At 48.4% G+C, this 72,089-nt stretch overlaps 1 protein-coding gene across 1 annotated transcript; it reads right to left on the bottom strand.

Moving 5' to 3' along the window:
- Window positions 1-25,207: 25,207 nt before the first annotated feature.
- LOC140408802 (sodium-dependent phosphate transport protein 2B-like) lies at window positions 25,208-59,148 on the bottom strand. The gene is made up of 12 exons (XM_072496519.1): window positions 58,927-59,148; window positions 58,651-58,767; window positions 58,408-58,536; window positions 58,125-58,268; window positions 57,863-57,974; window positions 54,693-54,888; window positions 41,158-41,253; window positions 39,622-39,742; window positions 36,732-36,899; window positions 35,031-35,147; window positions 34,820-34,944; window positions 25,208-27,440 (listed from the first exon to the last, which is right to left on the bottom strand). The coding sequence occupies exons 1-12, from the start codon at window positions 59,012-59,014 to the stop codon at window positions 26,871-26,873; spliced, it is 1,983 nt and encodes a 660-aa protein (XP_072352620.1). The 5' UTR covers window positions 59,015-59,148; the 3' UTR covers window positions 25,208-26,870.
- Window positions 59,149-72,089: the final 12,941 nt, after the last annotated feature.

Below are 72,089 nucleotides of genomic sequence, written 5' to 3'. Positions count from 1 at the left end.
ATAGCTACGGTTCCTCATCTAAAAAGATCCGTCACTGCATTTCCAATTCCTGGCTTAGCCCCCCCTCATCTGCTGCACCCTCATGGATTTTAACAGCTAAGATTTTAGGGGCGTTGATCTGTTCCAGTGCACCCCGCATTCTACCCATCACACATTTAAGGATGGCTAGGCCCACAAAGATGCAGCCGATAGCCACCACTAAATACATGGCCATATTTATCAACCAGCCCTTCCAACCTCCAAATCCCCAGTTACCCCAAGAGCCAGGATCCTGCATTCCGTCTAGGTGATCCCGTATGTGATCCATAAATTTAGTGATGTTAGCGGTCAAGTCCTGAACTCCCATGATACACTTGCCCTGTACTATGGCGCATACCCCACCCTCACTGGCCAGAAGATAGTCAAGAGCATACCGGTTCTGCATTGCAAACAACCGTAGCTGAGACAATTCCTTGGTTATTGCCCCGAGGGCTCCCAAGGTTTCATTTCCCAAGATGGTAAGGCCACAAATAAAATAATTTCTATTGCTGACAGCCAAGGAACCCCCCACACCTCCCAGTGTCAAGACGCTCCGAATTCCCCACCGGGCTGAGGGGCCCCGGTTGGGTGCGAGAACTTGAGGTTTTTTCCAGTTCTCGCAAAATTCAGCCGAGACTGCCCGGCGTGCTAACTGATTATGCAGCATCCACGCCGAAGGGCAGGGGACTGTGGTAGGGACTAGAGTCCCAATAGCAATTTGTCGGGGAAATGGGGGTGACAAAATATTGGTCGCTGTGCCATTAAATAAAAAGTAGTATCCTTGCTCCGTGTGCAGGCTAGCATCACAATCAGTATATCGGTTGCGTAAGGATCCCCCAGTAGCCCAGTTTATCCAGCTTCGAAACGCCCATTCGGGCCGCCTAGCAATGCGGAAAGCCCTAGTCCCAACAGTGATATGAGAGACATTCGCCCAACCACAAAGGAGCTGGAGGCCGGCGTTCAATGGAACGCAAGTGGCGTTGTAACAAACACATTGGCCAGACGCCTGGGTGATATGGCACCTCCTGTCCGTACAGGTGGGGAACAGACATGTTATATTCGTTTCCACCTCTACCAGCAAACAGCCGTATCCTTCACTGCTGAAGCAATTCTCGTACGACCGGGAATCCCTATTGGGAGTGAAGTGGCTAGGTATATACGCCCTCCACCGTTGCAGCCTATCATACTGTGAATGGGAATTATCCCGAGGAAGGGGAAGGCAAATAGCCGGTGGTGCTGAACCCGGATCGTAAGGAAGAGTGACTTGCTCGGGCAGTGGCTCGGAATGCTGACAATGAACCACCGTTTGGGGAGTGCCCCAAAGCGGTGAAACAGAAAATAACCTAGACACCGCTGCGGGGTTCGGGTAGCAGACAACCCGTCCGTGGCCATACAAGCAGTGGTAAATCTGGTAGAAGTGATTCATGCTACCCAGGTTTTCCTCAGTTTGGCCATTAACTAAATTAAGTGATCTCCCGATAACCTACGTTCTAGCTGTACTTCCCTTCTCACACGCCCCGTCCTCTCTCTCGTCCCTCTCTCTCTCTCACAATCTCTTCCTACGCTCTCCTGACGGTCTGATGTTACCTTTATCGCACCAATCTTAACACATCCAAAATCAAATTTACATGTACTCCAAAAACAAGGCAATGTCCATATAATGTTCCCTTCCCATCGCCGGGACCGGTGCAATTGCTTCATGACTCCTGCATTCTCCTTAACTTTGACGACCTTCCATGAGTCGATACCATGTCCTCGTATATGGGGGCAGCGAAGAACATCACCTTTGCATAGGTGATGTATCCTTGTAGATTGGTTGGGGTTACAAATGTAGTTAATATTCCCATTTTCCATGTCCGTCGCCAATAACACTCCAAGTGAAGTGAGGCCAAATATCACACAGACGGTGCGTAGCCACCCCATCATGCTCCACACCTGTAAAATAGCACTGGAGAAGGGAGGCAGGTTAGTATCCGACCTTTTACAATAGTGGAGATGGACTCAATTTACAGTGATGAAGGTGGACCCAAGCACTTCGCCCCTCCACTTTAACTGCTGTGGGGGTGGTAAGGAGAACTTGGAAGGGCCCGTCCCATCGCGGCTCCGACCCCTTCCTAGTCCAATTTTTGACCATGACATAACTGCCGGGCTGGACTGAAAGTGAGCTAGGTACTGGCGGCGATGGCTGGTGAGCCGCGCGGACCTGGCCATGGAGCTCCTTGAGCACCTGCGTGAGGGCTAGAACATAGGGGGTCATCTCTTCAGTCATATGGTGAAACTGAACCAGTCTGGGAACCTGCAGGCTCCAGGGAGTTCTAAGAGGCCTGCCATAAAGAATCTCGGCAGGAGAGAGCCGGGCCGGTCCCGCAGGTGTAACCCGCAGTTGGAAGAGGGCAACGGGGAGCAACTTAAGCCATGTCAGTCCCGTGTCTGCTCTTAATTTAGCCAATTTAGTTTTGAGGGTCTGATTGTGTCTCTCAACCAACCCGGCTGCCTGCGGTCTGTAAGCACAGTGTAACTGCTGGCGTATGCCCAACTGGGAGCAAAACTCCTTGTTAATTTGTCCAATAAAATGAGGCCCATTATCAGAACTTAACTGAGCTGGTATACCGTACCGGGGAATGATTTCCCACATCAAAACTTTAACCACAGTAGCAGCTTTATTATCGATAGTCGGATACGCCTCGACCCATCTGCTGAACACATCCACAATGACCAAAACATATTTATAACATTGACACCTTTCCAACTCAATGTAATCCATTTGGAGCGTCTCAAAGGGACCACTGGGCAACGGGGTTTGCCCCATCCCACAAGGGATACCTTTTCCGGTGTTATATTGCTGACAAATCAAACACCGATTACTGATACTCTGGGCCAACCCCTGCATTTTAGGGTGCCACCAAGTGTCCAGCAACAAATCACTAGTCCCCTGAGCCCCACAATGAGTTGCAAAGTGTACACATTCGATGACCCATAAAGCCAGTACATCAGACATACAAGTCTGATGTGCTGGCGTGGTCCATAAAGAGGAAACAGAATCATATGTACAACCTAACCGTTTCCACATTTGTTTATCACTCTCAGGAGCGTCCTCCTGTAACCTTATGACGTCTTGGATGGTTGGCATTGACTTGTCAGAAGCAGACATATTTATAGTAGATCGTTTAGTCTGACTTAACATTTTAGGCACCATCACTTGCTGAATTTGCGCGGCTGTCCGCGCTGCACAATCTGCTTGTTCATTACCAACGTCAACTGGGGTCTTACCATTTGTGTGGGCAGCGCATTTAATAACGGAAATCTGCGCGGGCATAAGGAGGGCCTGCAGTAAGTCATTAACTAAACCCCGGTGGGATATTTGACCACACATAATCATGTCAGGTTGTTCTGACGAAATGTCACTCAAATCGTCCCTTATTGTGGTAGTTTCCTGAATCAAGGCTAAACAGTCGTGGCCAGGTGCGTCTTCATGGACAGGGGGACCACTAAGAAAACAGGCTGGATTGATAGTGGTACAGTGTTTAAATGTCAGACGTGGATTGTTCAAAAGGTATACCTCATACCTATTCTGACGAGCTGAGGTAAGATGCTGAGTCTGCAGTTGCCTCAGTAGTGCGATGACCGAGTGGGAGCTATACACCGTAATATCCTGTTGGAGGGTGAGAGCATGTAACGGCTATGCGATGGCATTGATTGAACGTAAATCCTGTACTAATCGGTACTGGTCTGGTTTGGCTGGTTTAGGCACAGCAAGTATGGGGGTGTTACATTCTGATTGGCAAGGGACCAAAATACCCTGTTGCAAGTCGGAGGTCCAGCGGCTCTTGAGGGAGGAGATCATCGATGCCAGTAATAGCCCCTAGAGAGCCCAAGTGGTGGTCGTCAGGACCGGGGGAAAGAACCGGATGGTTGTAGACTACAGCCAGACCATAAATCATTACACGCAACGCTAACCTTCAAAAGTTCCTCCAAACCGCCCAAGCCCTCAATCTCACCTACAACAAGGACAAATGCGTTTTCTGCACAACCCGACTAGCCATCCTCGGCTATGTCGTGGAAAATGGAGTCCTAGGGCCCGACCCCATGCGCCCCTCCTGCAACTTCCCCTTCCCCACTGCCCCAAGGCCCTGAGAAAATGCCTGGGGTTCTTTTCACATTATGCCCAGTGGGTCCCCAACTATGCAGAACTAAAGCCCGCCCACTTATCAAAGCCACCATCTTTCCCCTGATGACTGAGGCCCGCCTGGCCTGCAGCCGCATCAAGGCAGACAATACCAAGGCCGCGATGCACGCGGTGGACGAGTCCATCTCCTTCCAGGTGGAGAGCGATGCGTCGGATGTCGCCCTGGCCGCTACCCTTAACCAGGCAGGCAGGCCCGTGGCCTTCTTTTCCCGTACCCTCAGCGCCTCTGAGATTCGACACCGATCTGTCGAAAAGGAATCTCAAGCCATTGTGGAAGCTGTGCGGCATTGGAGGCACTACCTGGCTGGTAGGAGGTTCAACAACACACAGCGGGGCAAGATCAAGAATGATAAAATCTTGAGGTGGAGAATCGAACTCTCCACCTATAATTACGATATCGTCTACTGTGGGGAACCTTATCAAACGCTTTACTGAAATCCATATACACCACATCAACTGCTTTACCCTCATCCACTTGTTTGGTCACCTTCTCAAAGAACTCAATAAGGTTTGTGAGGCACGACCTACCCTTCACAAAACCGTGTTGACTATCTCTAATCAAATTATTCCTTTCCAGATGATTACACACCCTATCTCTTATAAACCTTTCCAAGATTTTGCCTACAAAAGAAGTAAGGCTCACTGGTCTATAGTTACCGGGGTTGTCTCTACTCCCCTTCTTGAACAAGGGGACAACATTTGCTATCCTCCAGTCTTCTGGCACTATTCCTGTTGGCAAAGATGACTTAAAGATAAAAGCCAAAGGCTCAGCAATCTCCTCCCTAGCTTTCCAGAGAATCCTAGGATAAATCCCATCCGGCCCAGGGGACTTATCTATTATCACCCTTTCCAGAATTGTTAACATCTCCTCCTTATGAACCTCAAGCCCTTCTAGTCTAGTAGCCTGAATCTCAGTATTCTCCTCGACAACTTTGTCTTTTTCCTGTGTGAATACTGACGAAAAATATTCATTTAGCACCTCTCCTATCTCCTCGGACTCCAAGCACAACTTCCCACTACTGTCCTCAACTGGCCCTACTCTTACCCTAGTCATTCTTTTATTCCTGACATATCTATAGAAAGCTTTAGGGTTATCCTTGATCCTACCTGCCAAAGACTTCTCATGTCCCCTCCTGGCTCTTCTTAGCTCTCTCGTTAGGTCCTTCCTAGCTAACTTGTAATTCTCGAGCACCCTTACTGAACCTTCATGTCTCATCTTTACATAAGCCTCCTTCTTCCTCTTGACAAGTGTTTCGACTGCCTTAGTAAACCACGTTTCCCTTGCTCGACCACTTCCTCCCTGCCTGACAGGTACATACTTATCAAGGACACGCAGTAGCTGTTCCTTGAACAAGCTCCACATTTCCATTGTGCCCATCCCGTGCAGTTTTCCTCTCCATATGATGCATCCTAACTCTTGCCTCATCGCATCATAATTACCTTTCCCCCAGATATAACTCTTGCCCTGCGGTATATACCTATCCCTTTCCATCACTAAAGTAAACGTAATCAAATTCTGGTCACTATCACCAAAGTGCTCACCTACCTCCAAATCTAACATCTGTCCTGGTTCATTACCTAGTACCTCTCATTGGCCTATCTACATACTGTGTCAGGAAACCCTCCTGCACACATTGGACAAAAACGGACTCATCTAAAGTACTCGAACTATAGCTTTTCCAGTCAATATTTGGAAAGTTAAAGTCCCCCATAACAACTACCCTATTGCTTTCGCTCCTATCCAGAATCATCTTTGCAATCCTTTCCTCTACATCTCTGGAACTTTTCGGAGGCCTACAGAAAACCCCTAACAGGGTGACCTCTCCTTTCCTGTTTCTAACCTCAGCCCATACTACCTCAATTGACGAGTCCTCATCAAATGTCCTTTCTGCCACCGTAATACTGTCCTTGACTAACAATGCCACCCCTCCCCCTCTTTTACCACCTTCCCTGAGCTTACTGAAATATCTAAACCCTGGCACCTGCAACAACCATTCCTGCCCCTGCTCTATCCATGTCTCCGGAATGGCCACAACATCGAAGTCCCAGGTACCAACCCATGCTGCAAGTTCACCCACCTTATTCCGGATGCTCCTGGCATTGAAGAAGACACACTTTACACTACCTTCCTGCCTGCCGGTACACTCCTGCAACTTTTAAACCTTACTCATGACCTCACTACTCTCAACCTCCTGTATACTGGAGCTACAATTCAGGTTCCCAAGCCCCTGCTGAACTAGTTTAAACCCTCCTGAAGAGCATTAGCAAATTTCTCTCCCCCCCCCAGGATATTGGTACCCCTCTGGTCCAGGTGTAGACCATCCCATTTGTAGAGGTCCCACCGACCCCAGAATGAGCCCCAATTGTCCAGAAATCTGAAACCCTCCCTCGTGCACCATCCCTGTAGCCACGCGTTCAACTCCTCTCTTTCCCTATTCCTCGTCTCGCTATCACGGGTAACAACCCAGAGATAATAACTCTGTTTGTCCTAGATCTAAGTTTCCACCCTAGCTCCCTGAATTCCTGCCTTACATCCCTATCCCTTTTCCTACCTATGTCGTTGGTAGCTATGTGGACCACGACTTGGGGCTGCTCCCCCTTAAGGATCCCAAAAACACGATCCGAGACATCACGCACCCTGGCACCTGGGAGGCAACACACCAACCGCGAGTCTCTCTCGTTCCCACAGAATCTCCTATCTATCCCCCTAACTATGGAGTCTCCAATGACTAATGCTCTACTCCTCTCCCCCCTTGCCTTCTGAGCAACAGGGACAGACTCTGTGCTAGAGATCTGCACCCCATGGCTTACCCCTGGTAAGTCCCCCCCCCCCCAACAGTATCCAAAGCGGTATATTTGTTACTAAGGGGAACGACCACAGGGGATCCCTGTACTGACTGCTTCCTCCCAGCCCCTCTCACCGTCACCCATCTATCGTTATTCTTCGGAGTAACTACATCCCTGAAGCTTCTATCTATGACCACCTCTGCCTCCCGAATGATCCGAAGTTCATCCAGCTCCAGTTCCCTAACGCGGTTTCTGAGGAGCTGAAGATGGGTGCACTTCCCACAGATGAAATCAGCAGGGACACTGACGGTGTCCCTCACCTCAAACATTCTGCAGAAGGATCATTGCACTACCTTCCCTGCCATCCCCTCTAGGTAAAAAAAGAAAAAGAAAGAAAGAGCTTACCTGTTATTCACTCCCCTTCTCAGCAAGCACACACTCACCAACCTCTGCGCCCTGCACGATAACACCTGAGGGAAAATAAATGAAAAACTACTTACCAGTCACCAGCCAATCCCTTACCTGCAGGCTGTGGCGTCATGGTTCAACTTCTTTCTACTTCTACCTGACCTCGAGCCTTCCTCTTGATCTTTACAACGGTTGTTTTTTTTGGTTAGAGGAGGGGTTAGGGAGGGAAACACTGAAGAAGTGTTTTGTGTTTAAGCGTCACTTGACAACAGCTCCTCCACAAACCACCTTCAAGTTAGGGTGACCACAACAGAGGTATGCAAAGTTCCCTTGCAACAGCCAATCAGTAGCTCCACTCAACTGCCCTCTGCTGGATGCTTGTCTTCACTCGAACAGCTAGGGTCTCTAGCTCAGGTACACCTTCAAGTTAGGGTGACCACAACGGAGGTATGCAAATTTCCCTTGCAACAGCCAATCAGAAGCTCCGCTCTACTGCCCTCTGCTGGATGCTTGTTTTCACTCGAACCGCTAGGGTCTCTAGCTCAGGTACACCTTCAAGTTAGGGTGACCACAACAGAGGTATGCAAATTTCCCTTGCAATAGCCAATCAGCAGCTCCGCTCTACTGCCCACATGTGCCGGACCTATCTCCATCTGCAACTACTTAAAATCCATCCAAAGATGGGCAGGTAAGGTGGATTGGCCATGATAAATTGCCGTTAGTGACCAAAAAGGTCAGGAGGGGTTATTGGGTTACAGGGATAGGGTGGAAGTGAGGGCTTAAGTGGGCCAGTGCAGACTCGATGGGCCGAATGGCCTCCTTCTGCACTGTATGTTCTATGTTCTATATTTTGGTTCCGGAGCAGGGCTGGAGTCTCTGTAGAGCATCCACAAGGCTGAGATCTTCATGGATAGTGTGTACAGTCAGGTGGTCACACTACAGGTAGAAAGTGTTAAGGCAGAAAGAGAATGGGTGACCGCCAGGCAGAGTAAAAACAGAAGGCAGGTAGTGCAGATGTCCACTGGGTCCCTCGTCCTCTCTAACAGATTTTCCATTTTGGATAGGGCAAAGAGAGATGGAATGCATTAACAGCCAAGTCCATGGCACCAAAAGTAACTCAGCTACAGACAGGGGGAGAAGCGTGGGAGAGCAATAGTGATAGGAGATTCTATTGTAAGGGGAAGAGGTAGATGTTTCTGCAGCCACAGAGGTGACACCCAGGATGGGATGTTACCTCTCTAGTGCATGGGTCAAGGATGTCACTGAGCGGCTACAGGACATTCTGAAGGGGGAGGGGGAGCAGCCAACAGTTGTGGTCCATATCAGTACCAATGACATAGGTAAAAAGAAGGATGAGGACTTTCAAGCAAAATAGAGTCATAGATGTTTACAGCATGGAAACAGGCCCTTCGGCCAAGCTTGGCCATGCGGCATTGGAGGCATTACCTGGCTGGTAAGAGATTCACTCTCCTCACTGACCAACGGTCGGTAGCCTTCATGTTCAATAACACACAGCAGGGCAAGATCAAATGATAAAATCTTGCGGTGGAGAATCGAGCTCTCCACCTATAATTATGAGATCTTCTATCGCCCCAGTAAACTCAACGAGCCCCCTGACGCCCTCTCCCGAGGTACATGTGCCAGCGCACAAGTGGACCAACTCCGGGCCCTACACGACAGCCTTTGTCACCCGGGGGTCACTCGATTGTACCATCTGGTCAAAGCTCGCATTCTGCCCTACTCCGTCGAGGAAGTAAGGACAGTCACCAGGGACTGCCAGGTCTGTGCGGAGTGCAAGCCGCACTTCTACCCGCCAGACCGTGCGTGCCTGGTGAAGGCTTCCCACCCCTTTGAACGCCTCAGCGTGGATTTCAAAGGGCCCCTCCCCTCCACCGACTGTAACACGTACATTCTCAGTGTGGTCGATGAGTACTCCAGATTCCCCTTCGCCATCCCATGCCCCGATATGACATCTGCCACCGTCATCAAGGCCTTCAGTACCTTCTTCACTCTGTTCGGTTTCCCCGCCTATGTCCACAGTGACAGGGGATCCTCATTCATGAGCGATGAGCTGCGTCAGTTCCTGTTCAGCAGGGGTATACCCTCCAGCAGGATGACCAACTACAACCCCCGAGGAAACGGGCAAGTAGAACGGGAGAATGGGACGTTTGGAGGGCCGTCCAGCTGGCCCTACGGTTCAGGAACCTCCCAGCCTCTCGCTGGCAGGAGGTCCTCCCTGACGCTCTCCACTCCATCCGGTCACTATTGTGTTCCGCCACTAATAACACACCCCATGAACGTGTTTTTACCTTCCCCAGGAAGTTCACATCCGGGGTGTCGCTCCCGACTTGGCTCGCTGCTCCAGGACCGGTCCTTCTCCGTTGGCACGTCTGACTCCACAAGGCGGACGGACCCCTTGGTGGACAGGGTTCACCTGCTCCACGCCAACCCTCAATATGCCTACGTTGAGTTCCCCGACGACTGCCAAGATACTGTCTCACTCGGGGACCTGGCACTGTCAGGTTCCACCCCAACATACCCCCCCACCAATGCGCCCCCCCCCCCCCCCCGCCTCCCATCACGCCGCTAATATTGACCCCACCAGACCACCCCCCCTCCCCTTTTCCGCACAAGAGGACGAAGAGGATTCGGCATGCTCCCGGAGTTCCCCGATGACTGGCCAGCATCAGCACCGCCACCACCGCCATCGGTGCCACCTCCATCACCGCCAGCACCGACTTCGCCACCACCGTTACGCCCCTCCCAACGAAGCACCAAAGCACCGGACCGGCTGAACCTTTGACGGACTCCGGACCGTCAACATGGACTTTTCTTTCCCTACCACTGTACATAATTACACTAATTGTATATGGTTTCATGTCACCCTGCCGGACTCATTTTTAACAGGGGGTGAATGTGGTGAACCACTGTAATAGGAGATGTAAGGTAGGACCTGCACTACAGGTTCGCCGGTAGCTCCTGCCGGCTGGCTCCGCCCACGGAGAACTGTATAAATATGCATGACCTCCAGTGCCCTGACATTTCGCCAGCTGCAGCAGGAAGCCTCACATCTGACTGTAATAAAGCCACAGTTGTACCCAACTTTAGTCTTTGTGCAATTGATCGTGCATCAATTACACAGGCTCAACCTAACCCGGCTGGTGGAGCAAATGGAGGGGGATTTTAAAAGATGGGATATGCTCCTGCTATCGCTGGCGGGGAGGGTGCAGACCGTGAAAATGACGGTGCTCCCCAGATTTCTGTTTGTCTTCCAGTGCCTCCCCATCTTTATCCCTAAGGCCTTTTTCAAGCGGGTAAATAAGATTATTTCGGGCTTTGTATGGGCGAATAAAACCCCATGGGTGAAGAAAATGTTGTTGGAGAACTTCTGCAACTACTACCGGGCGGCGAACATAGCGCTGATTAGGAAGTGGGTAATGGGGGAAGGGTCGGCATGGGAGTGGATGGAGGCGGCGTCATGCCGGTTTGGGAGCACTGGTAACGGCACCTCTGCCATTCTCGCCGGCCTGGTACTCCACTAGCTCGGTGTTGGTGGCGGCACTGAGGATCTGGGGGCAATGGAGGAGGTATAAGGTGGTGGAGGGTGCGTCAGTCTGGACCCCGATTTGTAGCAACCACAGGTTCGCGCCTGGTAGGATAGATGGCAGGTTCCGAAGTTGGCAGAGAGCAGGAATCAGACGGATGGGAGATCTAGTCATAGACGGGAGTTTTCCCAGTCTGAAGGCGCTGGAGGAACTGAAGGGCTAGTGGGAGGAGGAACTAGGTGGGGAGTTAGAGGCGGGTCTGTGGGCGGACGTCCTAAGCAGGGTTAATTCCTCCTCATCCTGTGCTAGACTCAGTCTAATACAGTTTAAGGTGGTCCACCGGGCACACATGACGGCGGCGAGGATGAGCAGGTTTTTCGGGGTAGAAGACAGATGTGTGAGGTGTGCGGGAAGCCCAGCTAACCATGTCCATATGTTTTGGGCGTGCCCGAAGCTTGGAGGGTTCTGGCAGGGGTTTGCCAAGGCAATGTCCAAGGCGCTAGGTACGCAGGTGGTGCCGAGTCCAGAGGTGGCGGTCTTTGGAGTGTCAGAAGACCCGGGAGTTCAGGGAATGAAAGAGGCCGACGTTTTGGCGTTTGCCTCCCTGGTAGCCCGGAGACGGATCCTTTTAATGTGGAGGGACTCGAAGCCCCCGAATGTGGAGAGTTGGGTCAGTGACATGGCTGGGTTTCTCAGCCTCAAGAAAATAAAGTTTGTCTTGAGGTGGTCAACTCTGGGTTTCTCCCGGAGGTGGCAGCATTTCGTCGACTTTCTTGGGGAGAATTTAAATGTCGGCAGCAGCAGCATTCTGAAGGGGGGAGGGGGGTGGGTCGGTGCAATATGGTTAAGGGATGTACAGAAGGGGTTGGGTGGGAAATGTCTAGTTTACCATGTTTATGGTATTATTGTTTTGTTTGTTATTGTTGTAAAAATTTTGCAAATGCTTCAATAAAAGTATTTTTTTTTTAAAAAAACTTTTACTAGATTGTGGTATGGGGAGCACATGGCCCACTCTACAGGTGTGGTACAGCAGAAATCGAAAAGTATTTTTCAAAGCAAAACAATGTTTATTCTATGAACTCAAGTTAACCTTTTTAAAACATGCAGCGAACATCTTAGAAACCATTAATTGAAATACAACCCCCAAAGAATACAACACTAAGTAATACTTAAACTTTCCTTTTAACATCCATAAGACTTTAAAAAACCTTTTAACAGAAGCACATCAGGTTTAAATTCACTACTGAGAACAGTTATAACTCTGAATTCACCAATGACCAAGAGATAGTCTTTACATGGCAGAGAGAACAACATTACACATTCTGAGGCTGACTGCAGCTCCAACACTGAAACAAAACCAAAAAACACACACACACAAGCTTTTCTCAAAGTGAAACTAAAAGCTGACAGACAGCCCAGCTCCACCCACACTCTGACATCACTGCAGTAATAAACACCCATTTCTTAAAGGTACACCCACTACAGCTATTCTATAAAAAACACCCATTACTTAAAACACCCTCTCACATGACAAGAGGATCTCAAAACAGAATCTGCTGGATAGAGTTGCTCAGGAAAGCCAAGGGCAGGGCAGAGCAGTGCTAGTGTCATCTTTGTACAGAGCTCCAGGGCTTCTGATTAACAGTCTACAAAGAAGAAACTTAACTCGGGAACAAAGCAGTATAAAGATGATTTTTTCAGTTATGGTTTTGTCTATTGTGCCAATGCAAATACGGGTGCAAAGCCCATGTGTGCTCTGTGCAGGGAAGTACTGGCAAATAAGAGAAGTTTAAGATTTTGAAGCAAAGTGGTATGAAAAATTCCTTTTCAGGTTGTGATCCCAGAGTCAGTTATTAACTTTGAGCGGACTTCAAATTAAAAGATTACGCTTCTGTACCTGACCTATGATACCACATTAAAAACATGCCAAACATCCATGAGGCAGTCAACATTCTGGAGCAGCATCTTCTAAGAATATCAAGTGCTGTGTGAAAAAAGCATTTTGCTACGACTGCCCTTCATGAAGACCTACCTGTGTGAGGTTGGGTTTTCTGTTTTCACAAAGATGAAGATGGCACAAAGGAATCGGCTGACGTCTTGCACCTGATATGTGCATTTCCCTCTCCACCTTTGAACCTGATTAAAGTGAGATCGTACGGACCAAGCATGCTCCACTTTTGCATTAAAGGTAAGTGAACATGGCATGTGTTGCAAAGGTCAGCTGGTGTGGTCCCGAAGGTCGGCGGATTAGCAAAGGTGGGTGCTGGGAAAAAAAGTTTGAACAACACTGAATTGTATGTCCAAGATAATGTATAGATGTCTGGAGGAAATCACATTTATCTTTCCTCACGTGAAGCCCATGCATAAGAAATTATTTTAGTGTGGCTTCTAAGTGTTGCAAATGTTCTTGCTCATTTATGCCGGTGATCAATATTTCACCTTGGTAACACTGCATGCCCTGTAAGGTATTATGGATCTGGCCCATTGAGCACTGAAATAAAGCTGGTGTTGATGTTATTCCAAAAGATAATCTCCTGTAGCGGAATTGGCCTTTGTGAGTGATGATGGTGAGCAGCTGTTGAGGTTCAGCAGCCATATTCATTTGCAGGGAGGCCGGTGATAGGTCAAACTTGCTAAACTTCTGTCCGCCTGCTCGGCCTGCGAACAAATCTTCAATCAATGGTGGTTGGTGCAGATCCGCGCGCAGTACCAAATTGATTGATGTCTTAAAATCTCTGCAGATATGAACTGTACCATGCTATTTCATGGCAGGTAGAATAAGGGTTGCCAGTCACTAGTAGTGACGAATTCAAAGGCTCCTGTTTCCACAAGTCATAGTAGTTCTGCTTACATAGGGTACCAGCTCTCGCTTTGAGACATTTTGGCTGGCTATTTTCCTTCATCTTCAGGGACACTTGTACACCTTTCATGGACCTCAGTGTGTCTTCGAAAACACTGCTGTATTTTTCCATTATGGTCTGAAAATCTGACTTTGAACCAACTAAGTTGTTGGCAGCAGCCCTCGGCAAAAGATCCAAGACACCCCGGAGCTCGGGCCCGGAGATGACACAGCTTTCCCGTCACAGCTGTCTCCAACACCCTCCACCATCCCAGAGACACTCACCTCGATTGGGCACGTTAGTGAAGAGGGTCCTGGGACACGATCTGGTGTTCACCACACAGCTGATCCAGTACAGGAGGTGGAACACCCGAGGGGTTGGACGGTCGGAGGGCGGGTCGACCCCAGGTTGTAGATGCCGTCCAGACGGGTTTCGGGCTTCTGGAACGGATAATCCCATCGATTGTGGAGAAACAGTCACAGAGCCAGGGACTACATGAGGGGTTGTCGGCGAGCAACCAGCACCTGCAGGATGGAGGTGGAGGAGTCCAACAGCATGCAGGAGCAGGAGGTGGTGTCGACCATGCATGCCACCCAGGCCAACACTGCATGGGTGGCGCCTGCGGTGGAGGCATTGAGGGGAAAGGCTTTGGTTCTGGATCAGCATATCCAAGGCCTGGGGCATTCTGTGCAGGTGTTGGCCGAGGCCCAGGACAGGATTGCCGCCTCACAGGCAGCCATGTGCCAGAGCCACCTGGAAATTGCAGCGACGCTTCTGAGTGGGGCCCAGTCACAGCGGGCTATGGCTGAGAGCTTCAGCGGCATTGCCCAGGCGCTGGCCTACGTGGCACAGACACAGAGGGAGGTGATCCAGTCCCAGAGGGAGATGGCGCAGTCACCAGCTGATGTAACAGACACCCAGAAGGTGGTGGCACAGGCAATGGATGATGTGGCGCAGACCCAGACGGCGATGGTCAACTCCCTGAGCTCTATGGCTGGTCCTCAAATGACAGGCGCTGCTGCTACACACGAGGCCTCATGCGGCGCCTCCTATGCACCTCCTCCTCCTCCTCGGCTTGTTAGATGGCCGGCTCTCCACCTTGGGCCTTTTGTTCCTCTGGGAAATGCTCCGCTGCTGCAGTTTCCTCCTCCTCGAGCAGCTCCAGCTCGTACAGCTGCAAGGCATCCCCCAGGGCTGCAGTGACGAGCGGGAAGGCCACTATTTGTGGTTGAATTCTAATTTGCATTGCCTGCAGGGGTGAAAGGATGACATGTTAGCATGGTGCGTATCCCCGTGCCCAACTCGATCCAAAGGGCTACATGGTGGTCCCAGATGGCAGTGCGAGCTCTGCCCCCGCATGTCCACCCCTCATCTCCGCACCCCTGGCCCCGATGGTGCTCGGCACCTTGGGGATTCTTGCCCTGGCACCGGTCCCTGTGCTGCCCTTGCCGGCGGTATGCTCCGTGGCCCTCCCGGTGTCCCTGTAGGGGCCTTTGTGGGCCGCCTGATGCCCTGCTGGCAGGTGGTGGCCGGTTGGGTGGTGGGGAGAATGGCGGAGGTTTGGGTGCAGGGGTGGGGACACCTGTACGGCCGGTGTCGCTCTGCAAAGCCAGGGACCAAGGTGGGTGACGTGTTGGGTGTTCTGGATCACAAACAGGTCACCAACACTGGAAGTGGTGCCACTCTATTTTATTATAAGGTTAACTATATTAACATACTAGAACTGAGGGTAAATGCAATACCAGCTTTAACTGTTGACCCTTGCCTAGTCCTAACCAGGTGATGCACTCAGCACATGGTGAATGTCTGTGTTGCAGGCTGTGAGCTCTGTGCTCCGAGCTGGCTGCTACTAGAGTGAGAGGGAACTCTCCTGTCCCCTGTCTTTATAGTGCGTGTGCTCTCACTGGTGATTGGCTGCGGTGTTGTGTATGTTGATTGGTCCCACTGTGTGTCCATCAGTGTGTGTCTGCACCATAATATTCTGGTGTATATTATGACATCCCCCCTTTTATATAAAGAACATGTGCATGCGTGACAATAAATATCATGTCGTGCATGTACCTGACTATGTGTGTGCGTGTTATTTACATGACTATGTACATGGGGCTAATCTATTTACATGGGAAGGTGCCTGGTGCCGGGAAATAGGGTGTCACACCAACAACGAAATGAACATTATATACAAACTACTGGAACGATGAAACAGGATAACAGAACAGATCAAAGAGTCCAACATTGTAAAACTCATAAGTCAAGTCTCTGAGGTGGGCGATGAATTCTGGTTGACCGCCTCAAGGGTGGGTCAGGAGCCACCGGCTGAGGAACGGGCTGGGCCACGGCAGAGTGAGGAGGATGCAGGGTATTCAGAATCTCCACATAGTCCAGGTTGGGGACAACAGGAGGGCGTGGCACCGGTGGAGGATCACGTAGCGAGCGTGGAATGAGACGAAGGGCACGCCGATTGCGGCGGCGAATGGAACCATCTGGCAGACGAACCAGGAACGAGCGGGGAGCCACCTGCCGAAGAACCACAGCAGTTGCAGACCAGCCACCCTCCGGAAGATGGATGCGGACGTTGTCATCCGGCGCCAGGGCAGGGAGATCAGTCGCCCGAGCATCATGCGCCACCTTGTGTTGTGCACGAGACTGTTGCATCCGCTGAAGGACCGGAACGTGGTTGAGGTCTGGGACGTGAATGGACGGCACCGTGGTCCTGAGGGTGCGACCCATGAGCAGCTGGGCTGGCGACAGGCCCGTGGAGAGTGGGGCCGAACGATAGGCCAGCAAGGCGAGGTAGAAGTTGGATCCTGCATCGGCAGCCTTGCAGAGGAGCCATTTGACGATGTGGACGCCCTTTTCCGCTTTGCCATTGGATTGGGGGTACAGGAGACAGGATGTCACATGCACAAAGTTGTACCTGCTGGCAAAGTTGGACCATTCCTGGCTCGCGAAGCAGGGGCCATTGTCCGACATCACAATGAGTGGGATGCCGTGACGAGCAAAGGTCTCCTTGCAGGCACGGATGACCGCCAATGATGTGATGTTGTGCAGGCGTACGACCTCCGGGTAGTTCGAAAAATAGTCTACAATCAGAACATAGTCCCTGCCGAGCGCATGGAACAGGTCAACGCCTACCTTAGACCAAGGGGCCGTGACCAACTCATGGGGCTGTCGGGTCTCACGTGGTTGGGCCGGCTGGAACCGCTGACAGGTGGGGCAGTTGAACACTGTGTTGGCGATGTCCTCATTGATGCCGGGCCAGTACACAGCCTCTCGGGCCCTCCGTCGGCACTTTTCCACGCCAAGATGGCCCTCGTGTAGCTGTTCCAAAACGAGCTGGTGCATGCTGTGCAGGATCACGATGCGGTCCAGCTTCAGGAGGACACCATCGACTACTGCCAGATCATCTCTGATATTGTAGAACTGCGGGCATTGGCCCTTGAGCCACCCGTCCGTCATGTGGCGCATGACACGCTGTAGTAGGGAGTCAGCCGCAGTCTCGCGGCGAATGTGGATAAGGCGTTCATCCGTGGCCGGCAGATTGAAGGCCGTGAAGACCACATTGGCGTCAACCTGGCAGACGAACCCCTCTGGGTCACACGGGGTGTTGACTGCCCTGGACAGAGCATCGGCTATGATCAGGTCCTTGCCCGGGGTGTATAGGAGCTGGAAATCGTACCACCGGAGTTTAAGCAGAATGCGCTGGAGGCGAGGGGTCATATCATTCAGGTCTTTTTGTATAATGTTGACCAGTGGGCGATGGTCGGTCTCGACAGTGAATTGGGGGAGGCCGTATACGTAATCATGAGATTTGTCGACCCCAGTCAACAGGCCCAGGCACTCCTTTTTGATCTGCGCGTAGTGCTGTTCCGTGGGGGTCATGGCACGTGAAGCATATGCAACGGGGGCCCATGATGAGGCCTCATCGCATTGCAGGAGCACCGCCACAATGCCGGATTGGCTGGCATCCGTTGAAATTTTTGTTTCCTTCGTGGGATCAAAAAATGCCAATACCGGGGCCGTGGTAAGCTTGGTCTTAAGCTCCTCCCATTCATGCTCGTGGGCGGGAAGCCATTGGAAGTCTGTCGTCTTCCTGACAAAGTTCCAGAGAGCTGTGGTATGGGAGGCGAGGTTGGGGATGAACTTCCCCAGGAAGTTGACCATGCCCAAAAATCGGAGGACTGCCTTCTTATCTGCTGGCTTCTGCATGGCCGTGATGGCTGCCACCTTGTCCGCATCCGGCCGCACACCCAACCGGGAGATGTGGTCCCCTAGGAACTTGAGTTCCGTCTGGCCGAAGGAACATTTGGCTCTGTTGAGGCGAAGGCCTTGGTCCCGTATTCGTTTGAAAACGTGCTGGAGGCGACTGATATGCTCCTGCAAATGATGATGTCATCAACATAGACGTGCACACCCTCAATGCACTCCATCATTTGCTCCATGATCCGGTGGAATACTTCTGATGCCGATATAATCCCAAACGGCATCCTGTTGTCGCAGTGTCTGCCAAACGTGGTATTAAAGGTACACAGCTTTCTGCTGGACCTGTCTAGTTGAATTTGCCAGAATCCTTTCGAGGCGTCAAGTTTGGTGAAGATGTTGGCCCGAGCCATCTCGCACGTGATCTCCTCGCGCTTGGGGATAGGGTACTGCTCCCTCATTATGTTGTGATTCAGATCCTTTGGGTCAATGCAGATCCGGAGCTCTCCGGAAGGCTTCTTTACGCACACCATGGAACTGACCCAATCGGTTGGTTCCGTCACTCTGGAGAGCACTCCTTGGTCCTGGAGGTCCTGCAGCTGCTGCTTGAGGCGGTCTTTGAGGGGTGCTGGGACTCTGCGAGGTGCATGAACCATAGGCGTGGCGTATTGTTTGAGCAGGATTTTGTAAGTGTATGGAAGCGTGTCCATGCGTTTGAAAACATTGCGGTGCTGGTCGATGATGGCATTGAGTTTCGCCCTGAAGCCCGCATCCTGGAAGGCAGACGTGTCCTCTGGAGAGAGAGAGTGTACTCATTGAACGAGGTTTAGGAGTTTGCACGCCTGTGCGCCTCGCAGAGAGTCCTTCGAGGAGACCACGATCTCGAAGGGAAGGATGGCTTTTCGCGAGTTGTGCGTCACTTCGAGTTGGCATGAACTGGTAGCAGGAATGACGTTGCCATTGTAGTCCACTAGTTGGCAGGTCGACGGAAGAATGGTTGGTTTAACCCCAAGGGTCTGAAAGACTGACCACGCTAGGAGATTAGCGGAAGCACCAGTGTCCAGGCGGAATCGTATCTGGGATTGGTTGACCGTCAGGGTGGCACACCACTCGTCGTCTGGATCAATGCTGTGCACCGACAGCGGCTGGTGGTTTTGATTTGGGGACAGCCTGTTCTTTGTTATAACAGCGTCCTCGGTGTCACTGATCTGCGGGAAGTCGGAATCGGACTCTGTGAACGTGGGTTGAATTGCCCGAACGTTCCTGCAAGGCTGGCTGAAGTGATGCGAATTGGCAGGCTGAGCTGCTCGACAGCAGGCAGCATAGTGGCCAAGTTTGCCACATCGCAGGCATTGTCGGGATTTTGCAGGGCATTGCCGCTTTAAATGGGCGGAGCCACAGTTGCCGCACGTCGTGACGTCAGTACGCTTGTTGCGCCACCGCTCATGCGCGGTGCGGTCCTGCGTGGGGCGTGCCTGCACATCACGTTCCTCCACGTCACCGTCCCCTCGTTTGGCGCGTACAAACACGGGAGACCACGAGAAGCGCGCAAAATGGCCCCCCTCATCCAGGCTGCAGGCTTGGAGGTGTTCAATTGTTTGGACCCGTTCCGCCTCGTGGGGACCTTGCCGCGCCATTTCAGCCGCCTGTATGTGGGAGTACCGGCTGGTGGCATTTTCATGCAGGACACAGGTCTCAATGGCAGTCGCTAGGGTGAGTTGCTTAATTTTGAGGAGCTGCTGATGCAGGGGGTCCGACAGAACACCGAAAACGATCTGGTCACGTATCATGGAGTCGGAGGTGGGCCCGTAGATGCAGGAATGCGCACGAATGCAGAGGTGTGTTAAAAAGGATTGGAAAGGCTCGTCCTTACCCTGCAAGGGCTGCTGAACAGGTATCTTTCGAAGCTTTCATTGACCGCTATGCTGAAGTGGGTATCGAATTTGAGGAGAACCGTCTTGTACTTTGTCTTGTCTTCATCGTCTGCAAATGTGAGGGAGTTGAAGATGTGGATGGCATGTTGCCCTGCCTGTGGAGAGGAGCAGAGCAATCTTCCTGGTGTCCGAGGCGTTCTCCCTGTCCGTGGCTTTGAGGAAGAGCTGGAAGTGCTGTTTAAAAATCTTCCAATTGACCCCGAGATTGCCGGCGATGCGGAGCGGCGGCCGCGGGTTGATGTTCTCCATACTTCAGGATGCCGGAATGCTGATTAGTTGCAGGTGGGTCTCAGAAGTGCTAGTATGCAACCAGTCCTTGTACCATGATGTGTTGGGTGTTCTGGATCACAAACAGGTCACCAACACTGGAAGTGGTGCAACTCTATTTTATTATAAGGTTAACTATATTAACATTCTTGAACTGTGGGTAAATGCAATACCAGCTTTAACTGTTGACCCTTGCCTAGTCCTAACCAGGTGATGCACTCAGCACATGGTGAATGTCTGTGATGCAGGCTGTGAGCTCTGTGCTCCGAGCTGGCTGCTACTAGAATGAGCGGGAACTCTCCTGTCCCCTGTCTTTATAGTGCGTGTGCTCTCACTGGTGATTGGCTGCGGTGTTGTGTATGCTGAATGGTCCCACTGCATGTCCATCAGTGTGTGTGTGTGTCTTCACCATGATATACTGGTGCATATTATGACAGTGGGTGGTCAAAGGGGTATGCAGCAAGATGGCTGCCTTGCAGGCCGCAGTATGGTGGTCCGTGCCTGGGCACCGTCTCGGGCCAATGGGGGGTCACCCTGGTCACTTGGCCCTTTCCCGTGTTTACTGTAGGTGTGTTCCCGAATGCATTGAAACCAGCTGATGCGGGAGAGAGAGAAAATATAGAAAATGTCCTAAATCGCCGTCGTTTGCTGGCAGTTGTTCCACTGACTGTGGGCCTTCTGCCATGGCTGGGGGGAGTAGTGGGGCTTGGCCAGGAGGTGGGGTCAAGGTGGACGGGATGTGGAGCACCATTGCCGTGGCCTGCAAGGCAGCCATGCAGCTATGCACGCTGCTGACTGCCCACTGTGAGCTTCCGGCCACAGGTCACATAGGTTTCACCCCAGGTCACTCCCCAAGGGCCTTCTGACCACAGCCAACCCATCGGTGGAATGGGTGAGTTCCAGCACAACCAGTGCCATCTTGTTGGCTGGGTTGAGTGTGTGTGGGGATTGTAATGTGTATGTGCGGCTGCAGCTTGTCAGCCTCCCGAGTGTTGGTCACAGACCTGCTGAATCCTGCACCGTTTTCCACTGGAATCAATTGGGTTCCACATGGCGCTGGTGCTAGTCCTTCCATGGTCGCTGAATGGTTCAGGTTTGGCGCCAGTTTTCCTGTTCTGAAAATCCACAAATCCTGTCCGGGTGTCAACACTTATGGGAAGCGTCTCCGGAAAACATTTTAAGTTAATTTGTGGTGGGTTTTTCAGGGAGTTTCCCGCTGGCTCTGACAGTGAGTACCTCACCTCTATTCAACGACACCTAGTCATATATTTGGGCCTTGGGGAGTTTCGCACCGGTTTTGTCCACACTTAGAATTTTTTTAGCACTGGGGGTCTGAACTCAGAGATGGGGCCGCCATTTTGAAAGGGTGCCCCGATCTCTAAGTGAACTTGTGGGTCCCCCACACCCATGGGAAATGTCACCTTCCACACACATGGGCACTACCCCACCCCCCCCAAGTGAAGACACCCGCTATGGGGTCCCTGGGGTTACCCACTCTTCAGGCGCCCCCAAGCCCCCTTACATCACCCCTTCCCTTCCTGGACCCCCACCCATTCCCCACCCTTCAAGTCCCCCCTCGGCCCCTGACTCTTGGCAGTGCCACCCTGGCATCTGGACACACATGCACTGCCACTCCGGTACACAAACAGTGTTCCTGCCGGATTGACAGTGCCATCCAGGTACCTGGCAGTGTCAAGGTGCCCGTGTTCCATGAGGATAGCCAGCAAGCCAACCTGCACTTACCCTGACCATCCAGGGGTATGGGATGGCCCAGGAGACCCCCAAGGTGCCGTTCCGCCTGGAAATTTGTGTGGACCAGTGCTGAACGGTGCCCGGCTGCAGCCTCCCTGAGGAGGCTGGAGAATCGATGGAGGCCAGTGGATCCCGGTTTACGACCTACTTCCGCATGCGCTGTTTAGTCCCGCCCCTTTTGGGCGGCGTTCTCACAGGACTAGGCGTAGAGACTGTCGGGTGGTCTGCTTGAGGTGTGGGCCGCCATAGGAGGGTGGGGGAGGTGCTGCGGGGGCAACCAGCTGGCAGCTGTTCGCAGCACCACCCTGCAAATCATTCAATCGTTTACCCATTCCGGGTGCAACTCCTGTCCCTGTCTGTATGCCCCACCGACCACTCTTAACCCCCATGGACTGCCGAGGCCTCTGGCCATGCGGCTGAAGGCTATTGCTGATACGGAATTGGCAATCGTCTTTAAGTGAGCACTTCACACAACCCAAGTGCAGTCCCATGGGTGGGCGTGCCTTGTAGCATGTGGGAGCCATTGCCTATCATCCCAATCACACTTTGATGCCTGGACACTGTGCCTAAACACTGCGATGGGCAACACCACACACAGCAGCTAACAGCCGAACACCCAGAGGATGGGACACAGCTCCTGGGACATGTCCATGGCCGGAGGGTGGGTGAGTGCCACGGGGAGGGGGAGATGCCTGGAGAGATGGGCCAAAGGATTGGAGGTCGGCCCGCATTGTGGAAGAAAGTGACAGAGGCTTCATACTGGTTGTGCACAAGGGTGTTTAATGTGTTTTACAATCCCCCACTCTCCCGATCGTGCCGCCCCTCCCCCCACAATGGTGCCCTCAGTGATCCTCGATGTGCTTGGCCCTCCTAGCTCTACGTCTAGGTGTGTCCCCAGGATGCACATCTGAGGTGGAGGCAGTCAGCTGCCTATCTTGTCCCATGGCCTTCGATGGCCCTGGCCATGCTCTGCAGTAATTCGGCAATGCCCACCTGCGACTGGGACAAGCTCCGCAGTGCCTCGGCCATTCCCATCTGAGAGTGGGACGTGTCCCGTAGAACCTCATCAAGCTCAGCCTGGTACTGGGTCACATCCCCCAGCAAGGCTGACCTTCTGTTGGGACCCTCAGTCATGGCTGTCACCGACTGCATGACGCCTTGGACTCCTTCACTTATGGTAACAACGTCATGCACCAGGTTTTCCATTGTGGTCACCATCCTAGCAGTGCTGGCCTTGGTGCCGCGCATTGCCGATGTCATCTCCCGCGCCCGTAGCCACTGGGACTCCTCCAAGTGGCTGTGGATCTGCTGGAGTGTCGCTGACATCTCCCTCTGATTGTCCCGGCTGCTCCCTGATGGGAATGGTTGAGGCACTGCTAAGCTTGTTCCAGTCGCAGGTGGGCATTGCCAAGGCGCTGCAGAGCTTGGCCCAGTCACTGAGGATCATCGGCAAGGGCGTCAAAATAATGGTGCCGACCATGGGGAACCGCTGCGGCCGGCAGAGCCAGAGGTTGCAGGAGCAGCTTGAGCTCGAACGAGCTGCCCCTTCGTCCCAAGGTGAGCCCCAGGACTCTATGGGCACCGGGCGGGAGGAGGGGGCACTGGGTGCCAACTCGAGCACATCGCATGGAGTGGCGATGGTGCCACCAGCTCCCCCAAGTTCCACCCCCTTGATGAGGCCGCATTGCACAGCCAGACCAAGGGACAGGTTGGCACGACTGTGCCCCAGAGCCCCCAGAGGACACCCGCCAGGGGCATCGAAGGCTACGGGATGTGGTAAACCGCTGGCTCTCTCCACCTCAGATGTGCATCCTGGGGACACACCCACTTGTAGCGGTAGAGCTAGGAAGGCAAAGCACATCGAGGATCACTGAGGGCACCGTTGTGGGGGGAGGGGCGGCACGATCGGGAGAGTGGGGGATTGTAAAACACATTAAACACCCTTGTGCACAACCAGTATGATGCCTCTGTCACTTTCGTCCCCAATGCGCACCGACATCTGAACCCTTTGCCCATCTCTCCAGGCATCCCTCCCTATCCATGGTACTCATCCACCCTCTGACCGTGGACATGTCCCCGGAGCTGTGTCCCATCCCCTGGGTCTTTGGATGTTAGCTGCTGCGTGTGTGGTGTTGCGTCCCGCAGTGTTCAGGCACAGTGTCCTTCATCAAGGCATGATTGGGATGCTAGGTAATAAGCTGCACATGCTACATGGTCCTCCCACCCACAGGAATCCACTTGGGTTGTGTGAAGTGCTCACTTAAAGACAATTGCCAACTCCCGCTTAGCAATCGCCTTCCGCTGCACAGCCAGAGGCCTTGGCAATCGACGGGTGTTACGGGTGTTCAGTGGGGCAGACAACAGGGACAGGAGTTGCCCCCGGAATGGATACACATGATTCAGGGGTTGGCGTGGTTGTGCTGCGCACGGTTGCCTCCCAGCACCTCCGACCCCACCCTCCCATGGCAGCTAACACTACGGACAATCCCTTACCCTGAGGGTCCTCACCCCCCACCACCGAGCACTGGGGTGGCAAGCCCAGCACCCTTGGGCCAGGTTCACAAGGGTGGTATCATGATTGGGTCAGGCTTGGAGGGCCGAAGGGCCTGTTCCTGCTGTATTGTTCCTTGTTCTTTGTTCACTTGCTGGGGAGACTACTGAATCACGGGAGGCCGCTGGATATGGGGTGGCACCCATTAATTGTACGGAACTAGGGCTCAACTGGTGATAATTAGGGGCGGCATGTTGGTGCAGTGGTTAGCACTGCTGCCGCACAGCGCCCAGGATCCGGGTTCGATCCCGGCCCCTGGTCACTGTCCATTTGCTCCCTGTGTCTGCGTGGGTCTCACCCTCACAACCCAAAAATGTGCAGGGTAGGTGAACTGGCCACACTAAATTGCCCCTTCATTGGAAAAAAAAGAATTGGGTACCCTAAATTTGATGAAAAAGAAATATATGGTGATAATTAGTTTCTCGCCATGCTACGGTGAGATCCCAATTTCACCTACAGGAGCAGGCCGGTTGTATCGCAAACAGTTTGTCGCCCAGTGCGGTTCTCGTTTTCTGTCTCTCCTGCTATTCACCGGCCTCATTTCGCTCGAACGAGAGCACAACGAGGTCGGAGAATCGCGCCCATAATTTCAGAAAGCTAATCAAATAAACCACAAGACATGTTATGCACTTATGGTATATTTTTAAATCACACATTAAATGTAGTTAAAAAATGACAAAATAGAAAAATAAGTAACACAAAATATTCACAAAGGTCCATTATTCAAATTGACATGACAGTATATATTTAGGCAACTATTCATTCAATACATAAATTATTTATCTGTAAAAAAAACTGAAATGTATATTTAATATATAAGGACTGGATTTTTGCAGTCGCTTTAATTTCCTAACAAATTTACAGTTTTATTTTCATTGTACTTGTTTATACACTTGCCTCCTTTCTTGGATCTATCCCTCCAACATCTTGCTTTCAGGGACGAAAAGTCAATCTGAACCACCAATCTCCCCAAGGCTGGCGAGATTGTTTTTGTGTGGCTATTCTTTATGGCCTGAACCTCTGCTGGACAGGACTGGTCTTGCTAGTTATGTCTCTGCCCCAGAGGGTAATTCAATTAAGAACTGCTGAAACTTGCACAGTGTTCGGAGTCAGGTCAATGCTGGGAGTACAAACTTGAAACTCCGAGTTCAAGCAACCACTTGTACTTATTTGGCAAAGAGTCATCCAGGCTCGAAACGTTAGCCCCCTCCTCTCTCCACAGATGCTGTCAGACCTGCTGTGATTGTCCAGTATTGTCCTGTTTTGCTTTCAGATTCCAGCATCTGCAATAATTTGCCTTTATCAAGAATCCACTGGCATTAAAGCTACAAGGTCTTCTTAAGCTTGCATCAAAACTTCGCACTCTAGCTTTTTTCATCATACTTCTATAAATATCAACTGAAAATGGCACATGACAAATAGACTTTCAACTAATTGATCATTCCCAAAGGCTTACGTACTGGCTGGAGCAGTGACGGAACGGTTTCAGGAAGATTCATCACTGCAGCAACCCAGTTTATGAAACACTTGGAAGTGAATAAAACAGCACATTGTGAAGCCTGCAAGTCAGGGTTATTATTTTAGCACCATCCAACAGAATTGATGCACTCATAAACATTGTTGGATCTTGACCTCAGGTAATTTACAAATGAAACCCTGAACTTGTTACTGAGCAGCTCAGTGTTTTTATCCAGTATCATGTACAATATGGAGACTGGATTGGCGACATTGTATTATGAATCATCTTTTTTTGTGTGAAATAACTATCCACAAGGCCTCAGCTCATGACACCTTCCTTCCAGTAAGTCCGCAAAGTATTGGAAATGTTTGGTCTGCCTGCTCACCAACCTCACTTCACAGTTCAGTGTTCTATTTATTGCAGGCGCATTCTTAATATTGTTTCTCCCATTAAGATGCAATTCCCTGCACTATTCAATGAACTATTAATTTTCATGATACTGTCAACATTTCAAAATGATGAGTCCCGACTAAGTACAATAGTAGCACCAGAGAAATTGACTTTTGACATCATTGTCTGTTAAGACTACTTTTAAGAACAAACAGGGTAAAGATACACATTAAATAAAGGTACACATTACTGTGCTAATTTTTAAATATGCTGCATTTTAAAATAGTAAATAAAATTTACACATTTGCTCACATATAACACAGGCTTGCACTTGAGGGCAACGATTGAATTCAAATTTCATGAATGCAATACAGTATAAACTGGTGAAGGAATCACTTCTGGCAGACATTTTATTAACAACACTAACCATTCATGATACCAGAAATGATAGAAACTGATACAGGTTCATCCTTAAAAAAATACTGCACTATTTTGAAATGCATGTTTTAGGCGTTCTCCCAATACTTCTGTTCCTACATAATTGTTGAATTAACTTTGGATTCATTTTCTATAATAGTAAATATATTGACATCTTCTTTTTCATTCTTTAAGATTACCGGATGTTCATAAACCTCAAGTGATTTGGTTTGTTTTCCCATTCTGTCACTACATTCATCATCAGCCTTGCAACACTTACACTTTCCAAAGTACCGAGTGGAACAACATCGTGTGACATACTGAATTATTCTGTCCCAAGGTGCCAGGGAATGCATCCAGATGGGAAGGCAGTCCCAAGTTTGTAGGATCTTTGGCAAGAATCTTGGACACTTTGTTTGCATAATGTTGATAACAATTATGGTGACTATAATAATCAAGATAGGAACACCTACTCCAGTCAGAACTTGCCAACCAGCAACTGATAGCCCAAACACAAATAAAGGGAGAAGTACAAAGCACAGAATCAGGTAGGTGACTGCAAACCACCTGTACTTGGAAGTGTGAGTTCCCAATGCTTTAGCTAGACGAATTGGAATCCGCATGAATGGGATGGGGTACCAAATGAGGATTCCAGAAATATTGAAAAAGAAATGGCACAAAGCGATCTGCAAAGATACAAAAAATAATGTCAATGTACGATTCTGAAACCTTAAAACTAAAACATTTAAAATAGACATTTATTTATCATTAATGATTCTTGTGCTTTTAGATTGGTAATCCATGTCAAAGATACTGTCACCAATGTATTCAAAACCAAAGCCTGATCATGTGAAATGATGATATTCCCCATTTTCTTTGATTTAAAAGTGGCATGTTATATCAAGGTGCTAGACATTTACGCAAATCTTTGTAGCTCCAAATCTTGGGTTTTCAAACAATTTATTGTGTTACAGAGTTCTATGGAATGGGAAGATGCTTGGTTTGATGACTTGTTTAGATAGAATCATAGAACACGAAGGCACAGAGGGGACTCATTTGTCTTATCATGCCTGTACTGTTTTTTTGATAAAATTAGGCCCACTTCCCTGCTCTGCTAACATATTCATTTTTATGGATTTTACTTTTGGAAGTTATTATTGAATCTGCTTCTACCACCATCTTAGGCTCACCCACTGGTATAAACAGTTAATTCCTCTATCCAGACCCTTCATTACTTTCGAACATAGTTAGCCGATCTCAGAGGAATGACAACTGAGGCTGCTACAGGTGATCTCAGCAACCCTAGAGGAGGGGAGGAGCCCTGATTGTCCCTATTACAAAATTGTCACATGAAATAATGAACACTTGAACAAGAGACTACAATTGTTCCTCACCAATAGGGACCATGGGAGAGATTTTCCATTTGGGCGACTGGAGTTTATTTGCAACTGATTTGGCTGGGAGTGCAAATCAAGAAGCAATTCTAAATCCTTCGCCATGCAAAGTTATGCATTGCGAGAATTCTTCACAGCGCCAGGGTCCCAGGTTTGATTCACGGCCTGGGTCGCTGTCTGTGCGGAGTCTGCACGTTCTCCCCGTTTTCTCCGGTGCTCCGTTTCCTCCCACAGGCCCCGAAAGACATGCTGTTAGGTAATTTGGACATTCTGAATTCTCCCCCTGTGTATCCGAACAGGTGCAGGAATGTGGAGACTTAGGGCTTGTGATGAATGATATCTGTATACACATGTACCTTTAATACATAGGCCCCTTTATGACCGGGTTTGGAACCCTGGGGGATTCCGCCTCCGGCTCCGCCCCCAGGAAGCTGTATATAAGGTTACGTTCAGTGGGCAGCGTGCAGTGAACACACTTCTCGACAGCTGTCTGGTTCTCTGGTAATTAAAGCCTTTGAATTATCAATCTTGTCTCCTGAGTCGTAATTGGGGGTATCTCAATTCATCATAGATTATCATAGAATTTACAGTGCAGAAGGAGGCCATTCGGCCCATCGAGTCTGCACCGGCTCTTGGAAAGAGCACCCTACCCAAGGTCAACACCTCCACCCTCTCCCCATAACCCAGTAACCCCACCCAACACTAAGGGCAATTTTGGACACTAAGGGCAATTTATCATGGCCAATCCACCTAACCCGCACACCTTTGGATTAATTACCAGACTACATCAAGATGGACAGCGGTCTAAAGCCGGAGAAGCTCAATTTGGACGCTCGGTTGCCAGAGGCCACCGAAATTTTTAAATACTGGCTCCGGTGCTTTGAGGCCTATCTGAATTCCTCAGAGACTGGAGTTGACGGACCTCCGAAGCTGAGCTTACTACATGCCTGGGTGGGCCACCGACTTTCCTCTGTGATCGAAAGAGCTACGACGTACGAAACGGCGGTCGAAATCCTACAGAAGCGCTTTGTAAAGCCGATAAACGAGGTACACACCAGACATTTGCTCTCGATCTGCCGCCAGCGCTCCGGGGAAACGCTAGATGAAATGGAGAAACTCACCACGCTAGCCAGGAACTGCGACCATAAAGAGGTGACGGCAGAAGTCCACATGAACGTACATATTTGTGATGCTCTCGTGTCCGGAATTCGATCCACCTACATCCGGCAGCAGCTCCTAGAAGACGGAGCGAAGGACCTCCAAGGCACGGTAACGCTCGCCTCTTCTCTGGAAGCGGCCCACCATAATCTACGCACGTACTCCGCGGACCTTGCTAACCCCTCTCGATCCCCTCCAGACTCGGCCACGCCAGAAACAAAACTCTCATTGGGCCCAGAAATCGAACTCCCAGGAGCACAGGCCCCACAACGCGGCCGCGCGGCAGCCGGACACGCCACTTCCGACGCGTCATCGGCCACGTGCGAATCATGGGGCGGCCATCTTGGTGGCGGCCATCTTCGAAACCCAAAATGTGCGACCGACGGCGGCGGCCATTTTGCGAGTCTGATTCAACCGAGGACTCTGACTGTCCGCAACTAGGAGTGATCACGCTCGATCAATCTTGGCCGAAGCACATGTGAAACTCAATGATGCAGGTTCAAATCAATGGCCGCGACACCCCCTGCCTTTTTGACTCCGGGAGCACGGAGAACTTTCTCCATCCAGACACGGTAAGACGCTGCTCCCTGCGCACCTATCCCACCTCCCAAACTATCGCCCTCGCATCTGAGTCTCATTCGGTCCAAATCACAGGGTATTATGTCGCGAACCTCGCTATTCAAGCCGCCAAATATGCCCGTTTTAAACTTTATGTCCTCCCTCACCTCTGCGCCCCCCTGCTGCTTGGTCTGGACTTTCAGTGCAGGCACCGAAACCTGACACTGAAGTTCGGCGGACCCCTGCCCCCGCTCACGGTATATAGCCTGGCGACACTCAAAGTTGCACCACCCCCCTCTTCGCGAACCTCACTCCCGACTGTAAGCACATCGCCACCAGGAGTCGGCGGTACAGTGCCCAAGACATGACTTTCATCAAGTCAGAGGTTCAGCGGCTACGAAAAGAAGGGGTCATAGAGGCTAGCAACAGCCCTTGGAGGGCACAAGTACTGGTAGTCCGTTCTGGGGAAAAACAACGTATGGTGGTGGACTATAGCCAGACCATAAACCGCTTTAGGCAACACGATGCGTACCCACTTCCCGCGTAGCAGAAATGGTGAACCAAATCGCCCAGTATCGAGTATTCTCCACGGTGGACCTAAAGCCTGCCTATCATCAACTCCCTATCTGCCCAGAGGACCGCCCCTATTCGGCCTTCGAAGCAGCCGGTCGGCTCTTCCACTTCCTCAGGGTCCCTTTTGGTGTCACAAACAGAGTCTCCGTTTTCCAAAGGGCGATGGATCAAATGATGGACCAGTACGGCTTACGGGCTACATACCCATACTTGGACAACGTCACCATCTGCGGCCATGACCAGCAGGACCATGGTGAAAACCTGAGGAAGTTCCTCCAGACCGCCCTCAATCTGACATACAATAAAGAGAAATGCGTGTTCCACACAACCCGGCTAGCCATCCTCGGCTCCGTCGTGGAAAATGGGGTCCGAGTCCCAGACCCCGACCGCATGCGCCCCCTTAAGGAACTTCCCCTCCCCCGTAGCCTCAAGGCACTCAAACGGTGCCTGGTGCTCTTTTCCTATTATGCCCAGTGGGTCCCCAGATATGTGGACAAAGCCCGACCACTCATTAAGACCACGGTTTTTCCCCTGACGGCTGAGGCTCAGTCGGCCTTCAGTCGTATCAAGGCCAATATCATCAAGGCCGCCATGCACGCGGTGGACAAAACCATTCCCTTCCAGGTAGAAAGTGACGCATCAGACGTCGCCCTGGCTGCTACCCTCAACCAGACGGGCAGACCGGTAGCGTTCTTCTCCCGAACCCTCACTGCCTCGGAAATTCAACACTCTGCAGTCGAGAAGGAGGCACAAGCCATAGTGGAGGCTGTGCGACACTGGAGGCACTACCTAGCCAGTAGGAGGTTCGCCCTCATCACCGACCAACGGTCGGTCGGCTTTATATTCGATAACGCACAACGGGGCAAAATAAAGAATGATAAAATTCTGAGGTGGAGGATCGAACTCTCCACCTACACGTACGATATTACATATCGTCCGGGGAAGCTCAACGAGTCCCCAGATGCCCTGTCCCGCGGCACATGCGCCAATGCGCAAAAAGACTGCCTGAGGGCCATCCACGATGACCTCTGCCACCCGGGGGTCACCCGGCTTGCCCATTTCATCAAGTCCCGCAACCTACCTTACTCCACCGAGGAGGTCAAGGCCACGACCAAGGCTTGCCAGGTCTGTGCGGAGTGCAAACCGCACTTCTATCGGCCAGACAAGGCTCGCCTGGTAAAGGCCTCTGGGCCCTTTGAGCAACTAAGCGTGGACTTCAAAGGGCCCCTCCCGTCCACCAACCGCAACAGTTATTTCCTCACTGTCATCGATGAATTCTCCCACTTCCCCTTCGCTGTCCCCTGCCCCGATATGACCTCAGCCTCCGTAATCAAGGCACTGCACAGCATCTTCACGCTGTTTGGTTTCCCCGCTTATATCCACAGCGACCGGGGCACATCGTTCATGAGCGATGAGCTGCGTCGCTATCTGCTCAACAAGGGCATCGCCTCGAGCAGAACGACCAGCTATAACCCGCGGGGAAACGGGCAGGTGGAGAGGGCGAACACAACAGTTTGGAAGGCTGTCCTTCTAGCCCTACGGTCAAGAAGTCTCCCAATCGCCCGCTGGCAGGAGGTCCTACCCGATGCCCTACACTCCAGTAGGTCGCTCCTCTGTACGGCCACAAACGAGACCCCTCACAACCGTTTGTTTGTCTTCCCTAGGATGTCCACCTCTGGGGTCTCGCTTCCACGTTGGTTGACAACTCCGGGAGTGGTTCTACTCCGGAGGCACGTGAGGAGCCATAAGACAGATCCGCTGGTCGAGAGGGTCCAACTACTACACTCAAACCCTCAATACGCCTACATCGAGCACCCCGACGGCAGGCAGGACACCGTTTCCCTGCGAGACCTGGCACCCGCTGGCTCGCCCACTGACGCCCCCCTTCCACCGACGCTCCCCTCCCCACACCGGCTGTTGACTCCGACAGCGCCCCCCCCCATAGCGCCCCCCTCCACCCAGCCGGCGCCGGCACCAATCACCCTAGTCACCCCGGATGCCCCCCCCCGCTCCAATGCGGGCAAAGGCTCAGACAACCATGCTCCCGGATATATCATCACCGAGGACGACCGTATCCACCGCACCACCGCCGGAGTGGAGAAGGTCGACACAAGCAATCAGACCACCCAAAAAGTTTGAAATTTGTAATTCCACTTCACCCCCGATGGACTATCCATTTTTTTTTTGAACAGGGAATGAATGTGATGAATGATATCTGTATACACATGTATCTTTAATGCGTAGGCCCCTTTAAGACCGGGTTTGGAACCCTGGGGGACTCCTCGGCACTTCTCGGCAGCTGTCTGGTTCTCTGGTAATTAAAGTCTTTGAATTATCAATCTTCTCTCCTGATTGAGGGTATCTCAGGGCTTTTCACAGTATCTTCATTGCAGTGTTAATGTAAGCCTACTTGTGACAATAAATACTATTATTATTATAAAATTGCGAGGATTCCCAAGGGAATCCTGCGATTGGGCCGCCATTTTGAGTGGGGGGCCTGATAGCGAGGTCCTGCGGCTGGCCACCCCCCTTCCCCCAAGTACGGGGGAGGCCCACAACCCCACAGCAACCCCCTAAATAAAGAGACCCCCCAGAGACCCCCAACATAAAGGGACACCCTCAAAGTCACCCTAAGTAAAGAGACCCCCACAGACCCTCCCAGAAAAGAGACCCTTGTTATGCAAAATAAATTACTGTTGTAATTACTATCCAAACAGGGGTCTCTTTTCTGGTGGTTTGGTGGGGAGTCTCTTTAATTAGGTGGTCTGGGGGGGGGGTCTCTTTATCTAGGGGTTTCTGGGGGAGGGGTCCCTTTATCTAGCGGTTCTCAGGGGGCGCGTCTGGTGGAGGGTGGGTAGGTCTCGCATTGTGGGATGGGGGGGAGAGTAGCCCTTGGATGGACATGGGGGCCACCCTCTTTAGGAGTTTCTCCTTTGGCCCACTGCAAGGTCCACCACATCAGGGCCACGCTTGTCCATACCTGTAGTGATTACCGTCCACCAAAGAATTCAACCAAAGAATTTCAATGGGCTGGGTTCTTCCACCTCGCCCACATCAAGATCGCCACGGGCGGGATACGTAGTATGTAAAGGTCCATTCACCTCGGGTGGGAATTTCCGGTTGCTGGCGGGCGTGGCCAGAGAATCCCGCTCTAAGTGTCATTGAGTGCCAGTTTGACGGAGTGTTTCTCACCAGCTTTTTGGGTGAGATCCATACCATTTTTCAAATACACTTAATCTTTTTTCTGGGCATTGGGGAGTTTCTCCCTGGTCAAACCAACAGAAATTCTTTCACCACTGGGGAGCTGAACCCATCAGGCAAACTGACTCCTCAGAGATCAGGCTGCCATTTTGAAAGGCTACCCTGATCGCTAAGTGAGTTTGAAGGCCTCCCACACCCCCCACCATTGGGCAGTGTCACCCCCTGCACACATGAACATTACCCCCCCTCCCCCAAGTGGGGACACGCCGTTATGGGGTCGCTGAGGGACAGTCTTTTCAAGCCTCCCCACCCTCATTCGAGCCTCCTGCTTTCAGGATCCTCACCCTAACTCCCCCAAACTTTATGAGGCCCCTTCATATCCTCCCTTCACCCTCCGACTCTTCAGAACCACCCTTTCGTGGACATGGCCTCCCTCATGGCGACCCTTGGCAATGCCATCCTGGCACCAGGCACCCCACACTGCCACTCCAGCATCCTGGCAGTGGCAGGGTGGCAGTGCGAAGGTGCCCAGGTTCCAGAGGGAGAGCCAGGGTGCCACGCTGCCTTGCCACCGACCGTCCAGGGGTTTCCAATGGCCTGGGAAAGCCCCCAGGTGCTGTTACACCTGGTCCACGTTTGTGTGGGCCAGTACAAAATGGTGCCTGGTCCAGGCCTCGCTGGGAGAATCCACCGCAGATATATTTAAAAGGGCCATGCGGCTGATTTAAAAATGCTGATCTGCAACATCTCGCTGGGTTCGGCTGAATCTCGCGAGCCGACTCCAGGGTCGCGAAGCCTCTCGCGAGATTCAACTGCCCCATCGCGTCATCAGGTCCGGTGTGACGACACCGGCAAATCACACCCAAGATCTTTTAAAAACTGAACTCAAATTTTTTAAATTCAAATCCCACCATGTTCCCTGGATTATACGTTAAATCCCTGGATTACTAGTTCAATAACTGCTACACTCCTATTTTGAAATAAAATTAAACCAAATCAAATGAACGGAGGGACAAATTAAAGATGCAGCCCCTTAAACGGAATACTGCATTAAGCAAAAAAAAAATGAATCACCAAGGAAACTTAAAACATCAAACCAAGATGTGATTAAGTGGTTCGTTAAGGCTGCACCATTCCACCAAATGTAAAATTATACATAATTGATATGTTTAATTACTCACCTGCAAAGAGTTAGCTAAAGTTTCTCCTGGACTGGCAAGAGCAGCGATAATAGCTGTTGTGGTTGTACCTATATTGGAACCCAGCGTGAGAGGGTACACTCGCTCGATACTTATCACACCAATTCCTGCCAGGAAACCAAAAAACTAGTTAAATACTTTTTTTCATTATAAAGACTATATTTTCATATAAAAAGGCATTCCTCAAACTTACCGACTAATGGAGTAAGAGCTGAGGTGAAAATAGAGCTGCTTTGGACAATAAAAGTCATCCCAGCACCTACTGCAATGGCTATATATCCAGTTACCCAACCAAATGGATATTGGAAATCTGTAAAGGATTGGAGTTTAAATAAGCAAGAACTCTTCAAACGTGTGGCTTAAGTGATTCTTAAGTAACAAATATACCACAAACTATTGATATTGTTACATGTAAATTGGACCACATTGAACTCGACTATAAATATTCATATGCTTAAATGTCAGATTCACAAAGCAATTAAATTGTATAACTATTAAACAACAGTTTGCTGCATTAGTAATCTTGTTTTCATAACATATATGCTTTTTAATATCAAATACAGCCAAATTATATTTTTATTACTACACTAGCCTCTGATGAAGATCATTTTTCCTATTTATGGCACATTTTCTTTAATTAGTCTAAAAATTGTGTAATGAAACCATGGAAAAATTTTGATCCAAATTGTTAAATAAAAAGGGCAGCACAGTAGCGCAGTGGTTAGAACAGTTGCTTCACAGCTCCAGGGGTCCCAGATTCGATTCCCAGCTTGGGTCACTGTCTGTGTGGAGTCTGCACGTTCTCCCCGTGCATGCATGGGTTTTCTCCGGGTGCTCCGGTTTCCTCCCACAGTCAAAAGATGTGCGGGTTAGGTGGATTGGCCATGCTAAATTGCCCTTAGAGTCCAAAAAAGGATAAGTGAGGTTGCTGGGTTACAGGGATAGGGTGGAGGTGTGGGCTTGAGCAGGATGCTCTTTCCAAGGGCCGGTGCAGGCTTGTGGGCCAAATGGCCTCCTTCTGCACTGTAAATTCTATGAAATGTATAACATTCCTGTTAAAGAAGGAACAGATTTATCTAAATGACTGCAGAATTCTAACTGCTCTATCGAGGAATATTGGCAAAATTACTAGGGTCTCTGTTCAATGTTTCTTTACTCTCTGATGATTCAGAGAATCACTGTTTATATTGGAGCGCTGTGATGAGCACAAATTAATATATATTAGAAAATAATCACCAAAACAAATTGGGGCAGTTTTCAATAATGCTTTCTGAGCAGATGGCTGACAGAGCACATCCTTTACAAAATGTGCCCCTGGTTTTCAATCTGCTGATACTAATGGAATCCAAACCAGACAGGATCGCCAAATGGCAGGAACTTATTTCACCAGATTACAGTCCAGGTAAAATTGTTGAAAATGATCCCAATTGTTTTGCCGATTTTGTTTATAAATACAAGTTTGTACTTAATGGTAACACTAAAAAATTACCCAATCTATTTTAATAATTAGACACAAATGTTAACTCCATTATTCTGAATTATCGCAAAATTATTCAAAACTAGCACAAAGTAAATTATCGGGTTGTCATGCATTAATACTGAGGAATATGCCTCTTCTACCCATAATCTGCCACATCAGAAAGGCACCTTTCACCAAATACCCCACAATGTTCAAATGTGCTTAGATCTCAGAATATTTACTGTCTCGGTGTGTCTCACAGTGAGAACATGTAGCAAATTATTTAAATTTAGCATGTTTAGAAACTGCGAGGAGCAGCAAATGGAGGAGGAGAGAAATCCACATACTATGCAAATGCAAAGTGTGGATTAATACTAATTTATCCCATACAATGTATATCTGCATCGGTGATTTGAAATAAGATTTTTTACTGACCAGTGTTAATAATTTTTTTGATAACTGTAGCAACCTGTCCTCTTAACATGGAGTTGAGTAGTTTGACAATAAGTATCAGACAGGTACACAGGGTAATCAAGGCGGCAGCAAGGAGGATGAGGCCAATTCCTAAATCAGATATGGCTGCGTTCACAAAGATATGATTGCCTAAAAACCAAAGAAGTAAAGTGGAAACATTATATGCAATTCCCGAGTTAATATACCATGAAAATCAAATATCCCATGTTCCCAAATGACCTAATGTCCAACATTATAACATTGCATGAATTCCATAATTTGATATTTCATTAATTATATGACAAATATGGTACATCCATCAGGAACTTGCATATATATATATATCCTTTAACATATTGCAATGTTCCAAATTGTTTCACAGGAGTCTAATCAGATGAAAATTGACACTGAGACATGAGATCATGTAAACAAAAGCTTGGTTAAAGAAGCAGACATTAAAGAGCATCTTAATATGCAGAGCTTAATATTCCCAACTCGGGTCCCACCTATCAGTTGGACCACCGATTGGAAACCTGCATCACTTCTGTTGGGCAGGCTGGTGGGAAGTTGTCAGAGGCAAGAGTTGGTTATCAGAGGCTTCCCATTTCCTGATGCTGGGCCCACTGAGTGTCTGACAATGAGGGAACCCACCACCCCCACAGGTATGCTGCTGACAAACCAGACAGGGTTGCTGGGCAAACTTCAGGAAACACGGGAAATCCGGATGACTCCCATTTAATCTCTGAACCACCACTAAATTTTGGTGGGTTCAGAAATAATTGGTGTCAATTGATTCTTTCATGAGGCTAATTGATATCCGACCATGAGCGAACCAGTTTTCTACATTGGGCCTTTCTCACCTCCCACATAATCATGGGAGATTTTCCTGTCGCTGGGAGACTGACACGTGGCCTCTCCCGGGATTACGAGGGCTTGGCTGCCATATCCTGCTGTGACAGGCTGGATTAAATTCCGCCAGTATTTCTCCCTAGCCCAGTGTTCCTATGCCATACTGAATGAATATGTTTATTCAGTCCTTGTTGGAAGCACAAGCCAGAGGCTATGATACCCTGGGCGAGGGTGCGGTCAATTCCAGCCCCCCTTGACCTGGGGTCCCAACAAAATTGAATTAACCAATAATTCTTCAAAAAATACCGAAAGTATTTTAGTACCAGCCTCCCCGAACAGGTGCCGGAAGGTGGCGACTAGGGGCTTTTCACAGTAACTTCATTTGAAGTGTACTTGTGACAATAAGCGATTTTCATTTTCATTTTCAAAGTCTTTGGCCCTTGTCTGCCCAATAATTATAGTCAGCAAGTTTGTAAATTCAAACACAATTACTTTTTATTTCTAACAAGAACTATAATGAAATATGCAGCAAATAGAACTAGTTAACTATTATCTAATTCCTAATTCCCCCACTTTAACTTGCCCCCCCAACCTTCTACACACACACAACAGACAAACACAGAGGGTGGGAGAGGGGTTAAAATAACAAGTAAAAGGGAATAGATTCTTTGTTTCAGATGATTGTCTTTAAGCAGATCTTCCTTCAAAATAAACTTCCAGATCCAGGGGCGAAGTTCTCCGGAAACGGCGCAATGTCCGCCGACTGGCGCCCAAAACGGCGCAAATCAGACGGGCATCGCGCCGCCCCAAAGGTGCGGAATGCTCCGCATCTTTGGGGGCCGAGCCCCAACCTTGAGGGGCTAGGTTGGCGCCGGACGGATTTCCACCCCGCCAGCTGGCGGAAAAGGCCTTTGGTGCCCCGCCAGCTGGCGCGGAAATGACATCTCCGGGCGGCGCATGTGCGGGAGCGTCAGCGGCCGCTGACGGCATTCCCACGCATGCGCAGTGGAGGGAATCTCTTCTGCCTCCGCCATGGTGGAGACCGTGGCGGAAGCGGAAGGGAAAGAGTGCCCCCACAGCACAGGCCCGCCCGCGGATCGGTGGGCCCCGATCGCGGGCCAGGCCACCGTGGGGGCACCCCCCGGGGCCAGATCGCCCCGCGCCCCCCTCAGGACCCCGGAGCCCACCCGCGCTGCCTTGTCCCGCCGGTAAGGTAGGTGGTTTAATTTACGCCGGTGGGACAGGCATTTTAGCGGCGGGACTTCGGCCCAGCCGGGCCGGAGAATCGAGCGGGGGGGGACCCGCCAACCAGCGCGGCGTGATTCCCGCCCCCGCCGAATATCCGGTGCCGGATACTTTGGCAACCGGCGGGGGCGGGATTCACGCCAGCCCCCGGAGATTCCCCGACCCGGCGGGGGGTTGGAGAATCTCGCCCCAGGTCTTTGTTTGCAGTCTGTAATGGTTTCATGGTAGATTCAATCATTCAAATTCTCTGTAGGTTCAGAAATTCATCAACTCACAGCCTTTCTGGAGTGAGAGAGAGAGAAAATAGAGGGAGCAGGTCCTTGTCCCTCTGTGTCCGGTTCTCAACTCTGCTTTCCTTAGGTCTCTGGAAATCATCCCACTCAGGCATAATCCAGTCTGTTACCAGGAAGAGTACAGCCTTTTGGCCAATTTATTGGCCACCAGCCAATCAATCGTGCCAAGTCCCACCCAATCTCTCGGGTACCAAGAAGTCTGTGTCTTGCTGTCCAAAGCTAGCAGCACCATATACTATGTTGCAACTTATTGAATTCCTCCATCTCTCGGCTGCTTAAAACTTAAAGATATATGTCCATTAAGTATCCATGGATCAAAAATGATAGCGGCAACAAAAAAGGGGAAATAATGGAATCATCAAGAAGAACCCTTACACAGTTTGGTGGCTCTTTCCTTTCAGATGATCAAGTTGCATTCAATAAGTTTGTTGATAATGGTACATGCTTTCTTAAATGATATAAAAGCAATTGATTACTGGACTTACATTTTTCAAGGTTTATTGTTTGCGATATATTTTTTACAGTCCAAGTGCTGTTGCCTTCAGTCCAGCAAAGTTCGGGTGAAGTGCAATTCAGTTCACTGGGGACAGTCACATTTTGCTCTACCTGTAAGACAAAAGAATTATGTAAAATAAGTAATGTTCTTTGCAAACAAACATTATTTGAAACTAAACACAATCCACATCATCATTGGCAAATGCTAAGGGGCCAAACATCCTGCAAAAGAAATTCTGTCAACTAAACTAAGAACCTTATACTACCTATTCCATGTGTACTCTGATCAGGTTGCTGGCTCATTGCCTTTTGTGGCTTCACCCTGCACTGCTTTCCTTGCCAACCAGTTTGTATGTTTATATGATTGTGTCATTTTATGGTTTACTTCACAGCCAACTATCATTCATCATTATTAAATCTGCTGCATTGGATGTTTTTAATGCTGGTGTTGAGTGCTTTTGTGACTGTACCACATTTGCAATAAAACCATGGTCAGCACTGTTGCTTCACAGCGCCAGGGTCCCAGTTTCGATTCCCGCTTGGGTCACTGTCTGTGCGGAGTCTGCACGTTCTCCCCGTGTCTGCGTGGGTTTCCTCCGGGTGCTCAGGTTTCCTCCCACAAGTTCCGAAAGATGTGCTTGTTAGGTGAATTGGACATTCTGAATTCTCCCTCTGTGTACCCGAACAGGCGCCAGAATGTGACGACTAGGGGATTTTTACAGTACTTCATTGCAGCGTTAATGTAAGCCAACTTGTGACACTAATAAAGATTATTATTATATTATGTGGGTAGTAAAATTCTGAGCCAAGGGCTGCATCACCAGAGGTTCAGTGGGACGTGTCATTTGCCTGCTCTGTTGAAGAGCCTGTTCAAAGTCCCAGGGACAAGAGTTATTTGAATAAAATTGGCAGCACCCACACCAACAATCACACAACAGACCACCAACCCTGCACAAGCACAAGGATTACAGAGCAGCAACTGGCTGAGTAAAAGGAGACTTAGGCTGTGCTGGCACAAGTCACCAAAGACTGCTGCATCCATTGATCATTGCAATCAGTTGCTGTTAGATATTGGATATGTTGGCCCCAAAACAGCCATAGTATGTCAAGTGCACCTCCTTCATGAAAGCGTACGTTCCATCATTTGACGTAAATTGGACAGCAATGGTAAGATTCCCAGGGAAGAGGTCTGGTACCTCACCAGCCTCATCACCAAATGGCCCCCTCACCACCCCCATTCCTCACTCTGCTCAGAATCTCTCAGAGCAGCCAGAAAGGTTTAGTAACCGGTTATGTCCCAAATTCCTCTCCTACATCCAAATTCCACTGACTCGAGGCTAAAGTAAGTGTGGTTGCAGCTTCTTTTAAGCTGTCCCCATGATCTGCTGCACCATTTCACCAGCTCATCCTGCTTGTATAAACCGTCACTAAATGCACTCAACTGAATCAAATCGGTAATCTTTTCATCTTCGTTGGCCTTTAATTATATTCAACACTAGTTGATCTACGTTTCTTGTGTCACTTACCATACTAAATGCAGTCTTGCACCATTCCTTAACAAGGCTTTTGTTTGTTGCTGTTGCGTCTCCTGTTGCTATATCGTTTATTACAGATTTATCCAGCTGAAATTAAATTATTTTTAATAATTTAAACATCTAATCAAGACAAAGGAATTGTATAAATTTTTGCATGAATCTTAATGTCGATGAATTCAATTGGATTTTTAAGAAATATGTCTTAGCAGAAGAGCCGACTGTTATTGGCCATGTGAAGTGCAGTTTTTGTGCATGTTTTGCTTGGGCAGTTAAGACCCAACCAGGTTGGCGTGGGACTGGTGTCACATACAGACCAGATTGGGTAACACCGAGATTGCTAGCTGAAAGGACATTCAAAAGCCTGCGACATGGTGTACTGATACCAGGTTTTTTTTAATATACAGAATGTTTTTCAAATTTGAATTTAAATTCTCACACTGCCAAATAAAATATGCCAAGGGCTTCACACACGTGTTATCCATCAAAATTTGACACTGAGCCACATAAAATAGATATTAGATCAGATCAAAAGTTTGCCCAAAGAGGTAGCTTTAAAAGACCATCTTAAAGGAGGAGGAAGAGACTTGGAGAGGGAAGTCCGATGGTGCGATTTTCCGGTTCTGCTTGCCCTGAGACTGGAAATTCCCGCCTGAGATCAATGGACGGTTAAATATAACGGTTGGTTAAATTTTCCGTTCCGTCTGTGACGATTCCTGCAGTGGGCGGGTTCGGATAATTTACCCCCATGTCGCAGTCTTAGTACAATAATCACTTTAACTACTGGGCCTAACCTTTGCCAATAAATTCTGCTGTGCTACACATAGAATTACAGAATAACTACAGCATAGAAAGAGGCTAGTAAACCTTCACATCCTTCCAAATGTATGGTGCCCAGAACTAGACATAATACCACAATTGAGGCTGAACCAATATTTTATATAGGTTTATCATAACCTCCTTGCTTTAGTTCTCTATGCCTCTATTTACAAAGCCTTGTATTCATTATTAACTGCTCTCTCAACCAACCTACCACTATTGATGATTTTTCACACATTTTCCCCTCCGTTCCTCTGCTCCTGTACTTTGTTTAGATTGTACCTTTAATTTTATATTATTCCTCCATATTCTTCCGAACAAAATGAATTATTTCACACTTCCCTGCATTAAATTTCATTTGCTACCTGTCTACCATCTCGCATGCTTATCCGTGTCTTTTTGAAGTTTAACACTGTCCTCCTCACAGCTCACAATATTTCCATGTTTTGTGTCATTTAAAAATTTGAAATTAAACTCCGTAGACCCATATTTAGGTAACTAATAAGTATCAAGAAAAGAAGGAGTTCACACTCTGACACCTAGGAAATTCCACGAGGAAATTTCTTCCAGTCCCGCTCGCTACTCTCTGTTTCCTGTCACTCAACCAATTCCATATCCATGCTGCTACTGTGCCTTTTGTTTCATGAACTCTAACTTTGTTGACAAAAATCACTGTCCCCTAAATCATCCCCAACTGATTCCCAAGGACCAAATGCAGCAATGCATCTTTCTTTGTTGAACTGGAAACATACTGATATAGAAAATTCTGCTGAACACATTCTTGAAACTCTTGCCCCCCTCTGCCTTTTACACCATTACTATCTCATTACTATCAAATTCATCCATTGTAACTATTCTATCATTTTTGTACCTCCCTGCATTTTCCTGCTAAACGTGTTCCACTATACCTTACCCACTAGTTTGACACCTATAGAATGCACCCAGCAATATAAAGGTATCTCTATTGCTTCTTTGCTCTAATTAAATAGATTCTGTCCTATATTTGATCCATCTGGGCCAACCTCCCTTGCCAGCACTGTATTGCTCTCCTCAATCAGTACTCTTATCCTTCTTCCTTTCTTTCCTTCCTGAACATCTTGGATTCTGGAATAACTAGTACCCATTCTGGCCTTTCTCTGAGCTAGGCTTAAGATAGCACCACAACATCATGGGCTGGATTCTCTGGTCTGCTAGCCATATGCTCCTCAGCCATGCGCCGTTCGTTGGCTGTAGGATTCTTTCCGCCAATTGTCAATGGGATTTCCCATTGTAACCACCACGCGCTGCCACAAAACCCGCTGACGGGGCTTTGCTGCTGGTGGGAAAATTGAATCATGGCAACCGGAGAACTCTGGCCCATATTTCCACATGGTTATCTGTGCCAGCCACTCGCCAACCTTATTTGCCACATTTTATACATTCACATATATGAATAGGAATCCTAATTTTCACTATGGGCAAGATCTTCCGGCCTCATTACGCTTTCGCTCAAATGAAATGAGGCTGGTGAATAGCAGGAGAGGTCAAACACGAGATTCGCGCCAGGTGCCAAATAGTTTGCGATGCAACCGGCCTGTTTCCTTCGGCAAAATCGGGATCTCACCGTACCGAGGCGAGAGACCAATTGTCACCACTTAAACCCCATTTCCGTACAACTGATGGAAGCCACCCGTCATCCAATGGCCTCCCGTCACTCAGCAGCCTCCCCAGCAAGTGCTCACGCTGGCGTTGATTAGTACTCCTTTTGAAAAATGTGAACCTGGTGGAAGGGCTTCTGTCGGGAGCTGAGGAGGTGAGTCATCATCCTTGCCGGCAGGTGAAGAGCCCAGGGTGGGCGGGGGGATCTCGGCTGGGGGAGTGGGGGGCGGGGGGGCCTCCACAGGGCTGGGCCGCCATGGGAGGGTGAGGGAGGCACTTGGGGGTGTGAAAACGGGGGGTGGGGGCGTGAACTGCTCGTTGCACCAGCATGCCAACCCCTGGATCATATGTACCTGTTCCGGGGCAACCCTTGTCCCTGCCCGTCTGCCCCACCAACCATCCATAACCCCCACTGACTGCCGAGGCCTCTGGCTGTACGTCTGAAGGCTATTGCTAATAGGGAATTGGCAATCGTAGTTAAATGAGCACTTCACAGATGCCAAGTGGATTCCCCAGGGTGTGCGGGCCATGTAGCATCCTAATCACACCATGATGCCTGGACAGTGTGCCAGAACACTGCGGGAGGCAGCACCTCACGCGCAGCAGCCAACATCCGAACACCCAGGGAGTGGGACAAAGCTCTGGCCTCCACGGCCAGAGGGTGGGTGAGTGTCACAGGGAGGGGGAACCAGTGCCCTGTCCGGTTGACATAGTGAGCGGGTGTCTGGGGTACAGGGTCTGGGGCCCAGTGAGGGGGGCCCGCTGTGGACGGGTGTGTGTGGGCAGGGCGTTCCGGGTAGGGACTAGGGGGGAGATCACTGGAGGAATGGAGGGTCCCGGGGTGGGAGCCACCACTGTTTGTCAGTCTAAGCCCCTTTCCCACTTCATTACAGATATTGAACTCTATGGCAGGGATGTTGGACGCAGAGGCTGTCTGCTGGTGCTACGCGATGCGACCAGATGCCAGAAAAGATGACAGCTGCAGCGTCTGCAGATGCTCGAAGCGGCAGCTAATGTGCCATACCCCGCCCCACACCCTGAAGACCCGGCCGCCCATCAGACTAAGAACGGACCCAGAGGGGGAGTCCCGCAACGGCCCAGGGTTTACAGGACCGCTGGTCCTTTGAACAAATGACAGACAGCGCGTGTCGCAAGGAGGTGGTGCGGCACCTGTGCCATATCCTCGCAAACTTGGCACCATGTGGAGGAGGAGGACACCCACCCCTGGTGACCGTCAAGGTCACTGCTGGTCTGAACCTTTACACCTCGGGATCATTCGAGGCCTCAAGCGGGGAACTGTGTGGCATCTCGCGGGCCACAGCCCACAGGTGCATCTGGCAGGTCACGGATGCCCTGTATGCCCAGGTGAAAGACTACGTCGTGTTTGACATGGACCAAGCCCAGCAAGGTGCTCAGCAGCAGGCTTCTTCGCTATCTCCAGGATGCCCCACGTCCAGGGGGTATTAGTCAGTAAGGCAATCACTATTCACGTGTGACAGGACTACCGGGTAGAGCCCGGTGGTTCCTCACCTCTGCGGCAATCGGCAACCTCTGCGTTGCTGACCGCCCTGTCCTCGGCCACACCAGTCACCTCCAGGGCCCGCTCCTCGAAGGAGCTGAGGATTCTCAAGTCCGGTACCCCACTGCCAGTCTGGGCCCTCTCCCGGTGATTATGGGAGAGCTTTTCCTGGGGAAACACAGAGAGGGCATCGTTAGCCACACGCTTGGTTCAGGCGCCTCCCCAGGTCAGCATCCCCGAATCCTGGGGTCTGTCTCCTCAGCGCCATTGTTGCGAGCTGGCTGGGGTTGGCTGAGCAAGTGCAGCCTAAGTGCTGTTCAACCTTGTTATCAGGGGGCTGGCGAGCGCGGTCGCGGCGAATCAGCTGGCGAGCCGCCATTTGGGGCGAGAAGCCTGTGAGGCCTCGTTAAGTGGACCAGCGCTGATGGCCTCGCTGAGCCTAGTGCCGGGAAGATCACAGCAATTCTCGCTTGCTAGCACACTTGGAAATGTTTCTGGAGAATTGTGCCCTTTGTTACATTCCCTCTTAACCGAATAGATTATCATAGAATTTACAGTGCAGAAGGAGGCCATTCGGCCCATCGAGTCTGCACCGGCTCTTGGAAAGAGCACCCTACCCAAGGTCAACACCTCCACCCTATCCCCATAACCCAGTAACCCCACCCAACACCAAGGGCAATTTTGGACACTAAGGGCAATTTATCATGGCCAATCCACCTAACCTGCACATCTTTGGACAGTGGGAGGAAACCGGAGCACCCGGAGGAAACCCACGCACACACGGGGAGGATGTGCAGACTCCGCACAGACAGTGACCCAAGCCGGGAATCGAACCTGGGACCCTGGAGCTGTGAAGCAATTGTGCTATCCACAATGCTACCGTGCTGCCCTTATAGTTTACTATTCCCCAATTTTGTGCTGTTTGTGCCTCCCAGTTCTTGGTGCAATTTGGTGTTTATCTCTAATGTTACCTCTCAGCTCCCATACGACAGTTTGCTTTTGACCAAAAGGTAGGAATTAAGGAAGTGTAACTTTAAAATAATTCTACAGCATTCCTGGTATTCCATATTTCACCATGGAGAATGACAGAGATTGTAACTGGCAGAGTGATCAATCATGGTTAGCAGGAGTGAGTTCAGTGCAGGGGGGAATAACATCATCAGCAAAGAAAAGGAAGTTTGGATTGAGGAAATTACAATAAACTGGAGCACGAATTTTGAGGCTTAACTTTGTGGAATGATTGATGCATTAGTGGTGTTTACTACACCCCTAAGTGATATATGCTATGCAATCTCCTTAATTATTTAAAATTACAATCAAACAGCCCAGAAAGCTGACTGCAAACCCGATATGTATAACCTATTTGCTAATGTTGAAATAGTTTCAACTCCATTTGGAATTGCCAGTAATTAGTATATAATTCAATTCATTCTGCTAAATTAAAAAGAGTTTCTCTTCCTCCCCCAATGTACAATATAGGGTGCGTTTCAGCGGACAAAAGTTTAAATTGGCATTGGGGCACATTTGGCGGGGTGCTTCTCAGCAGCCACAACGCCGCGAATTACCCCGCTATTCAAAGGCACTTTGAAATGAAATTAAAATCGCTTATTGTCACAAGTAGGCTTCAAATGAAGTTACTGTGAAAATCCCCTAGTCGCCACATTCCGGCGCCTGTTGGGGGAGACTGGTATGGGAATTGAACCGTGCTGCTGGCCTGCCTTGGTCTGCTTTAAATTCCAGCTCTTTCGCCCTATGCTCATTTGTTTTGGCCTCGGGGAGTTTCTCCCTGCTGAGCCCACAAGAAAGAATTCCTTTAGGCGACTGATCTCACCAACAGGAATGGCTGCTCGCATATCGGACGCCATTTTGAGGTTCCCCCCCTGCTTTATTGACCTCCTTCATCTCCCCGCAACCTTATCGAGGACCCTGGGAACCACCCCAATGCCCACCTTCACTCCCTCTCCAATTGGCAAGGCCACCCCGTCTGAACCTTGGCAGTGCCAAACTGGGTGACTCGCAATCGTCCCGGAGCCTGGCAGAGGGCCCAATTTGGGGTTCAACGCAATTCATCTGTTGCGCCTGGCTCCGCGCTGGGCACAATGTGGTCGCTGAATCGCATCCATAATTTTTCACAAAACCATCCTTTTATATAACTCTCTTCATTTGAATCATCAATTTTATGAGCAGAGTTGGGCGGCATGGTGGCGCAGTGGTTAGCTCTGCTGCCTCATGGCGCCGAGGACACGTGTTCAATCCAGCCCCGGGTCACTGTCCGTGTGGAGTTTGCACATTCTCCCAGTGTCTGCGTGGGTCTCACCCCCACAACCCAAAGATGTGCAGGGTAGGTGGATTGGCCACGCTAAATTGCCCCTTAATTGGAAAAAAAATAATTGGAGTACTCTAAAATATTTAAAAATAATGAGTAGAGCAATGTGCGGAAAGCAAAGTTTCCCGAGGCTTTTTTTCACTGATTTCATGATTAAATATGAACCGCTAATAAGAAGTGTAATGTCAAACAGAATTTGAATATTAGTCACATAGAAATATGTGAAAAAAGAATCAGTGTAACATCTCAACCAAAAGACGGCTCCTGTTACAATAGGCTGTGCCTTCAGTACTGCACTGCAATCTCAGCCCAGCTTATTTCATCATGTTTCTGCAATGAGGCTTGAACACGGACCTTCTGACTCAGAGGCCAGAATGCTACCCCTGACCTGTATCGTGATTAAAATTATCTTCACTTGATATAAGATATAATAAATTTTCTCGCTCCTATGTTTTACTTCAACTCACTGATACAGCAATATGCTTATTTAGGCTCAACTGCACGATAATCAAATCTATTTTTTTACAATTGCTTACTTACTGGGAGTTAGAGGAACTTGATGCAAAGTGAAACAATTTAATAATGCCATCTTCTAATGCACTTTAGGGTGACTTTCTTCCTCAGAGTGCTTCATAAACAGTTTCTGGGCGCTACATGAAATAAAAGAGGCTGAGTCTGATATATCAGCTTGTCATCGCTTCTCCACTGTCAAGGCTCCATGCCTTTCCTCTGTGAGTGGACCTGGGCCTGAAATAGGTACAGGACCAGGATTGTGAAGGAAATTAGGTGGGAGGACATTTCTGGCCTTTCCATCGCCACTTCCATCCATGTGATCTCAAAATGATACTATCGGGGTTTGCACTGGGCTCTCCTCAGTCTGACAGCGCATAGGAGCAGCCTGGAGAAGAATTACTTATCAGGCGTGATAACCTTTAACCTTTTCTCAACAGGATGCTTGGGTCTTGAATCTTTCTAGCTATGGCTGTCCAGCAGCCAAAAGAATGTCGCTCAAGATTGGTGGCCAGGAACTTCCGGGTGCGGCGATGACCAGCTGAGTCGCACATTTCGGCAGCTCCCTGTGAAACGGACTTTTGGGCTCTTGATAGGAGCCCCAACGGCAATTTTAACGGCTGAAAACACCGTGCGGTAAACCAGAAGGGCGTTCCCCCTGGACACGGATGGAAAAAGGAGAGGAAAGTGGCCGGATTGCAGCGGATCCTTTGGAACAACGGCAAGGAAGGCAAGCAGAAACCAAGATGGCGTCGGAAGGTGGCAGTATCATATGGGGCCCTGAACAACAAGAGTTTTTGAAACGCTGCGTGGAGGAGATAAAAAAGGAAATGAATAAAGAGTTGTTGGCCCCGATATTACAGGCGATTGAAGGGCTGAAAGAGGAACAAAAGACCCAGGAGCAGGAGCTTCGGGTCGTGAAGGCGAAAGCAGCAGAGAATGAAAACGACATACAGGGCCTGGTGGTGAAGTCGGAGATACAGGAGGCACACCAGAAACGATCTGTGGAGAGGTTGGAGGCACTGGAAAATAACGCAAGGAGGAACAACTTGAGGATTCTTGGCCTTCCTGAAGGTGTGGAGGGGGCGGACGTCGGGGCACATGTGAGCACGATGCTGCACTCGTTAATGGGAGTGGAGGCCCCGACGGGTCCGTTGGAGGTGGAGGGAGCATACCGAGTTATGGTGCGAGGACCGAGAGCAGGAGAAGCTCTCAGAGCCATAGTGGTGAGATTTCTCCGTTTTAAGGATAGAGAAATGGTCCTTAGATGGGCGAAGAAAACTCGGTGTAGTAAATGGGAGAACGCGGTGATCCGCGTCTATCAAGATTGGAGTGCGGAGGTGGCGAGAAGGAGGGCGAGCTTTAATCGGGCCAAAGCGGTACTTCACAAAAAAAAGATAAAGTTTGGAATGCTGCAACCGGCAAGACTGTGGGTCACATATCAAGGGAGGCACCACTACTTTGAGACGGCGGATGAAGCGTGGACTTTTATTGTAGAAGAAAAATTGGAATGATTGGACTACGAAAATGAACGTTTGGACAAAGTGGTGGGACGAGTGGGGGGGGGGGGGCGAAGAGGGATTGTATGATTAATCCTGTGGTATGGTAACTTTTCTTTCTCCCACAGGTGGTGATAGGGGGAGGTGGGGAGGGAGAGGAGATGGGGCGTTGGCCATGGGAGGCGGGGCCGAGGGAGAGGCGCGGGCTTGGTTCCCGCGCTATGATAATTATGGCGGGAATAGAGAAGCAGGAAGGAGGGGGCGCCGCACGGGGCGAGCCGTGATCACGGGGGGAAGCCGAGGTCAGCCAGAGTTTGCTGACTTCTGGGAGCAACATGGGGGGAGTAATTACGCTAGCGGGGGGTCTAGCGGGGGGGGGGGGAGGGGGGAATTACTGGGTTGCTGCTGCTGGGGAAAGGGGGGAGTGGGTGCGGGAAAGGATGGGCGGGGGGGCACCGTCTGGGAGAAATACAGCCGCGTGGGAACTGGGCGAGAAGCTGGAAAAAGATGATGGCTAACCGGCAAGGGGGGGGGGGAAGCCCCCCAACTCGGCTGATCACGTGGAACGTGAGGGGGCTTAACGGGCCGATAAAGAGGGCACGAGTACTCGCACACCTTAAGAAACTTAAAGCAGATGTGGTCATGTTACAGGAAACGCACCTGAAACTGATAGATCAGGTTAGGTTGCGCAAAGGATGGGTAGGGCAGGTGTTCCATTCGGGGCTGGATGCGAAAAACAGGGGGGTGGCTATATTAGTGGGGAAGCGGGTAATGTTCGAGGCAAAGACTATAGTGGCGGATAACGGGGGCAGATACGTGATGGTGAGTGGCAAATTACAGGGAGAGATGGTGGTGTTGGTAAACGTGTATGCCCCAAATTGGGATGATGCCAATTTTATGAGGCGAATGCTAGGACGCATCCCAGACATAGAGACCGGAAAGCTGATAATGGGGGGAGACTTTAACACGGTGTTGGAACCAAGGCTGGATAGGTCGAAGTCCAGGACTGGTAGGAGGCCGGCAGCAGCCAAGGTGCTTAAGGATTTTATGGAGCAGATGGGAGGGGTGGACCCGTGGAGATTCAGTAGACCTAGGAGTAAGGAGTTCTCGTTTTTCTCCTATGTCCATAAAGTCTATTCACGCATAGACTTTTTTGTGTTGGGTAGGGCATTGATCCCGAGGGTGAGGGGAACGGAATATACGGCTATAGCCATTTCGGATCATGCCCCACACTGGGTAGACTTGGAGATAGGGGAGGAAACAAGAGGGCGTCCACCCTGGAGAATGGATATGGGACTAATGGCGGATGAGGGGGTGTGCTTAAGGGTGAGGGGATGCATTGAAAAGTACTTGGAACTCAATGACAATGGGGAGGTTCAAGTGGGAGTGGTCTGGGAGGCGTTGAAGGCGGTGGTTAGGGGGGAGCTGATATCAATAAGGACACATAAAGGGAAGCAGGAGAGTAAGGAACGGGAGCGGTTGTTGCAAGAACTTTTGAGGGTGGACAGACAGTATGCGGAAGCACCGGAGGAGGGACTGTATAGGGAAAGGCAAAGGCTGCATGTGGAATTTGACTTGCTGACCACAGGCACTGCAGAGGCACAATGGAGGAAGGCGCAGGGTGTACAGTATGAATATGGAGAGAAGGCGAGCAGATTGCTGGCACACCAATTGAGGAAAAGGGGAGCAGCGAGGGAAATAGGGGGGGTGAGAGACGAAGATGGAGAGACGGAGCGGGGAGCGGAGAGAGTGAATGAAGTGTTTAAGACATTTTATAAAAAATTGTATGAAGCTCAACCCCCGGATGGGAGGGAGAGAATGATGGAGTTTTTGGATCGGCTGGAAATTCCCAAGGTGGAAGAGCAGGAAAGGATGGGATTGGGAGCACAGATCACGGTAGAAGAAGTGGTGAAAGGAATTAGGAACATGCAGACGGGAAAGGCCCCGGGACCGGACGGATTCCCAGTTGAATTTTACAGAAAATATTTGGACTTGCTCGCCCCGCTACTGACGAGGACCTTCAACGAGGCAAAGGAAAGGGGACAACTGCCCCCGACTATGTCAGAAGCAACGATATCGCTTCTTTTAAAGAAGGAAAAGGATCCGCTACAATGCGGGTCCTACAGACCAATCTCCCTCCTCAATGTAGATGCCAAGGTCTTGGCCAAGGTAATGGCAATGAGAATAGAGGAATGTGTCCCGGGGGTGGTTCATGAGGACCAAACTGGGTTTGTGAAGGGGAGACAGCTGAACATGAACATACGGAGGTTGTTAGGGGTAATGATGATGGCCCCACCAGAGGGTGAAACGGAGATAGTAGTGGCGATGGATGCCGAGAAAGCATTTGATAGAGTGGAGTGGGATTATCTGTGGGAGGTGTTGAGGAGATTTGGGTTCGGAGAGGGGTATGTTAGATGGGTGCAGCTGTTGTATAGGGCCCCAGTGGCGAGTGTGGTCACGAATGGACGGGGATCGGCATATTTTCGGCTCCATAGAGGGACAAGGCAGGGATGTCCTCTGTCCCCATTACTGTTTGCACTGGCGATTGAGCCCCTGGCGATAGCGCTGAGTGGTTCCAAGGGATGGAGGGGAATACTTAGGGGAGGAGAAGAACACCGGGTATCTTTATATGCGGATGATCTGCTACTATATGTGGCGGATCCAGCGGAGGGGATGCCAGAAATAATGCGGATACTTGGGGAGTTTGGGGATTTTTCAGGGTATAAATTGAATATGGGAAAGAGTGAGCTGTTTGTGGTGCATCCAGGGGAGCAGAGTAGAGAAATAGAAGACCTACCGTTGAGGAAGGTAACAAGAGACTTTCGTTACCTGGGGATCCAGATAGCTAAGAATTGGGGCACATTGCACAGGCTAAATTTGACGCGGTTGGTGGAACAGATGGAGGAAGATTTCAAGAGATGGGACATGGTAGCATTGTCAATGGCAGGGAGGGTGCAGGCAGTTAAGATGGTGGTCCTCCCGAGATTCCTTTTTGTGTTTCAGTGTCTCCCGGTGGTGATCATGAAGGCTTTTTTCAAAAGGATAGAAAAGAGTATTATGGGTTTTGTTTGGGCCGGGAAGACTCCGAGAGTGAGGAAGGGATTCTTACAGCGTAGTAGGGATAGGGGGGGGCTGGCACTACCGAGCCTAAGTGAGTATTATTGGGCTGCTAATATTTCAATGGTGAGTAAGTGGATGGGAGAGGAGGAAGGAGCGGCGTGGAAGAGATTAGAGAGGGCGTCCTGTAGGGGGACCAGCCTGCAGGCTATGGTGACAGCCCCATTGCCGTTCTCACCAAGGAACTATACCACGAGTCCGGTGGTGGTAGCTACACTGAAGATTTGGGGACAGTGGAGACGACATAGGGGAAAGACCGGAGCACTGGGGGGGTCCCCGATAAGAAACAACCATAGGTTTGCCCCGGGGGGAATGGATGGGGGATATGGAATGTGGCAAAGAGCAGGTATAACGCAATTGAAAGATCTATTTGTGGATGGGAAGTTTGCGAGTCTGGGAGCGCTGACCGAGAAATATGGGTTGCCCCAAGGGAATGCATTCAGGTACATGCAATTGAGGGCTTTTGCGAGGCAGCAAGTGAGGGAATTCCCGCAGCTCCCGACACAAGAGGTGCAGGACAGAGTCATCTCAAAGAAATGGGTGGGGGACGGTAAGGTGTCGGATATATATAGGGAAATGAGAGACGAAGGGGAGACTATGATGGACGAACTAAAAGGGAAATGGGAAGAAGAGCTAGGGGAGGAGATTGAGGAGGGGATGTGGGCAGATGCCCTAAACAGGGTAAACTCGTCGTCCTCGTGCGCCAGGCTAAGCCTGATTCAGTTTAAGGTATTACACAGGGCACATATGACTGGAACACGGCTCAGTAAATTTTTTGGGGTGAAGGATAGGTGTGCGAGGTGCTCGAGAAGCCCAGCGAATCATACCCATATGTTTTGGTCATGCCCGGCACTACAGGGGTTTTGGATGGGGGTGACAAAGGTGCTTTCGAAAGTAGTAGGAGTCCGGGTCGAACCAAGCTGGGGGTTGGCTATATTTGGGGTTGCACAAGAGCCGGGAGTGCAGGAGGCGAAAGAGGCCGATGTTTTGGCCTTTGCGTCCCTAGTAGCCCGGCGCAGAATATTGCTAATGTGGAAAGAAGCCAAGCCCCCGGGGGTGGAGACCTGGATAAATGATATGGCGGGGTTCATAAAGTTAGAGCGGATTAAGTTCGTCCTAAGGGGGTCGGCTCAAGGGTTTACTAGGCGGTGGCAACCGTTCGTCGAATATCTTGCGGAAAGATAGATAGGGGAGAACAAAGAAGGCAGCAGCAGCGGCCCAGGACTTGGGGGGGGGGGGGGGGGAGGGATGGGGGGGGATGGGGGGGGGGTGTGGCCTGAGACAAGGCAGTTGCCAATTAGGGCTAGTTTTTATTTTTTGTTATTTAATATTTATTTATTTGTTGTTGTTTTTGTTTAAATTTAAAAAAGGTCATTATTATCTGTATTGTTACAATGTTGTGTAAAGGATGCACAATGTACTGTGTTGGTTGACCAAAAATTTTCAATAAAATATTATTTAAAAAAAAAAGATTGGTGGCCAGGGCAATAGATAGAATCATAGAATCATAGAAGTTTACAGCATGGAAACAGGCCCTTCGGCCCAACCAGTCCATGCAGCCCAGTTTTTACCATTAAGCTAGTCCCAGTTGCCCGCACTTGGCCCATAACCCTCTATACCCATCTTACCCATGTAACTATCTAAATGCTTTTTAAAAGACACAATTGTACCCGCCTCTACTACTACCTCTGGCAGCCCATTCCAGACACTCACTACCCTCTGAGTGAAGAAATTGCCCCTCTGGGCCCTTCTGAATCTCTCCCCTCTCACCTTAAACCTATGCCCTCTAGTTTTAGACTCCCCTACCTTTGGGAAAAGATGTTGACTATCTACCTTATCTATGCCCCTCATTATTTTATAGACCTGCAGAAAGGAGGACCTACAGCAGACGTCCTGCTTTCAAGCACTGTTCCACTGCAATGCATAATCCAGTGCCATCAGGCAGATTGAGAGTTTCATAGGCACTGAATATCTTGGGCGCACTGCATCAGTCTAGCACCAGCATAGAAGAATGGAAGGAAAGGAAAATCATCTACTATTTGGGTGGGTTGGGTTAATGTTTGAATAATGATTCCATCATCACTGTGTTGTAATGGCTTACCTGTATAATAAGATCTGTGAGGGGGTCAGTAATGACGTTTAGCATTTCTGGAGCATTTTCACCACTCTTGATATCAAATGTTTCCACAATAACCTGGGTGAGATAGTATAGATAGCCAGTGGCTGCTTCAATTGGTAACAGGATGATCACTGAAAGCCAATTAAAGAAATCGTGCACAGTTGCACCTGCAAAGGCTCTAGAAGGGAAATAAGCATTGTTATTACATTCATAATCCTAATTATCCTAACAATCCAGCCAACAAATCAGCGTTAGTAGCATTTAAAATTCTTACTTATTAGTTTGCCCTGTTAGAATTGTCTGGGGCTGAGGTTTGCGAAAGGAGATTTTAGGCATCATTTCCTCATCGATCAATAAATGTTAAATCAGCATACTGTTAGTGGCTGCAATTTATGATATATGGGAAAGTGAAATTAAATATTATGGGATGAACTTTTCTCGCCTCTCTGCCTGGGGAAAGCTGAGTTCATAGGCACATAGGAAAGAGAAAAGGGACAAAGACACGTGAGGCCACCCCTGTCTCCACCCCTTTACAGTATCCAAATACTTTTGGATTGTTTTTCCAGGGGATAGCAGGACAAGGACAAAAAGGTGAAACTCTCTGTACAGCCAGCTTCAAGGTTGCTGATTATTAACACTGCCCAAGGCCTCCAAAGTTGCATCTTTGCACTGATTTCTAGAAACAACTACTTTGCAGTTACATAAACTGTCATTGAAATTGCATCATAAAGGGGCTGGGGTGTCTTATTGCTAATAATGCACATCATATAAAGGAAAGAGTTAGACTTTCAAATACAGTTTTGATTTATCTGGATTTATATTTCATATCCCTGTTATACTGCCAACATTGTTTTGTTATTTTAACAGTGAACTGCTCACTAAAACCAAAGTCTCTTTCCTCTCGTGATATTTCATGTACATTTCTAGTTAACACATGATCCAAATCAACCATTTCTCCAACAAATTGTAGAACCTTACAATCCCCTGTATTAATTGCATTGTCCATTTCTCTGCTCACTTAACTAAACTTGTTAACGTCTTTCTGACTTTAACATGCAGCATTTGCTATTACTCCCAGTTTGGTTTCAGCTGTAAATTTGGACACTTGGAACACAGTTACTTCTTACAAATCATTTACCCTGAATGGCAATGAATCGTTTTTATGGGTTTGTAAAGTGCCTATAATTACATGGAATTTACCACACAGAAATAGTCCATTTAGCCTAAATGGTCTGTGGCGATGTTTATATTTCACCTTATTTCATCAAATCCTCTCAGGATAACCTACTATTCACTTCTGGCAGCTCAGAGGTGGGACTTACTGCTCAGATTAGGGTTGAAGTGCCACCTTAACCTAATAATGCATCTCCAAGTGTTAAATGTCTGCAGGGCAATCTGCCGCGGTGGGGGGTAAACTCCCCCCCCCTCAGCCTGGCTGATTTTTCTCCGTGGGCTGCACAGGCCCTGACGCCCATTAAATCCAATTCCACATGTTTATCTAGGCGACATTTAAAGTACGTTTTGCCTTAATCACTCCAAATTCCTTATTCTAACCACTTTCTTTTTGCCTGATACATGATAAAAAAAAGTGAAATCAAATTATGTACCAGCAACATTGTTCCTTTTACCCTCTGTTTGAAGGAGAACAATCCCATTCTCTCCACCCCCCCCCCCCCCCCCACCCCCCTGGATTTCCACAATACCCAAGTCTTTAATCTCTGTACAATTCCAGTAAATCTCTTCTGTACCCTCTCCTTCCTAAAGAGAGGTACCTTTTTTTATTTTTCCATGGGATGTGAGTATCATTCGCCAGTATTTGTTGCCATCCTGAATTGCCCTTGCACTAGGCTTGCTAGGCCATTTAGGAGGGCAGTTAAGAGTAATCCTCGCTGCAATTGGTCTGGAGTCACATATAGGTGGGAAGACTTCCTTCCCACTTGGTGAACTAGATGGGGTTTTACAACAATCAATGATAGGTTGATTATCATTATTACTGAGGCTTGCTTTCAATTCCAGATTTTTATCAATTGAATTTAAATTCTACCAGCTGCCAGAGTGGATTCAAATCCATGTCCTCAGAGCACGAACCTGGACGTCTGGATTACTAATGCAGTTACAATATCACAACACCAACCATCCCCTCATCCTGTCTCCTCTAATACTCTAGCTGGGGCCTTAACTCTGAAAAGATTTAGTAATAACTTCTGAGGAAGGGTCATCATCAACATGAAACATCTGTCTCTCTCTTCACAGATGTTGCCTGACCTGCTGATATTTCCAGCATCTTTTGTTTCTTCACTTCAGATTTGCAGCATCTACAGTATCAGCAATAACGTCCTTACTTTTGTAGTCCTTTACCTCCATTTACAATGCCAAATAATCTGAATGTTTTTTTTAAACTGCCTTCTCAACTAGTCCTACCGCCAACAAAACCTTGTTTCAGATATCACTGCTCCTCAACCTCCTTTTAAATTGTATCATTTAGTTTGTATTGCCTGTCATAGAATCCCTACAGTGCAAAAGGAGGCCATTCGGCCCATCGAGTCTACACCGACCCTTGGAAAGAGCACCTTACTTATGCTTATTCCCACATCTCCACCCTATCCCTGTAACTCTGTGGCCCCCATCTAACCTTTTTTGACATTAAGGGTCAATTTTCCATGGCCAATCCACCCTAACCTGCATATCTTTGGACTGTGGGAGGAAACCGGGGCACCCGGAAGAAACCCACGCGGACACGGGGAGAAAGTGCCAACTCCATACAGACAGTTACCCAAGGTCGGAATTGAACCCGGGCCCTTGGAGCTGTGGGGCAGCAGTGCTAACCACTGTGCCGCCCTGCTGTCCTTATTCTCCTTACCAAAACGAATTACTTCACACTTCTCTGCGTTAATGTACTTTAGCCAGGTGTCTGACCATTCCTCTAGCCTGTGTCCTGCACTTCCTATCATTGGAATTGTCCTTCCCCATCCTACCCCTCCCCAATAACAGAAGTTTGCCTCTTTTAACCAATTAGTTTACTATCAGATAATTTAACTCTTGCCAGCTTGCCCTTCTTCCCCTGCCAATCTGCTCTGCCCAGTCCCTGTGGTTTTGGATTTTTACTGCTACAAAAAGGAGTTCAAAGAGGGATGGACGGCGTTTCAACCCACCTCCTAAATTCATTTCGGTCTCCGGATTGCATCAGGGCCACGATCGTGTTGGTGACTGAGGTGCCGATGTTGGTTCCCATGATCACGGGAATGGCGGATCGCACTCCCAACACTGGAAAGAAACAGCGGTACCAAGATAAGAGAGAGAGAGAGACAAGCAGCAAGATCTCAAATCATTGCAACAAAAAATGACCTGTGGTGGAGGCAGCCTGGCTGGGGGGCTGATGTTTGGAGGGGGTGGGTGGGGGCAGTGTGTACTTACAGCTGGAGGACACCATGCTGACAACGATGGAAGATGAGGTGCTGGAACTTTGCACCAGGACCGTGACCAGGATTCCGATCACCAGCCCAGCCACAGGGTTCGCCAGCACCGCGTTATCTTTGAAAATATCCCCGGCAGCTTTACCTGCAGAACAACAGGGGCCAGAAAGCAAGAAAGGACATCGAGAATGAGGTTTGTTCTGCTGCAAAGTTGCCTCCCCGCGCTCGTCCTCCTTTGCAAGTGCCCAAAAGCCCAGATGCAAAAAGTTGCCAAAAGATCTCACCTCCCACCAGCTGGAATGCTGAGCCCAGGACGTCCAGGGAACAAACAAACAAGTAGAGGAATCCAACCAGTAAGGCGATTTTCAACACCGCTTCCACCACACGAAAGATTTTCCTCTGAATATTCAGGTCTACCAACAGGAACATTTATTCGCATCATTATTGTTGCTAAAGTTATTTATCACCACATTGTGGGAAATGTGTCTCCAGGCGGAGATAGGGAGGGGGGGGGGGGAATTATGTACCTCTCCACTTGATGCCAGTAGCCTCGAGTTTGGGCAATGCCCAGGGATCTTCCAGCTCGTCCTTCACCAGGGTGATGGTCGAATAAGCGGAGAACAACTCCGGTTCTACAGCGGGCCCTGGCACAGAGAGAGAGACACAGATAGGGGGAAAGGTAAATGACACCAGGAGAGGTAGTGCGCAGAGAGAGCAAGCAAGGTGAACTGGGCTCTCCCGCATGGAGCTGGCATCCCAGCTGGTGGTGGTGGGAAGGGAGGGAGGGAGGGGACATCACTTACCATTCACCGATGGCTTGGAGTTACTTCCCAGTTCCTCAGTCCCAGAGCTGCTCCGTGAACCCTCCAACTCAGCACGAGGAGGAGCCATGGTGTCTGCAAGGTGCAATGTTCAAAGATTTAGAGTTCCCAACACCGATTCCTCCAGACCTGGCTCTCCACTGGCAACAGGCGCGAATAACCAAAAGAAACACTCTCCCTGGACTTGTTTCCCCCATCCTCTCCTCATCCCACACGCCAGCGGCGCCCAGATGCAGACCAGGGTTTTTTTTTAAGTCAGTTTTGTTCCCCCTAACCGCAGGAACAAGGCTTAAAATGTTCCCCAAAGGGAAGACTATCAATAAAGAATGTTTTTCTAAGCCCCAGTAACAAGTGGACCAATTTGATGCTACCACTGTACAGAAAGACAAAAGTAGTGAATAACAATTGAAGCAGGAAATCAGAAAATGCTGGAAAATCTCAGCAGGTCTGGCAGCATCTGTGGAGAGACATAGTTAAAGTTTCAAATCCAATATGATGCTTCTCCCTATTAATAACATATATAATTTAGAAGCAAAATTCTAAAGCAACTTAAACGTTAATGTTAACTTGCAATAGATAATTAAACGATTGAATGCTAATTCACTAGCTTCTACCAGTTTACTCTTCTGCTCACCGGATCTTTCCTGGTAGAAGACAGAGAATGCTGTAATGGTGAGTGAAGAAGACTTTCTTTACATCCCACTCTGTGTGGGTTATATAGAGCATTGGCAGGGGCAAAGTCTAAAATCAATGACGGTGACTCACGTACTACACCACAAAGCCCCTGCCTGCCAAATTATCTAAGTGAACCTTTGTAATATATATCTATAGCAAGAATCTATTCAGTATAGCAACTATATTGCTTTCGAGATATAGTTACATAAGCTATGGTTAAATTCCATCAGCGTTTCAAGATAAAGTTATGAAATGAAACTTTTGAATAAACTACTGATTTAGAACAAAGAACAAGGAACAAAGAGAAGTACAGCACAGGGACAGGCCCTTCAGTCCTCCAAGCCTGGGTCAATCATGATGCCCTAAATAAACTTGTCTTTATCCATGACTACCCGAAATCTTATGGAATAATGGTCACTAAGCCCAAAATGCTCCCCACTGAAACATCAGTCACCTGGCCTGGTTCATTTCCCAATACCAAGTCTAGTATAGCCCCCACCCTAGTTAGATTGTCAACATACTGTACCAAAAAGCCTTCCTGGACACATCTAACAAATTGTTCTCCATCCGAGCCCCTGGCTGTAAGGGATTCCCAGTCAATATGGGGGAAGCTAAAGTCACCCATCACAACAACCCTGCTTTTTTCACACCTTTTCTGTATCTAACTACACAACTTTTCCTTTTCTCCACGGGCTGTTGGGAGGTCAATAGTACACTCCTAACATTGTGATTTCACCCTTCTTATTCCTGAGCTCCACCCATAATGCCTCACTACAAGATCCCCCCAATGTGTCCTCCCTCAACACACAGTTGACCAGCAATGCAACTCCCCCACCACTTTTGTCTCCCCTTCTGTCCCGTCTAAAACAACGATATCCCAGAATGTTAAGCTGCCAGTCTGGTCCCTCCTTTAACTATGTCTCCGTAATTGCAATTACATCATAGTTCCATGCAGTAATCCAGGGTCTCAGTTCATCTGTCTTATCTGTTATACTTCTTGCATTGAAGCAAACGCACACCAGACCTACAGTCCCACTGAGCCCTGCGGCTTCCTCTGCCGGCTCTTACTTTGCGCTATGTTTATCTCAGTCTCACTTTTTTCCCCAGTTTCTACACTTATTGACCTGCTGTTCTGGTTCCCACCCCCCACAACACTCGTTTAAACCCTCCCGAATAGCACTAGCAAATCTCCCGCCCAAGAAATTGGTGCCTCTCCTGTTCAGGTGCAACCCATCCTTCTTGTACAGGTCCCACCTTCCCCAGAAGACAGCCCAGTGATCCATATATCTAAAGTCCTCCCTCCTACACCAGCTCTTTAGCCACGTGTTCAACTGTCCTCTCTCCCTGTTCCAAGCTTCACTAGCATGTGGCATTGGGGGTAATCCCGAGATTACTACCCTCGAGGTCCTGCTTTTTAGCTCCTGACCTAACTCTCTGAATTGTCTCAGCACGACCTCTTCCATCTTCCTGCCTATGCCATTAGTACCAATGTGGACAATGACATCTGTCTGTTTACCCTCCTGTTTCAGGATGCCCTTTAGTCATTTAGAGGCATCCAGGACCCTGGCACCAGGGAGGCAAGTCACCATCCCGGAGTCCCATTTGCGGCCACAGAAACGCCTGTCTGTGCCCCTGACTATCGAGTCTCCTGCTACTATCACTCGCTTGGACCGAGCTCGCACCCTGCTCTATAGCAGAACCAGTTGTGGTGCTACAAGCCTGGCTGCTGCTGGTATCTTCCCCTGAGAGGCTATCCTCTTAACAGTATCCAAATCTCATCCACATCACAGTATCCAAAATGGTATACTTGTTAGAGAGGGGAATAGCCACAGGAGGCTCCTGCGTTACCTGCCTGCCTCTTCTGGCAGTCACCCATCTACCTGTCAGAACCTGTGGTGTGACCACCTCCCTGAATATTGTGTCGATCGCACTCTCTGCCCCTGCATTCCCTGCAATGTGTCCAGCTGCTGCTCCAACCAAACTACGCCGTCTGTGAGGAGATGCAGCTGGTTACAATTCCTGCAGACATAGCTGTCAGGGACGCTAGAAAACTCCCTGATCTCCCAGATCTGGCAGGAGGAGCATACCACTGCCCTAACTGCCAGCTCTGCCCTTGTACACGTAAGAAAGATATATGACTTCTCCCAGAATCCTCTTCTGCTGTCTCCACTGGATGATCTTCCTCCTGCTTGTCACTGGAGGAGTTCTTCAGCTACCCATAGTACAGTTGTGGTGACTGAGTTGACTTCTCCTAGAATCCTCTTCTGGCGCCTCTGCTGGATGATTACCCAGATGGTTTATCCGGGTGATTACCTCGATGGTTTATCCGGGTATTGGGTCAATGATGTGCCCTGTGTTAACTCTGCTTCAATGTAGGAATGCATGTGATTGGGTTCCCTGGACCACTTCAAGAGCTTCGAAACCTGATTGTGTCCCATCCATTTATCACCCATTTAGCATGGTCAGCAAGAAATACTCATGCAGAAGGAACTGAATCTCCACCTGCTCTCTTATTGGCATGCCATTTTCACAGCTGTCTTGGGTGCACACACAGAACTATTTAAAACAATGAATGAAATATTTAAATAAGTGTCATCTGCTTGTTATAGGATCTTTTAAAGATAATTGGGTTGTTCGACCATTTGACTTGCACACATGAGAAACTCTCAGCAACATGTGGTGCCAACAGGCAGGAAGGAGCCTTCATTTAAAATATTCAAAGGGATCAAGAAGTACTTCCGTGATCGTTGCTGGTTGGTATTAGAGGCTACTGGTTGACATCTGGGCATTTCTTGGGCTGCTATCTGACTCTGGAAATATTATTTTGACTGCTGAGTGGAAGATTTTGCTGGTGTTATACCATTTTTTGCTTGCTTTCTAAAGAGTTTTATTGTTAGTCACACATTATATGACGGAGCTGCCTTCGAGTCTAGAGGACAAGACTGAGCAGAAGGAAGACAACAAAGAGGAACAGCTTGACCAGAAGGGTGAAAAGGAGGGCACTGTGCAAGTGGCCTCGGCAAGTCTTCTAAGAGCACTTCTTCTGCATGAACTTCACAAAGGAGACTGTTACTAAAGAATGTCATCTGGTGTAATCTCACGCCATGACACAGAACTCTCTCGTAAACCAGAACTCTGAAGTAATAAACCAGTAAGATATGAATTCAGATGCCATTATAACAGTTTAAAAATGACAGCCTGTTTAACAGAATCTTGAAATAAAGTTTGTGTTAGTAAGACTGACCAGTGAGCTATTGGGTTTCTATCAATGATTTACCAGGAAGGAAAGCTGTTGGCCTGACCCAGTCTAGCCTATCCACACTAATGTGGATGATTCTTTATTGTCTCTGAAGTTTCTCAGCAAGTCACTCATTTGGAGAAAACCACAAAGGGAACATGGGATGAGCACCAAATGTGACATCCACACTCCAAGAATTAATTAAAATGTCTAAAAAGTTTCAAAAGCTATGATTCAGCTGTTCCTGGATGTCACTCCTCATATTTTTCCTACATGATCAATTCGACGTGAAAACTGTTTAGATATATTAATATAGTAATAGATGGTTTTATTAACTAATAATTACTTTTAATTTTATAGAGAAAACAAAAGTGTTTGCACAGGGATGCAAATCAACTTTTTACAGGTCAATATATTTCTGAAAATCATATATACGTACATTTTCCGTGATATCAGTTGTGTTGCTAACATACTGCAGCCCTGCATTATGACAATTTTTATTTTTGGCACATGGAGTTCTTTTTTGTCCTGTTTGACTGCAGTTGGCTGAGTTGGAAATGACCACAGCGGCTGGGGTAGATTTTTCCCCTATGCTAGATAAGAACTTGTGCATAATTTCACTACCTGTCACAGAAGACACATTTTCCCACCATGCAAGTTTATTATTGAATATCAAATGACACAAAGAAAATAAACTTCAAAGCTTGTCAATGCGTGGTCCTATGCATTGTTTTCTTTTTCTTGAAAAAAAAGAATTGAATTTATACGATGGAATATTGGATAACCACCTTAAGTGGGAGAGGAATTTTAGGAAAACCATTCTAAGTTGGTAGTTCTACCACACCATAATTTCAAGCTATAGGTTTTAGATGGTCTTTGCTTCTTGTATTTTTCTTTATCAACTCCTTTTCTTTTCTGCCATTTTACTTTCATTTCCGTTCCTTCGTTTCCTTTATTTTACCACCACCATGTCTCTCCTTCAGTTTTTTTTCCCATTTTTGCCCTTTGGTTGTTTTTCTGAATGTTCTTTTGATTATGTTGCTTTGAGCATAAAATGAACGAGCCTGAAGCAAGACATTTTGTTTGAAGGATTTTGTTCCCAAAGAGTTGTGTGTGTGTGTAAAAGACCCTCCTCCCCACCAGCTGCCCCAACCCACACAGATTTAAATGGTAATTTTTCAAATTTTACAAAATGCAACTGGGGGGATATCCGGTTAAGGGAATAAGGGGGTAAGAACCATCAGATATGGTTAAATACCAAGGAAAATAATTGTTTCATGTCACAGACTAGATACATTTTCTAAAGTTTTGTTTGAATTATCTTAGAGAAAGAAAATAAAGCACTTCTAGAACAAACGATTAAATTGGCTAGGAATTGAGCTGATTGTACATCATTTCTGAATGAATGGGTTGGATGGACAGAGTGTTTTTTTCATTCTATTCTTTCTTTTATTCTTTACCCTCCAATCTTCAGATTGACCTTCTGTCACTCATGAGTGGCTGAATTCCAAGCCAAACAGCATAAACATATCAACCAAATGTTGTTGGAGAAAATTGCCTAATGTATTCGCTTGTCAGGGCAGTTAAAATGTTAGTGGTGGAAATGATACAGAAAGGGTGCAAGGAGACATCAGGCGTGATTTTAAACCTAACACTGAGAAGGCTAAATCAAGATCAGCCTTATGGGAAATATAAGCTCAGTTTTCACTCTGCCACCCACATCCTATTCTGCATCAAGTCCATTCAGCCATCATCCTGTCCTTGCAGACCTATGGGGCAGCAGGTAGCACAGTGGGTAGCACTGTTGCTTCACAGCTCCAAGGTCCCAGATTCCCGGCTTGGGTCACTGTCTGTGTGGAGTCTGCACGTTCTCCCCGTGTCTGCGTGGGTTTCCTCTGGATGCTCCGGTTTCCTCCCACTTCCCGAAAGAAGTGCTGTTAGGTGAATTGGACATTCTGAATCCTCCCTCCGTGTACCCGAACCAGCACCGGAATGTGGCGACTCAGGGCTTTTCACAGTAACTTCATTGCAGTATTAATGTAAGCCTACTTATAACAATAAAGATTATTTTAAAAATGTTTAATCCTATCCTCCAGTACCTCCAATTTAAAATTCTCATTTGTATTCAAATCTCTTCACTGCTTCGCCTCTCCCTATCTCTTTAACCTCCTCTTGCCTGCAAACAGTTCCCACAATCCCTCAAACTCTCAATTTTTCAAACTCTGACTGCTAAAGCATCTGTCCCTTTCTTTCTCCCACCATTGTGTGGCTGTTCATTCAGTCATCTAGGCCCCATACTCTGGAATTCCCTCTCCGAACACCTCAAATTCTTTCTGCTCCTTTGACAGCCTCCTCAAAATCCATCTCTTGACTAAATATGTTAACCTTTCATAACATATTCTCAAACTCCATTTTTTCAGTCTTATTTATAACTCTGACTGCTTTGGGATGAATCATCGTTAAAGGTGCTATATAAATGCAAGTTATTTATATGACTGTTTTAGGAACTGAGCCTCCCACAAATTTCTTAACTATATTGACAATGGCTCTTCAGCTCATTGGGTAATTAGGTATTAAAATGTTGTGCAAGGATCAGTGTCTTAATATAATGATATCATTTAGAGCTATGTGTCATTCCATACTTCATCATAAATATTAATGGAGCACTAACGTAGCCTACTAGCTGTTATAAATGGATTGATAGTGATTATTTTAGCTGAACAATACAGTAAATTTTATTAGAGACCAGAGATGAATTTATTACACTGTAAATTTGTCAATTGAAGTTCATCCTTTAAATCATTTGCACTTATCTTACACTATTGTGGTAACGTAGGTACAATAGCAAGCAGTCCTGTGCAATACTGTAATTAAGAAAGATTGGCCTTGATTATTGCACATGCAGCATTCACCATAGAACTTCCAATTAATCGCTGTGGTAATTTATTCTTAGATAGTCCCTCAGAGTCGAGGATGACTTGTTTCCATACTAAAAATGATTTTGCAATGACTGAGGAGTCCATTGCATAACCTAGAATCTCTGTCACAGGTGGGGCAGATGGTGGTTGGAGGAGCGGGTGGGTGGGGTGCCCGGGTTGCCACGCACTCCTTTCGCTAGCGATCCTTGGCTTCAACCTGCTCTTGGCGATAAAACCCGAGGTGTTCAGCTCCTTCCGAGATGCTTTTCCTCCACTTTGGGCAATCTTTGGCCAGGGATTCCCAGGTGTCAGTAGGGATATAGCATTTTTTCAAGGAGGGTTTGAGAATGTCCTTGAAGCATTTCCTCTGCCCTCCTGGGGCTCTCTTGCCATATTGAAGCTTCGAGTAGAGCGCTTGTTTCGGCAGTCTTCTGTCAGGCATGCTGATGATGCCCTCCCTGCAGAGCTGATCAATTGTAGTCAATGCTTCGATGCTGGAAACGTTTGCCTGAGTGAGAAGACTGATGTTAGTGTGCCTGTCCTGCCAATAGATTTGCAGAATCTTGCAGCACCGGTGCTACTTCTCCAGGGTTTTAAGCTACCTACTGTATACAGCCCACATCTCTGAGCCATATACAGGGCAGGTATCACTCTGCTCTGTAGACTATGAGCTTGGTGCAGGGTCTGAAGTCATGGACTTCAAGCACTGGCTTCCTCAAGAAACTGAAGGCTGTGCTGGCACACTGAAGGCGGTGTTGAACCTCATTGTTGATGTCTGCCCTAGTTGACAGTAGGCTGCTATGGTGTGGAAAGTTAGCCACGTTGTCTAAGACCTCGTCATGGATGTTCATAACCGGGGGACAGTGCTATGTGGTTGGGCACGTTCATAGATGACGTTTGTCTTATGGATTTTTAGTATAAGGTCCATGATCTTGTACACCTCGGTGAAGGTGTTGACGATGGTTTAGAGCTTGGCACAGCCGCAAGCATTGTCTGCAAACTGTAGATCAATGACAGAGGATAGAACAACCTTGGATTTGGCCTGCAGGTGGTGGATGTTAAACAGATTCACGTTTGCTCTGTAGTTAAGCTCCATTCCAGCGTGGAGCTTGCTGAGGGTGAGATGGTGCATTGCAACAAGGAAGATCTAGAAGTGTATCAGTGCAATGGTACAACCTTTCTTGACCCCAGTCCGAAGATGAATTGAGTCTGCTGGTCAAGATCATGGCTTGCATGTCATTGAGGAGCAGAAGGAAGATGGTGACAAACTTTTGGGAGGAACCGGAATGGAGGAGGATGCTCTATAAATCCTCGTGGTTGACAGTATCGAAAACCTTTGTGAGGTCAAAGAAGGCCATGTATAGGGGTTGGCACTGCTCCCTGCATTTCTCTTGTAGTTGCCGCTTGGTGATAACTGTACAAACTTGGAAAATCCATTAACATTTCCATAGTTTGTTATCGTAAAATTTATGTCTCAGATGGACTTTCATATGGTTTGCCATACCTAGCAGTTTCCAACTATCATTTAATTGCTCTTTTATTAGCACCACAGTGCCAACTTCACGAAGGATATCAGACACACCATTATCCAGTCACTTTATCACTTGCTCTATAATAAAGGTCTGCTTGAATGTAAGTTAATTTAAGAAATAAGCATTGAGTAAGGTAATGGAAACGAATGCAGGAAGTGTGGGAAACGTGCTTGGAGAACAGCTTGAAAGTAAGATGAAACAAATGTGAATTAACATTTGTCTCCGCTTTTAAATATACAGGGTACACAGATATATGAATACCATGTAGAAAGGTAACTTATAGTTGTGTAGCATGATAACAGTTAAGCATTTGTGTTCTAGGTTATTGCAGGTGCTGCGATATGCAATGTGTTTTCCATCCGTATATATTGTATTTCTGTAAAACAAAGTAATTTCTAACTGAGAAAGTAGAATTCTTTTTAAATTATTGAGGAGTCTGTTGTAACTGTATGCCACATCAGTGTTTTTTTAAAACAAAATTATTTTGCATTAAAGAGAGCTGTAATGGTTGCAACTGTTTCTAATTAAACTGTCAATTTGTTTTTACATGCTTGGAGGATAGAAAGAGATTTAGGGAACCTTCAGTTAAAACTGTCAGGAAAACAGTGTAAAAAATGATTTGATATTTAAGACTTGCTAATAAAGCAAGAAAGGTTGAATTCAAGTAAATATGTAATTTCTAACTGTTTAAATCGATCAGTGCTGGTCAGAATAATTAAGGGTATTGAATAGATCAGAATTCACTAATATTTCCATTTTGGCTTGAGACAGCGAAAGGAATAATTTAAATCACTGTATACAATACACTGAGATGAAACAGTAGGAAATAGGACCACATTACATCCATTTTTCTGGGTACAAGATTGGGCAAGAAACAGCAATGACACAGAGCTATGATCTACACCTGAATGGAGAGGAATGAACAAGTCACATAGAGTCGAATATTATTTAGTCATCCGTGGCCACTTGTAACAGACACAGTGCCCTATTTCATATGCTGATAAAGGAACTAACACATGTTCCACTGCCAACTAAACAGTAAGCTTTTGCTCGCAACTCATATTGATCTTAAGCGAAGGGTGCAATAATGAAAGTCAATACTGGCACAAACTTGCCCTGCCCACCAGTCATCTCCCCCTCCCCTCCCAGGATGTACCTGAGGGCTGCTGCTGACATCACAGCTGACCCAGATTGATATGGAGTCAGATTGCCGTCGACTTGTTAGAAATTTTGCCATGAACCCCAATGTTGATTCAGAGTGAGCTTCCAGCCTTCGGTATTTTGTGCACATTGCCAACTTCGCAACTAAAAGTGGACCTTAATCAATTTCTCCCCTAGTATGTCTTTTCTAATACGTTGGTTATTTCAATATGGAAGCAAGTGACTGAGAGGTGACTGCTCTTTAACCTATTTTAATAAGTAGATAGATGTAAAGAAATTGTAAACAAGGAATAATTTTCACGAAATAATTTATGCAACCGACACCGGTTTACTTTGTGCATCATGTGTTACAACATCACAACTATAAACACAAAATGTTCCCCCAAAGTGTTCCCGGTTTGGATTTTGAATGAAATGAACTTTTAGCGTTTCAGCTTATTTTACAAATGTATACATCAATGTAGATTATACCCATTCATCTAAAATAACTTTGGACCTTACAATAAATGCTTGTATTTTCTGTCTCAGTGTTCGTCCCAACTTATTTCACTTTTTATTTTGTTTTCTGTTTCTGTTCCCTCATTGAACTCCATGACTGATTGAGGGGGTGCAGTAGAATCGTGGAATCATAGAATGGTTAGAGCAGTGAAGAAGACCATTTGGTGTATCACGCCTCTTTCCAAAGCAATTTAACCAGTTCCACTCCCCTGTCCTCTCTCGCCTTGCAAGTGTTTTTCACTTTAGTTGATTATTTAATTCCATTTTCAAAACCACAATTCAATCTTTCTCCACTATCCCCTCAGGGAGTGTATTCAGGATACTAACCATTGGCTACTTAAAATAGTTTTCCCTCATGTCCTCTTTGGATCTTTTGCCAATCATCTTACATCAGTGTCCTCTGGTCCTCGACTCTTCTGCCATTTGCACCACTTTCTAACCCTTGACCCCAATATCCTTGCAAACTATCATCCATTCTCTCTCCTTTCTTTCCTCTCTAAAGCCCATGAATGTATTGTTATCTCCTAATGTGTGTCCATTTTTCCTGCAGTTTAAATCCCTCCAATCGGGTTTCCATCTTCACGATAGTGCCAAAAAGGACCTTATCGCAGTCACAAAATGACAGCCTGTGTGACTGTGGTGTGGGAAGGTTAATGATCATTCCTCATCCTTCTTAACTTGTCTGCATGGTTGATCACACCAACAACCCCCAATGCCACTCCACTGTTGTCCAGTGGAGTAGAACTGTTCTGATTCCATTCATATCTAAATATTCATAGCCCAAGGGTCATTTGTAATGGTTTCTCTTCCTGCTTCCGCACTGTTACTGCTGGTGTCCCCCAAGGATCCATTCTTGGCCTTCACCTAATTAGCACCTACATACTTACCCTCGGTGACATTAAAAAGCAGTGTTACTTCAAACATGTATGCTGAGAACATCCACCTTTCTCGCACCACCACTATCGCAGTCCCTCCACCGTTTAGACAACATCCAGTAATGTATGAGCAGAAATTTCCTCCAATTAAAAATGGAAAGCCTGAAGCCATTGTTTTCAGTACCCACATCAAATTGTGTTCCATCGAGCCAAGAAATAGGAACTTAGCTGATTTCCATTCAGAGGTCGGGAACTACATGTCCCAACATGCCCCGGAGGTTTTCACACATGTGCTAATTCAGAGGAGGGTGCGCAAACACAGTTCAGCATTGTGAGATCTTTGGGCCGGAAACAAGTGGCCAGGGTGTCTGTGTGGACAAAAACGACCCAGCAGTTGGGTGCCAGAATGAGAAGAGTGCCAAGACAGGGAAAGGGGACAAGTCCCCTATTTCCACCACTGTAACATCACCTAACCTCATCTCTGCCTTAGTTCATATAGAGAGAGAGAGTGCTAGGGAAGAAGTCATTGGGAGGAGCCACTGGGAGGAAACCACTAATAGGAAATACTGTGGAGAGAAATACTAGGGAGAGGAGCAAGGCTCCAAGCAGTCAAAGTGCAGTGGTTGACATGCTCCCACTAGTGAGGGCTTGGGTGGAACTGTGGAAAGTGAAATGGCAGCACGTGTTTGGTGGCTCCATGCTACGGGTTGTCAGGGCAAAGGTAAGCTGTGGTGTTCTGCATGGCTGTAAAGCTGCATTGTAACTGCGAGATGGTGCTGGAGTGCAAACAGGGATATCCAGGGGAACACAGTATCTGGAAATGAGATTTAAGCCCTGGGAGCTGAGTAATTGTTGAGGCAGTCCAAATCTGAGCAGTTTTGAGAGAATTCAGAGACTTGACCTTTGCAAGTGAAAAAATTTGGATCCACATGAGTGAGAAAGAGTTTAACAAGATGGTGTAACTCACAGTAGATAGTGATATGTGAGAGGGATGCTGAGAAATCCATGGGATCGTCTTGGTCACAGCTGCCATGTATTTTGCAGTGTAGTGTATTCAACCACAGTTTGTCTGCTAATTTCCATGTACCTCATATTAAATCATATTGTTAGAGTATAAGATAGATATTGTAACGTTGTTTTACTTTTCTGGCTTTTGTGTGGTAAAGTTTATTTTTGTTCAGAAGCCCCATGGAATCTCATCGCTTTATTCCCTTAGTATGAACCTTGAACCTTACACATTGCCTACTTTGAATGAAAAGTTACTGGTCCTGAACTGGATTGTACCAAAATCCCAGGGGCCTGGTCGAGGATCATAATAGATACGAACTCCATGCCTCTCTGTGGCAATTGCCTGAGACTAAACCAGACTGTTCATAACCTAGATGTCACATTTGATCCAGAGATGAGCTACCAACCACATATTTCCATCATCGCTAAAATTGCCTCTTTCCACCAGTATCACATCACCTAACTTCATCCCTGCCTTCATGCATCTGCTGCTGAATCTTTCATTCCAATGCACTCCCAACTTGTATCCTGTATCCCACCCTATGCTTGAGGTCATCCAGGATACTGCTGTATAATTCCCAACTTGCATCAAATGCTTTTCCCCAAAATTCCTGTCCTTTAAAAATGTTCACCTTTGTTTTCAAAGCTGTCAAAGGCCTCACACTCCCTATGTCCCTAATCTCCACCAGCTCTACAAAGCTTGTCTAATTCTGGCCGCTGGAGCATTCTTGTCGTGATTCTCCGTTCGTTACGTTCTTCCTCAAGTGAAACAACCTGTCAATAGCGGGAGAGGCAAAAGATGAGAACTGCGCCAGGCGCCAAACAGTTTGCGATGCAACCGGCCCGCTCCCGTACGCAAAATCGGGATCTCGCTGTAGTCTGGTGAGAAACCAATTATCACCACTTAAGCCCCATTTCCATACAATTAACGGGAGCCACCCCATATCCAACGGCCATTCAGTGTCCTCCCGGCTAGCGCTGATTAGTACTCCTTTTGAAAAACGTGAACCTGGCGGAAGGGCGGCTGCAGGGAGCCGAGGGGTTGAGTAGCCATATTTGCTTACAAACAAAGAGCCTGGGTGCACTTGACTTGCCACCCCAGTGCTCGGTGAGGGGTGGGGGAACCCCGGCTGGGGTGGGGGACCCTCCGCAGGGGTGGGCTGCTATATCAGTGTGGGGGGAGGCGCTGGGAGGACAACTGTGCACGGCACCACCATGCCAACCCCGGACGTGTGTACCT

This window comes from Scyliorhinus torazame, chromosome 3 (assembly GCF_047496885.1).
Source record: "Scyliorhinus torazame isolate Kashiwa2021f chromosome 3, sScyTor2.1, whole genome shotgun sequence".
Classification (NCBI taxonomy): domain Eukaryota; kingdom Metazoa; phylum Chordata; class Chondrichthyes; order Carcharhiniformes; family Scyliorhinidae; genus Scyliorhinus; species Scyliorhinus torazame.
This window is presented reverse-complemented; position numbering and strand designations above follow the sequence as displayed.

Excerpts from the sequence above, each read along its gene's own strand:
- LOC140408802 (XM_072496519.1), bottom strand. The coding sequence starts at position 59,014 with ATGGCTCCTCCTCGTGCTGAGTTGGAGGGTTCACGGAGCAGCTCTGGG. Across the intron at positions 58,537-58,650 it reads TACTGGCATCAAGTGGAGAG|ACCTGAATATTCAGAGGAAA; the intron begins GTACATAATTCC and ends TCCTGTTGGTAG. Across the intron at positions 54,889-57,862 it reads GACCGAAATGAATTTAGGAG|AGCCTTTGCAGGTGCAACTG; the intron begins GTGGGTTGAAAC and ends TTTCCCTTCTAG.